The following is a 64,981-nucleotide window of genomic DNA, read 5'->3' as shown; positions in this document are numbered from 1 at the left end:
CTGTTTCCCCTTAAAGAAAAGAATTGGGAAAACCTGTCCAAAAAGAAGGTGGAGTTTTGCATTGGTACAAAGCTGTCTAACCAGTTGCCTGAAGAGAGAACTGAGAAAGGACAAATTCCAAGATAGTCCATCAAACTTGCTAGGAAATAGCTTATTTCATATTTAAGAAAGCTTTTTTACTTCTGCATGATAAAAAAACTGAGACACAGACTCAAAGTGCTATGAAGACATTTCCTTTTTTTGTGAAGCATCTTCTAATGGTATGTATATCCTGTTTTTACGTTCAGTTGCTGAGAGTATATGTTGATGTAGCAAGGTTAATGAAGTTCAATGGACTGCTTAGCCAGAATACAAATATTAAAAATGTATCACAGTATTAATGAAGCACCAGAAAAAGTAGTGCATCTGGAATATTGGAATGGAAAGTATAACCTAAAACAACTGTGTGCACTGAAAAGAAGCAAGCCTATTTTGTAGCAAGAGCATAGGACCAAGAGAGTGGATTTGGTTTTCCACTGAGCTGCTGTGTTACCTTCAAGTAATTTAGTTTCACTTTGCCTCAGTTTCCCCAGCTGTACCAAAAAACCCCAACAACCTACCTCACAGGGGTGTTGTGAGGCCAAAGCTGTTCTTTGTCAAGGGCTGAGGCTGATGGAAGGCGCTACAGAGGACTAAAAGTCTTTATTAAAAGATCTTTTAATACATTAGCTTTCATTACAGTATTTTATTACTACTTTGGGAAAGGCTTGTTTCTACAGAATGTAACATACATTCTCTTTAAGTATTACGTAATTAGACTTACTCTATATATGGGTAAGGAAGAAGTTCAGGGTGAGCACTCCAGCTGGCATTTCCTCTCTAATTATCTGTGCAACCCAAATGGTATACTAATATGAGGATTTTTGTTGTTACATGGACTAAATTAAAATCAATATTGCTGTATCTTGTAAACCCTGTGACTGAAATAAAATCCTGCTGACAGTTGATAGCCATCTCTTATAATGTGGCTGTTCTAAATTTTGTTCAAATAGTATGAACTAGAAATGTTCACTCCTGAAAGCGTATCTTTACGTCAGGATACTAAGTGGTATTTTGTAGTAGGAAATGTGGAGAGGAAAGATGAAGGGAATAAAACAAAGGGAAACCATTGTTGATGGAGAGGTTTATGTGAAATAGCTAAAGGAAAGAAATGATCAGAAGATAGGGCTGAGAGGGGAAGGAATACAGATAGAGAAGAGGTGTTTACCCTATTTACTATTCTCTCCTGTTTTATCAGTTAATTGCAGCTGAAGGAACATGAAGTAATTTTTATGAATATGCCCTTGTCTGCTGTTGCTGGTGATTTCAAGGTTCATTGCTCAGCTTTTACAGTGGGCCTCCAAATGGAAGCAGAGAACATGATGGTGACATGCAGGCAGATAAATTAAACCTCTGCTGGGTACTGGGTACTGGACAGAGATTGAGGCCCAGCAGCTATTTTCTCTTACTGGTATTTTTATCATTGCAGCACCTCTAAGACAGTTGTTAAAGTGCATCAGCTGTGACAATTCTCTGTCAAATTATTTCTGTTAAATTTCAACAAAGTATTGCAGTTGTTTCAGAGGAAATGTTTAACTAGCTGAATAATAAGCATTAAAGAGTAACGCAAGGGGGCTTTTTGGAATACTTGTGATGATGATGACGACTGATATGGAGGTCAACAGACTGATAGGTGGCTTAACATGACTATAGCCTATTATATGGTAGGAGGAGAAGTACTTTTAAGATGCATATCATCTATTGTTTTCCTCTCTTAACAAATAAACTATCCTGGTCTTACTGTCTTTCCAGCTATGAAGAGCTACTTCTACCACTCTCTTACCACTTTCTTCCCTGTATTTTTCTAATATGTCACTTTTTTCAAGGTGCTGATAAAATGGCAAATATTCATTGAGGGCCTCCAAGAGAAATATATGCTGTAATATTTTTTCCATATTGTTCTGTCTTTAATACAGCCTAACATCTTATTCGCTTTCTTGACTGCAACTACACATTGAACAGATGTCTTCATCAAGCTGTCCATGGTGATGCCTAGATCGTCCCCTTGAAAGATCACAACTAATTCAGAATCCACCAGAGCATGTATGAGTGGGTTTAAAGCCTTACCAGTATTCATTGCCTTGGGTTTACTTTCTGTTGATGTTCACCTGCCACTGAATTGCCACGTTTACAAAGTTAGTTAGCTTACCCTGGCACTCACCATCTTCCCCAGTGCTGACAAGCCTAGTAACTTCTATGGGCACTGGCTTTTGCCATCCAATTACACTGGAGTCTTCAGTTTCATGTATGTAATTCACTCTTCTTACCAGTGATGAGCACAGCATACTCCTACTAACTCTTACTCAATCTGATCTCTTCTGTTTCTTGTCTCCTGTCTTCTATATTGCATTTTCTTTTTAGCTCACTTAGAGCACTGAAGTCATCAAGTTACAACTGTCTGCTTTATTTCAAATAATTTGCCTACAGAAAACTGTCAGTTAAAATGTTGTTATAAGCTTCCTTTTTTTTTAAATTAAAACAATCACTTATTTTGTATCCCTTTCAGAGTATGTAAAACCATAGCAAAATGATTCAAACCATAAAACCAGGCTGGTACAAGAGAACAAATGTGTTGAGAAACATATGTGAATCTGTTCTCCCTGAGCTTGACTTCACTGGTTTCTGTGGAGTTATTTCTGTTACTTGAGATCAGTTTCATTAAAACTTGATTTGAGATCTTCTCACTTTTAGTCTAGATATAGTAGCTAGAATCAAGCCCCATAGCAAACTTGTTTTAAATTTCTGTTTGTGGCAGAGATGAAGCAGATGTATTACTTGGTCTCTGACCAGCAACCAACTGGGCTCAGCCATACTTAGTCTAACATACATGTTGTAGTATTTAACTGGACATTGAAATTAAGATTATAATATTTGAGATGAAGATGAGTGCAGCAACACTGGGGGGGCAGGCTTAGTCTTTGTGGTTTGTTTCATCTCTTCACATTCCCATTTTGTGTTTTAAAGATCACACATCTGTAAATAAGGTTAAGTCTCTAACTGGTGGCTGCATTTACCAGTAATGCGATTTTTATAAACACAAAGGAGGTGTTGTAAGGGAAGACTCAAGCCTGTTAGGCTTAAGAGCTGCATTGTCTCTATATCAGAATACTGTATCATATAGAACAGCTGCTTTTCAGAACTAATAACAGCATGTGGTTGAGAAGAATGTACCTTGGATTTTGCATCCAAATAAACTTTACCTGTTAGGTGTTCTATCACAGCAGTTACTAGTATTCTGTCAAACAATTGTGGCTGCTGGTGGTTGCCAACTTTATAAAAGGGGAGCTGAGTAGTTTTTGTTGTTTTCATGGGGGTGGGAAGAGAGCAGAGGCAGTATTATCTGTCAGTTGTTAGACTGTAGTACTTTGTACCCTCTCCCACACATCTAAAGGACTCATCCCTGCTGTTAAACTTTTCACAAGCCCTGTTTTGCCTGTCTAAATCCTTGCTGTGTTCTTTACTAACCATCCAGTAACATTCAGGACTGACTAGTTCTGACTGTGTGCTGTGTCTTTAATGTGGGAATTAGGTAAAAGGCAAACTGGCTTTGTAAATGGGCATGACAGTGTTTTCTAGGTAATGGGCTCTGCTAATTTTTTTTCTGCAACTCAAAGCCCAGCAAAACCCTCTTGCTTTGACCTTTGCTTTACCCTAGAGTATTCCCTCCTTTTGTTCATCTACATTACTACCATGCTAAGGATTTCTAGTCAGATGCCTGAATTATTCACCACTTGTTTAGGAGTCCTTGCTTACAGAGCTGCTTTCTGAGTCTGGATCATGCTATATTTCTTCAGTTAAGGCTCTAGCATCACAAACATGGCTCCATCTGTTGTGAAATTGCTTAGCAAGTCAATGTGATCTCCTTGAACCTCAAAGGCTACAGGGTAGCATACAGCAAAATGAAGGCAGTAGTGCTGGTGACAGTACAACACATTTCAGCTATGAAAAGCAGTAGAGTTGCATGACTGGTAACATGCTAGCTCAAACAAAACTGTCTTATCTGGACAGCAGCGTCTAGCTCAAAGCTAGACCATTTTTATTTTTTTAATGAAGAGATTACTGAGTAAAAAATAGCAAGAGTTACTTTAAGTGAAAAAAGATGAAACTGAATTTGCTGTCAACAGTATACCAGAATGTCTCACCACCAGACTTAACCTGAAGAAATGAAGATTAAAGCCCTTTGAGTACTTCTTGTAGTACAAGAGAAAAAATGACACTGGCTGGCTGGGAGCCCACTAAGCACAGCAGAAACTGTTGCAGCAAAGTAGAGTACAATATGATCTATTTCTGAGAATCCCTGTGTGGCCCCCCCAGTTAACACAGGAACCTAATATTTATATATGTTTATAGTCATAATTTAAGTTCAAAACCTGAACTATATATGCTTTTTGTCAGTAGATTTTTTTTTAACCCTGGTTTACCTATCATGGTTTCTGCATATGACAACTTCTAACTGTGCAGTGCACACACCTGTTGTTATCCTTTCCACCCAGGTTAGAGTAACAGTATCAAACTCTGTAAAGCACTTTTGTGATGTTTCCTGTGAAGAAAGCTGAAGAAAATAAATTTAACACCACCAACTGAATTTATACCTCCATGTTTGTCTGTTGTTGTGTTCACCCCTCTCTCTTCAGTGATTCTGAGCTGTCAGTGTGATGGACAGCAGCATGCTTGTTGTCAGGGTGGTGTTCTAGGCTCAGCACAGAGGAGGGGCTGGCACTGGCTGTAACAGCTGCTTTCTGCCTGGGTTCCCTCTGGCACTCCCTCACCGTCCTTCCTTCACCAAAGCTGCTTAGTGCCCACTGAGTGTGGATGTCCACCTGGGCAGTGCATGCCCTTGGCCTGTTTTTGGCACATACATATGTGCAAGCTGAGCAGATGGCTGGAGAAGAGGTAATGCTCAAATCCCACCTTCCTGGTTCACTGGGGGTTGCTGTGTGTGTCATTTTAACTGCTCTCCTGCCCTGCCCCCAGGATTCACAGCAGCTGCAGGAACTATGAGTCTCCAAGACTTCTTTAAAGCTTAGCTAAGTGGGTCAGGGAGTGGTTTATCTGTAAAGTGAGAACAGCAGCACTACCCTTCTAGTGCAGCTGCTTCTGAGGACTGGGAAGAAGAAAAAAGAAAAAAAAAATCACATGACCCTTAGGTCTCACCTACTAATACCCACACCTATTCAAAATGCCTGCAAAGCAGCCCTTTGGAGGTAGAGCAGAGAATTGCCAGTGAAATACAAAGGTAATTAATTCAAAATGTGATTTAAGGCATTAACAAACAGCAGCATTATTTTGAGTGTGTGGCCTTTGAGTATGTCATTTGACATCCACAAACAGCAAAAAGCATCAAGCTGTTAAGATCAAGAAAAGCAAAGCAGGTGATAAGACTGTAGTCTCTGCAACTCGATATAGCAACCTTGCCACAGCCTAAGAAGCCCCTGCCGATAGGGGCACTGATTTCACTTTTTAAAAAGAATCAAATCCCTCACATTTGTTGGTGGCTTTCAGTCCTTCCTGACAGTTCCTTCAGGTCATCCCAACAGCATGTTGTAGAGCTTGGTGACAAAACATCCACTGTGCTTAAATAGGAAGCAGAAGCACAAAGCACGTCAAAGCATAAAGGCAAGCTACATTCCTGTTTTCTCTTGCCTGAGTCTCCCACAGCTCAGGCCCCAGCAGCAAGAGGTTAGTTCTCCCCAGCCTAGAGCAAGATTCTCCAGATTGCATAGGGCTTAAGATGCTTGTGGTTCCTCCTTTCTTGTATATACAAGGGATACTGACACAAAGACCTTCTATAAAACAGTATTCAACTGGAAAATAAAAGTTGAATAGACCCCTGCCTTCAAAACAACAAAAAGGCAAGTTAAATAGACTTCAAAGATGTTACATGTATTTCCCCAGACAACTCCACTGGTCCTGTGCAACTGGATGGTGTGCTTTTCTGTTCAAACGGGCTGCAGCAATTCTAGCTGCTTAAATACAGCTCTTCAGATTTCATAAGCACAAAGACTTTTACCCAGCCTAACACAGTGCACCTCACATACAGGAAGTTCAGTTAATAGAAACCCAGACCCCATAGTTACTAAAAAGTCAAACAGTTTGTCAAAGATTGTGGAACATTTCCAGCTGCTGGAAATGAATGTCTTTGAGTCCGCAACAGGAACAAGAGGCAGAACAAAGAAGGAACACGGTCAGGCAAACTTCACCTCTTGTCAAACAGAGCTGGTTCTATGTTTGCTGAACAAATTCATTAACACTCAGAATGGCAGAACTTCTACAGCAGTTCTGTTTCATAGAAATAATTTATTACACCCACTATTAGTACCAAAATTTACAAGCCAGTTTTTTTTGTCCAGTTTCTCTTTCCACACCCCCAGTAGAAAATACCAAAAGAGGAAAAATTCATGTAAAACCCAAGTCCATTACTGTGTGGAAAATGCAGCAGCATTCTTGTCAACTGGTATTTGCCCCACAACACATGGATAAAAGATGCGACAGGCATCTCACAAAGTGCTTCTCAACTATTATTATACAATGGTGCCCCTAAACAAAGTTACTGCTGGGACACTTACCATAACATTTTGGAGACAAAGTATTTTTTTGATGAATTGTTGCCACATTTTTAGATGCTACTGATAACTAAAGCAATCTTTCCTATGAGTATTACTGTAAACTTATTTTAATCTCAGGACAAATTAGAAGTGAAACTCAAAGCTTTTAATGTTTGTGGTGAGAATGAAAAAATATAAATATGAATTTTAAAAATGTACAAATGAAAACCATGGAATTTCCTCAGTGTATTCTGGATCGCTTGACTCTGCTCATCTCTCCCAGTGCTTTTCTTTTCTGGGATAATCCAGTTCCAAGTTCTGTGTTAGTCTGAAGGTAAGAATCAGCTTCTGGCAGGCAGTAAGACTCCATTGGGGGAGGTGGATCCTTCAGAGGAAGGAAAAAAAAAAACACAAAACGTGGTTTAGCTCAAGAAACTTCTAAGAAGAAACAGCTCATCAGTTTTCTAAAATTGAAAATAACAAAATGAACATTGCACACCTACATTTTTAATGTTTTGCAAGCTCCCTATCCTCCCTATCCTGCAACAGATCCCACTGCAACAGCACCAGAACAAGTCATGTTATAACAGCTAAAATTTGAGGCCACGTATCAAAACACTTAGCATAGGCACTTGTGGCCAGAATTCCTGGCCAAGCAGGCACACCACCAGTACAGCAGCAGTCCTTTTCAGAGGTATCAGGTGGCTGGGGTTGCTGGAGGCAAGGGGCCTGCCCCCTCTGCCTGTGGGGCAGGTGAGGAGCACTCCCAAGAACCCCTGGGCATGCACACCTGGATGAGGTAGTCAGCGATGTACTCCGGTTTCAGGCAGTTCACTCCTTGGGCTGCCGCCTCCACTACGTTAACCCTGGTGTTGTCTGGCTTCAGCTTACTGAAGTCAGCAAAGAGATGAGTTGCTTCTTTAAAGAGACACACAGAATGACCAGAAAACACCTACAGATTAAAACACGACAGACAAAAGTGACTTTATTTCTGTGTTTCTTCCCCAAGACAGATGCAGTTCTGTAATGTCATTCATCAAATTAACTAGCAAACCGATGGGAAATAAAATACCATTTACAGTTCCATTCTGTACTGTCAGGTGCCTTTCAAGAAGGGTGATCCTTCTCAGAGCGCAGCACAAATTCTATCCTCAGTTCCCAGCAGCACCACTGACTTGTGACCTCAGACAAGCTGCCCTGCCTGACCACATGCAAAATGAAGATGACATAACTTTTTCCTCCCACCCTTTGACCATATCTCAGCTATCCTGTATAAGTAATTTTGTCAGCTAAGACCTTTTACTCACATAGAAAAAGCCCAGCACAGAGTTTAACAGGAAAAAAAAAAACCCATATGTGTATTTAACTATTTTTTTTGAAAAACTGCATACTTTTGCTCCTCCTGACTGAAGAAGGCGCCTGAATCCCGCTTCCTTGGTTTGATCAACATTCAGGATCACTTTCCAGCCACTGAAAGCTCCCTAGATAAAAGACTCAATTTAGTTGAAAGTACATCGGTACTAAAAAAGTACAAAGACTTAATGGATCTATAATTTTCCCCTTTGGGGAATATCCAGATAAAGATTTGCTATCACCTAGTTTTGCCTTTAAATATAAATGGCAGAAAACCACCCACAGAACATAGAACTATTGGGGCATCACTATACAGTCAGGCCGCTTGCCCCCAAGCCCTTTCACCTGCATAGGAAGGTGGGCAAAGTGATCTATGAAAAGACCCTTGGCAATGAGTGTTTTTTCCAGAACACCAGACGCTCACCTACAGAAACACATCTTAAGAAAAACAGTTACTTGGAAACAACATTTTCCCTCCTACCCCATGCACTACATTATCTACTCAGTTACAGTAACAGAACCTAGGGCCAACTGGTTGCCTTTGACAAGCACTCCACAGTGGTTTCCAAGTAGGCAAGGGGTACAGAGGATTGGTTTCAAGCATTCGTTTAAAAAGGTTATTGTAAAATACATGCAAGTCAAGACTCATCCTAATACGACTGAAACATCAGCAGTATTTCTACTTCTCGATGAATACTCAACTGCAATGCCTGATTTGAGAGAGAAGTTAAAAGGCTTTGGGAAGCCCAATTCCCACTTTGAAAAAATCTCACTTGGAAGACTATGAAACTTGCACTGTAAAAATCATGGAAGGTGCAAACTTGTGCCATGTTTGAAATACAACAGTATGCTCACTGCTAGAGCTATGAAAATGCTGTCCAGAGCTGTATACAACTATACTGCACAGCACAGGATTTCTAGCTGTTACTGCCAGTACCAGTTTAGTTTCCTCATAAAGCTGAGTTAGGTTAGCTCCCCAGTCAGTGATCCAAAGTGTAAATATCACCTTCAGGGCCAAGGGATGTTTACATACGTAAGTATCCACGTTCCAGCTTTCCACAAAATGAACAATGGTTCAGGAGGAGATCAAGGTTTTTGATATGACAGCACTAAATTTTTTTAAAAACAAAATTACTTAGCTAGAATATATCCAGCTAAGCCATTTTGTTCTTAATAACAAGGCAGATTACCTTTCCCTGCCAGCTAAGTTTCTGAGTTTCTTGGTGACAACCCCTGTCCTGTCCACTCACACTACAGAACTTACGGGAGTATCTAAATACCTCAACAATACCATACCTCAACAATACCAGTTTCTTGCCTCCCTTTGTGAATTTTTTTCCTCCACCTCATGGCTGCGAGTGCTAGTTTCTTCTGGTTAACATTGATTCCAGGCAAAACATTAAGTATGGAATTGCTTCCCCACTCGTAATCTTCTTCCTAGAACAATCACAAGCTTGAATTACAAAGCAGTCCTCCCAACTTTACTAGCAAAAAAATAAATTAAAAAAAAACACCACACCAAAATGAAACAAACAAACAAAACCCAGAACAAATCCCAGCTCACTCTAGCTTTATATATTGATTTTATCTGGCCAAAACAGTTCTCGTTAAAATTAAGAATATGGCTTTTAATTGCACATATGTACCTAAATCAACGCATGCCTTCTGTGACATCAAGTCACACTTGCAGACAACCAGATTCCTCCTGCAATGGAATTCAACAGCAGGGCAAAGCAACTCACTACTATGGACACCATTGACTCTACATTTCTGCAATGTCTTCCAAAACAGTGAAAGTTGATTTTGATGGATAAAAGATATGAACCAGTCTACAGGTATTATTTTAAAGTTAGCCTGGTCAATGTAAAAGAACTGCTAGATCCAGGAGGAGTGTGAAATAATGGTTAGGGCAGTGAGGAGTTGGAAGAGAGTGTTCAAAAATGTTTATGTATGTGGTCACAGAGTTGGATCACTTGAAATTATGTTAATTTATTGAAAGGATCAGGATTTAATTCCTGGTGTGACAAGATCCACATAACTTTAGCTGATACCAGTGAGAATTTACCAGAAGATACTCAAGCTTCCATTTTCAGAAGCAACTATAAAAATACAGGTATTTTATTTGTCCTATACCAGCAGTTTGGTCCAGGACTAGTTTTCAGAGAAAAGTTTGCCAAAAATTTCTCAGACTTTGGGTCATCTAAAACTCCCAAAACTCAGGCACCCCGAAATTGCTTTTGAGAGCTTAAGTCTTTTCCTAGTACTGCGAAATAAAAGGAAATGACAAAAAGGTGCAACATACTCATTTCTCAATAATAAATCACATGCCTGAACAAAGCAGCCAGCTCCTCTACATGCCTCCAGGTAGGAACGATGAAGCACCCACTTTCCAGCTGCCATCGAAGCCAAGAATTTTTCATTTCGAAGAGGATGTCCCACAACGATGTGTGTGCAACTTGGATCAAAGCACTGTTTCTCAAGTACTATTCCACCTTGGAAGTGAGGAATGAATTCAATTCAAAAATATTTAAGGGTCATGCTGTACCACAGAAAGGATCAACTCAAAGGGAGAATTATCTGAATTCAGATAAAAATATACTTAACTCAAATTTACACTGAAAATATTATCATTGAAGTGACATGGGCAGAAGCTGGCAAGAAATGAGGAGCAGTCAGGATAGAGTGGCTCTGGTAAAAATGAAATGCCACTGTAACACAGACAGGAATGAGAGAGACACCAGAAGACAGCAGATCCTGGGCACTGACAACAGTAAAGAATGAGGCTGTTGTGGAGACAGCTAAAAGAAACTGCCAAAAGACAAAACCATTGCTGTTTTATGGCAAAGCTGATCACTCATCACAATATATTCAAAGAATCACTCACAAGCACAGAAAGCCATAAATCTGAGACCTCAAATCTGATGAGTCTTTAACAGAAGCCCTTTCTTTTCCCCAACAAGCCACAGCTGACCAGCTTAGAGACACATACTATTCTTTTCATATTACAAATATCTGGTACCTAATTCCTCAATCAGATGGCAGTAATCAAATCTTTCTTGAGGATTAAGAGAAGACAGCTGAAATTTACGGTGTTTTTCTGGTTCTTCATCAGCCTTCTCATCTTCTATAACAGCCTGGAAACACAGTAACAGATTTTGAAAATATTACAGAAAGATTATGTCGACAGCTGACTGCTTCTCTACCAAACAGTCTGGGTTTAGCCAGGAAAAGCAGAACCAAACCTGTCAATCACTTGACAAAAGCTTGGATCTTAGCAAATCAATGTTAGGCTCCTGCTTAACATCCTGTTGCTTCCCCCTTTCTTCAGGGCACAACTGAGCCAATTTGTCATAAAAATTAATCCTCCTTCACATCCACCGATTGCCAAGTTGAACACATGAAGAAATCATCATCCATCTATCACACTGCCTCATTCATTCAGGCTTTCTGTAACTTCGAGGGTCTTTATGCATTTCCACCACAGCCTATTTACTAACACGACACATTATGCTTCTGAAGACATAAAGCTGCTGAAAGTTTGAGCATCAAGTGATACACCACGTGCAAAAGACTACGCCCATTTTCCTAGCCCCTTCCAAGTTCACTATAAAAAAAAGCAGAATTTTAAACCAGGTTTTTGTCAGAAAAATAATTTTCACTTTGTAGCAAAACATAAATTCTAGATCGCACCAAGGAAACAGAAGTCTAAACTTTTTTCCATCACCCCAACATGGCTGGAGGATTTCCAAGTAATACACACAGTAACTCTCCACTCTAAAGCCCACCTCAGCATGCCAGCAGGAGCTAACAGGACAAAAAGCTCTATTTGTCTGAACAAACAAGCTTTACTTATTTGAACAAACATTATTTGTTCAAAATATCACAGAAAGGAGGAAAAAGAAATAGAACTGCACAAAAATAATCCACTTGAAGATTTTAAATGCAGATATTCACCTATTTTATATTTATTGTCAAGTTCAAAAGTTCTTGACATGCCACTACATCTCGCAGAACACAAATCATCATAAACATTTCTACATGTGACAAACCTTTTCTTTGGGCTGTGGTGCCACAGGAGGGTTAGCCAGTGGGAAAGCAATGCTGGGGGCCTGCGGAGTGGGGATCAAGTGATCCTTAATCGGTGTTTCAGGATCTCTACATACAGGATTCTTTAGACCTTCAGTCAAATCTCCATCTCCAGCCTCGGGAACAGCTGTGAAAGTAAAGTGCTGTTACATGACTTGTCTTTGGCTGAACGTAATTATGGATAAAGTAAAAAATATTATTTAAAAAGTATCTATCCTAAAAGGACAAAACACAACTGCTGCTACAACATGTACAGTTACATTTCACTATTGCCTTTCTTAAAGATGCTCTTCCTTATACCACAAAACCAGCAACTGCAATATTGCAGACTCATGTGCCTGGATGCCTTGTTTGGAAAACAAACAAACAAACAAACAAAAACCCCAAACCCCCAAATGGCCTAATTTCTTTGGCTAAACCGCCAACTGATTCAGTTGAACCAAAAATCAACTGAATGCATTTAGCTAGTTTTATTAAACCTCCTCCAGGACAGGGTCAGTTTTCAGGAAGACTGTTGCCACAGGCAGAAGCTCTGTAAGTAGATTGTGGGAAGGAGTTGGGGGCAGGAGAGAGGTAGTGGGGAAAAAGCAATAAAGAATTCCACTCTCTCTCAGGAGGCAGGAATAGGAGGAAAGCAAAAAGAGATTAAAAAACTTAAGTGTGTTGCTTCCTTAGTCCTAGCAGTAGACTAAAGACTTCAAAAAGAACAGCGAAGATAAATACAGTATCTTCACCAAATCCTGACCTAAGCATGTCCATCAGCAGCTCTGACACATCTGGTTTTGGGCTCATGAGTATGTTCTTCCTGTATCTCCATTATTCATTTATGAATATTTCCACTACAATTAAAAAGACTCTACTACTGGTATTCCCATTTGAATTCCACTATACCTACCTGAAAACCAGCTGTGGTTCCAAGTAAAAATTTGGAAGATTTCCTAAAGTTGATGTAGACTACTTTTAAGACAAGCACTGCCTTGGCACTGGACCACAAGTGGCAAATGGATAGGAAAGCTTCTCTTTAAAAAACAGCAACACATAATGGACCTCAAAGATGTAAAATTGTATTTTTGACATTTGAGAAATGCCAACAATGCTCACTTTTTTTAACAGGAGAATTGAAACACTACTGTATTTTAAAAGTCCCAAAGATGAAATGGATGCTGTAGCAAAGAACAAGGATATTGTATTTCTGATTTTACCTATACCAGCAATCTCTGCATCAGCTAAAGATCCTCTGAAGGCAGACTCATCCATGTTCTTATTGACGTTACTCTGACCTTGCTCAGTGTACTGGGAAGGACTATCAGGCCACTGAAAGTTGCTGACAAGTCTTGCTCTCTCCTCCCTCGCAGTAGGATCGTCCCAGATGATCTGCTCACTCTGGGATGGTTCTGTGTTTATATCTGTGAGTGCCTGACGGGATTGCCTAAGGAAAAAAGCATAGGTACTGTAAACATTCATTAGTTTTACGGAAGACTACCATACCAGAAGGCAATGTGTTAATGAGCATATCAACTGTAGCATCCAAGTGACCTCATTATTAGAAAGCACGGCTAGGAAAGGGAAAAATTTCAGTATAAAAGCAACTTCAGGAGCTTGACTTTGTGGCCGTAAGTGTCAGCATGGATGAAAAAATAGGCAACCAAAGTATCCGTAGGAGATATTGTTATTATGTGTCATATTGATAAATTATTCAAAAAAATCAGTGTACTCTGCTCTTTATTGAACCTATTAATTTGCAAATAAACACCAAGCTAAAGGAATAATTTTGCAATGTTTCCATTACTTTCTCACTGTTAGCTCAGCACTGTTAAAGTGCAAATCCTAAGTCTCTGTTTAGAGAGAAAAGAAAAAGAGAAACATTCACAGAGGTGCTTTGCAGGAATATCTACTACTTGTATATGACCTATGTACTAGAATACTGCAGCACTGCTTTCTTCAAAATCTGTAAGAACACTAACTAATCCTAATCTGAAGAGAAAGAAAAATCAGTTGGCATAATTAAATTCAGAACTAAAAAAGCAATCAATATTATGTGATTTTTTTGAAAAACAAAAAGATACCTACTATGGATTAAGATAACATGCTGACTTTACCTAGCACGTCCAACTGAAGATTCTAAACTGCAAAAGAAGCAACTTTAGTATGTTAAGTAGTGAAATACAATACATCAGAAAACCCTGGAGACTTATTCATGTTTCAATGAATGTCTATGTGCAGGAAGGACAAAATAAGATACTCTGAAACACAAATCAATACCTTAGAGCTTCCAAGACCCTACTGCGGCCATTTCGCACAGAGCGTGTGCTATCAGGAGTGGTTGGAGAACCGTCAAAACTGTTCCTTGAAAGGGACCCTCTTTGCCCTTGGGGTTTCACTAGCGATGTGGCAGACATTATCTCCTGCAGCTGCCTTTGGAAGTTCTCCCTCATTTCTAGTGCTTGGGTTAAAACTTGAGAGAAGAAACAAAACTCACAAGATCAAGACTGTTGTAATTGTAATAATTGAAAAGTAACTGAAATTCCAGTCAACTTCTCCCCCCACCTCCTCCCCAAGGACAAAGACAATACATTTTGTATTTGTATTACACTACAAATACAAAATGTGTATTGGGGCGGGGGGGAATTATCTGGGGAAACCTTTTCCTAGACATAAGCAGAAATCGCCATTTGTCTCATTTCTGAATTTGCTTGCATGATCTAACTTAAATCCATAATTCTCCTGTAACACATTTAGTGTATACCTTTTATGTTATGTAAATAAAAGTGATTTGTCATGTTAAAGACAAACTTCAGTATTTTAAGAACAAAGAAACAGAAATTAAGTAATTTGCAATGGATGATCATGATTTTCTTATGTCAAAGTCTTTAAAATAGAGAGCAAAACCCTTCCCTCTCATCCAGCAACAGTAAGGGCTAGCTATAGTCAAGTACTATACCAGTACTTGACTGGTATATAAATATGGTACCTAAAGCTTCCAGATCTTAACATTCAGCACCTGAAACTGTAAAAGGATTATATTGGTAGTTTGATGTTCCACAACTATTTTGAAAACAGCCATTTACATTTACCTCCTTTAGATTCACTCGTAATTTGTTCTTCCCCTGTAGTGACTGTTTCCTTTATTTGGTCAGTAGTTACATCATCTTCAGCATCATCGTCATCCACTGGAATAATCTAAAAACAATGAAGAGAAGTAGAATTCTCAAACACCAAAATTTTTGCTTTTTACCCATGTTCAACGCTTGTGTAAATTGTGAAGATTATTAATCTTGCCTTAGTGTAATCTAACCTTTCTGCTACCACAATGACAGTTAACAGTGAACAGCAACATCAACGACAAGACCTATTCTGCAGTCTAAATGTCTAAGGCAAGTTCACAACTTTCACCTCATTACCTATGAGAGAAGGTAAAGACTGAACCTACATCATTTCAAATTTGGAAAGCACTTCTAATCCTGAAATGCCTGTTTCCCTTCATTGCCCTGGAAGAGGAATATTACAAATACAGAAAAACCTTAAGGAACACCTGCGATAGCTATTGTTAATTGATAGCTAACCTTGATTCAGATCATCGCTGAATAAGCATCAACATTATTTATTATTTTGTTAATACAACAATGAAGTTAACTGAATCCAAATCAATTCATAAAACATTAATTCATATCACACATTATACCTCATTTTCTTCTGCTGGTTTTCCAGTTGATGGAAGTTTACTGGAGGAGGAGAGCCTGACATCTTGCACTGCACTGATGTCCAGGCTCATTTTGGGATTGTAAGTGTGAGGAAAGAGGGATTCAGGAAGTCGTTTATATTCTTGGGCACTCTGTAATAACATCAGTTAATGTAAGAAAGATGAGAAACTGATTGAGATAAAAAAGAAATTCCACATCTAAACATAGAAGTAGTATAATAAAAACCATTGAAAGTAGTACTTTACACAAGTGAAAAATGTGTGTCTCATTCTGAAGAAACACGTTACAGAAATGTTCAATGGAAGAAAATTTCTTTTCTCCTCATGGAGAACAAGGTAAAAGTACATCAGTGAAAACTGATCACTCAATTCATAAATTCAAAGCAGGAAGCAAAACATCAGTTCCTATACATGTTCACTATAAACACAAACAAAAAATCAACTGCCATATTAACTGGTTTTAAGTATCTATTTCCCTTCACTTTTAATAAGGGAACAAAGCAAGCTCCATACCTCTAAAAGCCAGTGTTCTGAGACAATATGTATACCCCGTTCTTTAATGGATTTGTACTCCTTATTGTTGTCATTTTGTCCTCCTTTGTAGATGAAGTGTGTTACCGTTTCATCAAAGCACCATCTAGAAAAGAAAATGAAATGTAACTTGAAGATATCATTTCCTATCAAAAAGTATCAGAAATCCAGCTCAGAAATTGTCCTATCCCTTGTTCATGTTAAAATACTGTTTTGCCTATTTTTTCATGTCTAAATAAACAAGAAGCCCACTTTCTTCATCAAAAAAAGACAGCATTCAGTTTCAGGATAGAACAATTTCAATGTCTTTTGAAAGCCTTCCTGAAGTAAATAAAACTAAATCTGTTAAACAATGGAACAGGAAGGGTTTTGCTTTATTTTTTTTGTTTTAAGTAAATGGAGTTTCAAATCAGTTTCTGAAAAGAACGTGTGACCCAGGATGACAGAGCTTTTTCTTTTGTTGACATATTGAGCTGCAAGTGAAATACTGATTCTCAAAGCTCAAAATAAACAAAATGCAGGATTTCTAACATTCAAAGCAAGTAATAGTTTTTATCGGTATCTAATGCAAATATCTTCAGCATTTCTAGGCTACTAAGCAAACATAATTCCTCATCCACACTTTGAATGATGACACTTATTATAGAAATCAATAACAAAACATAAATCAGATTCAGTAGGAGCAGAATTCTGTCTTAAATCAGGAGTGTCAGTTTGTAGTTTCTCTTCATGACAACCTATTTTTCCTAAGCTTTTCTAAGCACACTAACTTAGCCATGCTTACAATCTGTAAGATAGTTAGTTTTGAGCCAGGGAGAAACATACATAAATACAGATCAGATTCAAAATCTAAAGTATAAATCAAATTTTAAACTACCCAAAAGCTAAACATGTTTCATAGTTTTCTTCAAAAAATAAAAGAATAGAAAAAAATATTCCGCAGTTTCGTAAGACTTCAAGACAGTCTTTCCAAGACAGACTTATCAAGACCACAGAGACCAGGGATGTGGTGGGGCTAGACGGCCTTATTTCGCATTAGAAGCCGATGGCCTTATTTTGCAATAGAAATTGTTTAAGATGGTGAAATCTAATGTTTAGCTGTAGTAAAAGGTCATGTAGATACGCATATTAGAATGCCAAGACTTATATTTATTAGAAGTCGTATCACTGCAGAAGCTTTGAAGCTGTTTGTATCAGTTGATACCTGTAGTCTGCCCCAAGAGAAGCTGCTACTGCGTTCAGTTCACTTTGCTTCTTACTAAGTTTTTTACTAACATATATAACAACGTCAGCTAGGGGCTTGGGCTCTTCTTCCTGTTCAAGCAGCAGGGAAAAAAACAGAAGTCATATTTAGAAGGTTTCTGTATCAAGGACAAAAATACTTTAATATTTAGTGTACCATGTAGTAAAGTATGCAATAACAACAAAACTAAGATAAACACATTTTCTCTATTTTTGCTGCTCCCAAACTCCATGGTCAAAAAACCAGCACTATTATCATTCCATGCACTAGGAATCCAAAGACAAAAGATTCACTCTCAGCCAGTTTCCCTGGAACGTGTTCTGGTCCTTCCATCAAAGACTGAACACTTCTGAACACTAAAATTAGGGAATTATCAAACCTGATGACACAGAAGTATTTCACTGTACTGGACTGAAAAAAAGTAAGAATAAGGAACTACAAAATAAGAAGTGACAGCCTTCCGTTGCTGCAGTCCATTAGCTTTCTTGCCCCTCCTCTACAGTAAAGAGTGTACTAACATGGCAAGCAATACATAAATGCTCCCTCCCTTTCCTCGTACATCTTTTTCTGTTTTCTCTCACTAGGGTAGATTACACTGAAGAGCCAAGATAACTGCAAGAAATTATAACATAATGTGTCTTTATAACAGGGTAAGCAACTGATCACATCTTGTGCGTCCTGGTAAGCAGAAGAGCAGCACCTTACAGAGGAATATAGGAAAGGAAGACACGTGCATTAAAAAAGAACTCCTAAATTTAGTCCAACACAAAATATTTAATCCTACTCATCTGGAGCCTGTGAATTTCCTAAGTGTGATGAAATCCTCTCATCTCAATACTACAAAACCTAGATTGGTATGTATGTACATGTCATGTTACTTAACAACTGCTTAATATTCAAGATAGTAGTACAGACAGCAGAAAAAGGTTTCAAAATTCTTTGCCTTCCAGGAGGAAACTCTTGTATCTTATCTTCCTTTGACTGTCGTTGAAGACATAATCGTATGTATTTCTACTCAAATAGATCACAAAGCACAATTCACAAACTCTTTTGTAACTTAAAACCACAAAAAGATATGGCATTTTCTTAATTAAGCCTATGGTCCAGAAACTCAAACCCAAGATTTCCTACCACTTCTGGCTCTGCAGCAGTCAACTGAGGGCTGGCAGTAAGAGCTACTGTATGCCTTGTGCTATTTGCCAGGGCCAATTTCAAGTTTCTGCCGATGACTTCAGAGAGAGGTGTGCTCAGTTTCCTGTTTTTTTGATCAGGACCTCCTGGAGTTTCCAAAGCTGCCAGAGCATCCTACCAAAAAAGAAGCAACTGACTGACTTTCATGAACACATTACAAGTGTTGCACTGAAGCGCAAGTTTCACAAGTATAGTCTGTAGTAAGATTTCATACTCCTAAAACAGGCCAATTTACTACAGTAGCAGCTAGCAAGTGCACCTGTAGTACTACTTTTGTGCGGTGGTACAAGACAACCCCAATCTTAGAGTCTGCATAAGGAAAACAGGAAGAAGATAGATTACTAATTTCTCTTTTCACTACTATCAATGAAAACTGCCCTCAATGGAAAAGCCAGTGGCCAAACCCAGGTATTCCTAATCCAAATTGATAAATTTATTAATACCTCCCTCAACAAAAGTTGCATACAGTATGAGATTCTATCTGCACCTTTAAAACACCAGATTTCCTACTGCCCTTTTAAAAAAAAAAAAATATATATAATTTTTGGTCTAGAATACCTTGCTTTTGAAAGTTTTCAGAGTTATGAACAATTAGATTTCAAAAAGCAAAATACCAATTGAATGACAGAATGGTTTGGATTGCAAAGGACCTTAGAGATCATCTAGTTCCAACCCCTCTGCCATGGGCAGGGACACCTTCCACTAGATCAGACTGCTCAAAGCCCCATCCCACCTGGGCTTGAACACTTCCAGGGGTGGGGCATCCATAACTTCTCTGGGAAATCTCTTCCAGTGCCTCACCACCCTCATAGTGAAGAATCTCCTCCTAGTATCTAATCTAAATCTACCTTCTTTCGGTTTAAAACCATTACCCTTTGTCCTGTCACTACACTCCCCGATAAAGAGTCCCTCCCCATCTCTCCTATAGGCCTCTTTAGGTACTGGAAGGCCACTATAAGGCGTTTCCAGCACCCTTTCTCTTCATGAAGCAGAATTAACTAAAGAGAACACTAGATTCTTCTGGTTTTGTAATTCATGTTTTGTTCTACTGTGGGGAAAGAGTTAAAAAAACCAAAACCACAACAAAACAGACAACCCACAAACAACCCCACAAAAAACTTAACAACTGTGCAGGAATTAAATGCATTCATCTTTCAGTTAAGGCCTTGAACACGAAAAACAAACCTGAGCTTTCCAAAGCACACCCAAGCTATTCCAGCACAGATATTCCTGAAGTGTCAGGGGTTTCTTTGTTCTGTTTTAAGACTAGTAGTTTTTCTAGCTTTCAGAATGAGACAATGAACCCAACATCCCAATGCATTTTTCAATTTGCAATAGCAGTTTTGTAATTGCTATAAAGCTACTACATTAAAACCTGTCATTAAAGTAGCATTTCATCACAAAACAAGCAAACACTTACTTCCAAGTATCTTGAGCAATTACAAGCCTTTTTGTTACATTTCTCAGTCTTTAGATGTAAAGAACACAGATTGTGTACTGTGTGAGGTTTAAAACACATGAGCTTTGTTAAGGACATTATAGCATCTACTAGTCATAAATCTAGTCCACAGATCATTAACTGGAAATACATATAAACAAACAGAGCCAGTTTTCCTGGCTTTATTCAAAATGGAAAGTCTGTATCTTGACAGCATAAAAAGGGGCAAGCAAAGGTTTCTGTGCTGCTTTTAAGTTTATGCACATCTTTAAACCCTACTGGTTCTACAAACTAAAAAATTGTCAAAGATTATCACCTTTACATCAAAAGAAGGCTTGAACAGCTTGTCTTTGGAAAGAAATTTTGATGGTGTATCAAGATGCAAAGACGGTTCTTTCTGTGGCAGTCCCCCTTGTGCAAGAGGGGTTGTCGTCTTCCCAATATGATGAGAGATTACAGCTTGGAAAGCTTTACTCTGGAACCTGTTGATATCAAGAGGGGTCACAGCTGTTTTTTTCCCCGCTTCAAGGAGGTAAGTAGGTTGTTCTGAATCAGGAGATTTAACAGTTGCTGGTGTCTTGCTAAGCTGAGTAATGGAACTCTCCGTGTCTTTAAAAGAAACAAAGAAAACATAAGCAAGCAATCCGATCTTTCCTTTGAACACAGATCTCACATACACTTTTATTTAAACAATTCAAAGTTCACCTGATCTTCCTTTCCCTAAAAGAAAAAATTCATAACCCTCCCCCAAAAATGCTCTAAACTGACGATTGTATTTTAAAAGCCAGTATCTTAAGTGTCTCTTCCAGTTAACTACTTAGTTTGAACTATATTCGTACTGAGCTTGACCCTAAGTGTCTGAAAAAGAATGAGCAACCCCTGGCCTGCTCATGCTGTTTGCAGTTCTACACATACGTACAACGTATGTTGTACAACAGCTATCAAAATACAAATCCAAGAAAAAGATATAATATACAACAAATCCTTGCCTTTCAACATTAAAGGTAACTCCTCCTCCCTGGCTCATTACTTTCCATGCAACGTAAAATTTCTTTCCTATTCATGACTCTGAATCACACCTCTTTAGGTCACTACGTATATACTTCCAGTCCCTTATGCCTTTGGATTAACAGGACCAGGATTTAGCGAGGAATAAGCCCTTAAAGCTTATCCATCATAAACACTTCTAGACAAGCATGACTCATCATCTTTACAGCTCAAAAAGATTAGTACAAGATTTGCTTTTACATTTTACTGCTCATTTCCCCCCCACACACACACTTTTTTTCCTTAAAAATGTAAGACAAGACGTGCCTATGCCAACAACATACCTTTTGTCCTCTGACTTAGTGACCCATATAATTAATTCACAAGGGCACCAGTAAAACAGGTCTGCTAACATTCAGTATTAAATCACTGTAGTCTGCATCTTAATATGGAAGAAATATTGCCAAATAAAAGGTGTGAAAAAACTGGAAAAGGAGCAGAAGCATCAGAAGATGAAGGAGGCATGAAGGACTAAATCATGCCATTGCAGGCTAACATGTATGAAGTTCTAAGGGGGATCTATCATCAATTCCCATGCTATCTACGGCACAGCATATGAGTCAAAAAAGACAAAGCTGAGACATGAACTTGATTCCCAACTGACCGATAAACACAAGGTTTCACTAACTCCAAGAGACTTGCAGCAAACACACAGTATCATTTCTATAATCACAACTCAACAGCACGGAAAAAAAAAGGAAAAAATACTTGGAAAAATATCCTTTAGCTATAATACTTCAAATTATTTTTTCTTAACAACTTCATCATACCTGACTTCTTTATTGTGAAGGAACAGCACAATTACACAATCATATTTCCTAACTTGCTAGTAACCAACCTTCAGCCTCTGCATTTTCAACCAAGAACTTGCTTTCATCTGCTCTCTTTCCTGTCCTTGCAGAGTGCAAAAGCCAAGCTACAGTGACTGCTGGCAAATTCCACTTCTTTGCAGCTTCATACTTGGAACCACCCGGTTCTCTCACCACAAGATGGGTACTGGCAAACATTCCCTTTTTTGCATTGGCTTTCCGCACAAAGAATTCTTGGACTCTAAAATTAGATTAAAATACATTAATTTAGTCACAAACAAAATTTATGTAGGGATGTTTATGCTATGATAAAATGCACTCAAGCAACTTAAAAAAGAACCAGTAGAGTTATCTAAGGCCATCCACTTTGCACATTACAGCCTACACCTACAAGCCAAAAAAAAAAACCCCAAAAAAGTTACACAGTAATACTTCGTTTCAATCAGTATTGAAAACATAACATTTCTTATACTCCAGAAGTCCTCACATACCCCATTTCCAAATCATACACTGGGCTTAACATTCTTCTGCAAGATTAATGGGGCAATTCCTTTCTGGAGCCAACAATCATAATTTCCAAATGAACAATAGTTTTCTTTATGACACAGTTTTTTTCTCATCATCAAGGACTCAGTCTTCCAAGAAGATGGCAACACTGACAACTCACCAGCACACTTCAGTTCAAACAGACTACAAATCAGATCAAATGATACTCTTAAGCTGTACAATTTTGCCCTCCAGGCCTAAACATGTCTTTCTTAATGTTTCTCAAAGATCCTGATTAATTGGGAGCAAATAATTCACCATCCCAGCTCTTAAGAAATGGTGTGCTATCACTAGTTATGAGGCTGGACCAGATAGTACTGAAGAGGAACAATGGTCCGCTCCTGGACAACTGAAGAGCAACTCGGAAGGCCTGGTATCTGAAAAGCTGACTTTTTTTGCTCTGTTCTAGAGCACAGCAAAAAGTTACCGAGACTCAGTCATTGGTAAATACAACATTCAACGTATTCCAGCAGAAATTAGGTTGTGTGAATACTGACGAAATTTCTCTAAAGGAGAGGAAAATAAAAGAACTGTATCATAATGTCTCATTGCTTCAGCACTATGTTTTGTAAGTTAATAGAATCCAGAAGACCTTTAGTATTTGTTACTCCTGTAAAAATTAAATGCACAATGGATTTCATCACATTGGCTGTCTTAAGAACAAGAAGAAACAGTGACAGGAGACATACCTTGCTCCTAGCAGTCCTGCCAGATAAACCAGGGAGTCTCTCTCTGCACCAGTGAACTGGCTAAAAGAAAGAACACAATCTTCCAGGGGAGTAACTCCTTCCATTACTGGGACTGGTGTGAAAAGTGGATTGGACTGGGGATCTAAAAGGAGCTGCTGTTCCACACATGTTATCTTAAAAGAAGGTGAGAGATACAAATGCAAATCAAGCTAAATAGCAACAAATCCAGCAATATTTCAGTAACTATATGATAGCATTTATGGACTCAACGATACGCAATCCTGCTTCCATCATGCCATCCAAGACAAATTATTTCCCACTGTATCAGACAAATTCTTTTCTAGATCATTTATGTCAGGTTTGAAATACTGAAGCATTATTCAGAACTTCACAGTTACTACTCTTCCAACCCTGGAGGCTCCCTTAAAGTAGTTCAAGGTGTGATCTGAGGGTCTGTATAGATTTACTTCACAGAAAGTTACCTAGTATTGAAAAATACTAACAGCAGTTAGTCTACATCATGTGCCTGCTCTTGGCAAATATGTTAATATTTTTTGACCTTGAGCTACAAAAAGGTGACTTGCTCCTCTGCCACAAGTCAAAAAGCTGTAAAAAGCATGAAACAAGAAAAAGTAAGCATAAGGATATCAAATTAAGTTATTAGTCAACTAGGTCCTTCTACAATTCATTATTTAAGAGTATGCTGTCAGACTCCTATACAAAAAGCCTTTGAGTCATGACAATGAAGTCCTATTCAACAAGCCTGTAGAAAACAAAGTGAAACAGAAAAGACACCTTACAGATGCAGCAGCTTTAAAGCATGCTTTCATTTAGTACATTTCAAATGAAACAAGGCTAACCTCTCACTATCTTACTTACATTTAAGACACCAGCAACTCCACATTCTGACAAGACGTATTTCTAATAGATACCTGTTTACTCGTGGAACTGAAAGTATAACTCCCTTACCAGCCACGTATTCGTGACAACATCACCAACAGTCGGCTTCACTGTGCACCCCAGTAAAGGTACTACAGCATAGTCTGCGATGGTTCTGCTTTGCAGTGGCAGAATTTTCCCAGCATTCTCCTTTACAATATCTGCAATGCAGGATTCATCCTCTTCACCAAAACCCAAAAGAAGAAATCTCCTTCTGACAAATAAGCCTCCTTCAGCCACTGCAGAAGATTCTCCCAAAGAACCATTACACACGGAAGATTGATCCTCTCCTTGAACAGTCATGTGAGTAGTGTCACTGCGGGTTCTGGATGTTAGTTTCTCAACTTCATCTAAAAGGAGAAAAAAACCCAACAAAACACATCCAACCATCGTATTTGCTTGACAAGAACATTGAAGACAACTCAAAATAGTTTCATGAAGAAGTTACAGTATTCTGCTGGTTTCAGCCAAGTTTTAGTTAAGAACTGCTCTATACAGGCTTGTTTAAATTTTATTTCTAAAACACAATATAGAAGTTAACATACTAGATGTGGCTAGCTTTTTAATAAGCAAATGCTGCAAAATTCAAATGCTAATTACGTGCAGTTAAATTTTCTATGGTATGCTGAGCCTAAAACATACCTAAAGTAACATCATTATTTACGTATTGAGAGAGGAAGTCATCTTCAGCAGTTTTCTGGTGCTTTATAACATTCACAGCTTCTTTCTTCAACAAATTGTTATTTTTGGGAAGAATCGACTTCATTCCAGGTTGCTCCAAAATTGAGTTCTCTAACAGCTGGTAGTTTAGAGGGATATATTGCTCCACTGGATGTAGATAGCCTTTACTAAATGACTCCAGCAACCATTTTGCTGTCACTACATGAGGCCTATAAAATAAAGTGTTATACAAACAAGTTACAGCAGGTTTCAGAACTGATTCTTCTTTCCAGCTCTGGAAATACTAGTATATATACACACCTGAAGTTTCTAACGCCAATACTAAGTAAGTTTTGGGCACTTTACAAACCTCAAGGTTTTTTTTTTTAATTCTTTCAGTCTGAGAACAGGGATTTTCATACTTATTTTCTATAATGTAAATTATACCTGCCACTGCTGGGTTGCCAAATCCTTCCTCCTCCATATATTAACAAATACACATTAACACCTCTTTTCACCAATAAGAATACTTGTTTTTCTATTCACTGAGGTGACTCACGGCTACCCAAAGAACTACAGTATTCAAGAGGATGTATTTATGAATATTAGCTGTAAGTCTTCTCAGTTAATAACTATTTCAGATTTTCAAATCAATACATGTTTTCCTGTTTAGAAGGCGGTGGACAAAGAAAACAAGGTGGAAGTAAACCTTAAGCAATATAGTTATCATAACCTGTGAGCTGCCTTATCCAAAAAGTGTTTCAGCTCATTGTTATTTTCCCCCAAAATGACATGGGTAACATCTTCATTAAGTTGATTAAATCGAACACCACCACCGCAATTAATAAGCCTTCTCATTTTGTCCAACTTCCTGCCACTGAAGCCACACAGATAGATCTATAAAGAGAACAGAGCAACAAAAAAGGCTTTTAAAAAACAGAAGTACAAAAGAAGAAAAAATAAAGTAAGATATTTTAGGATAATTTGTTTTGACTGCAGTAGAACACAGAAACTAGTGGTGCAGTTTCTGCGAAGCAGCAAAAAAGTTAAGCATTTAGAATTGGATTAATTTATCTTTGCAAATTAATCTAGCAAAACTTTGATATTTACTAATGCAATGAACCCCCAGCCAAAGTCATAAAACAAAAAAACCCAAAACCAAACCCCACCCCAAACCACACACCGATTCTAGAAACTATTCATTATAGTGTTTATATATGTCTATAAATTATGCACACAGACAAATATATATGTAGACACACACGCAAGCTACAGCATGTGGACACAAAATAAATCTGGCATTTGCTACTGACCATGGAAACAACAATTTACTCAGTTGCCAGTGCTTCAACCTAGTTGTTTCCACAGGGTTAAGACTGAATATTTCAAAGTATATGTTGTTAAACATACTCGACACCCATCTAACAAATCTTCAGGGGCTTGAAAAGAACTGATATCCAAGTTTTCCAGCTCATCAGGAAGAGGATCCAGTCTGCTGCTCATAGCAGAACTACATGCTGTTTCATTAACACCACTCAAATTGATATTGGAAATGTGGCTGACATCCGAAAGGGTATGACCTTTAAAAAAAAGTAAAATTAGAAAAGATGCATTAGTTTTGGCTCATCTATTCCTGCTGCTTCACTAAAGAAAATACAAAACTGCCACATATGATTTTGTTGTGCTAGAGGGAAACGTAGAGTCTGAAGAATAAAAAATACTAGGTAAGTATAACCTTGGTTAAATAACTAACTTGAATTCCCAGTGCTCACCCAGCACTCCTGTTCAGTCAGGAGTCTTGAAGTAGTAGTCAGTAACAGGTGTTTGGAAAGACACACTTAAAGCTGGCTTTTTCTTTCATGCTACCATGTTTGTTTACAAAATGCTTTCAACTTTCCTTCTGTTAATAGCATGGAGTAAGTAAAAACAAATATATGAAGGAAAAAATAGAAAAAATAATTTTTTAAAAAAATCACCATTTGTCTTCCTCCCTAAGACTGCTGTAAAATTAAATTCATGAGACACTTGTTTTAAACTACAAACACATGAACAGTCGTGCTTTTTTAGGACTTACAGATATACACCACTGATGCTTAAGCAGACAATCATACACCTAATTCAAGATTAGTTTTTAAATAATTATTCCCATGTTTTAAGACTACACATGTTGGAATATGCAACGTGCATAGAAGTAATCTGTTGTGTTTTAAGCATTAGCAGAATCAGAACCCAAACTGTCAAACCAGCATTCCAAAAGCAAGCAGCAACTGACTAATTTGAAACAGTTCTTCCTTCCAACTACAAATGTTTCCTACCTTACTTTAATGTATTTTAAATGGTCTTACTTACTGTCGGGCTTGCTGGCATGATTCGTAGGTGTTGACGTACTGGGTGTATTACTCAGTTTTGATCCAGCCTCTATTTTATAGATTGTCTCATCCTGACAGAAGCCTTTCTCAATGCTGTCAGAAAACCACTGCACAGACACACAGTGCACGTTCCATTTTTTCGCACATTCGTACTTCTGACCTTTCCAATGTAAACAAAACAAAAATCACAAGTTACTAAAAGGCTAATGCTTCAAACAGTTACACGGAAAGATGTCTGGACGTTAAGAAAATTGAAAAATTCAAATAACTGATTTCAGTGTGCAAGTTGTGTTGCACACAACTTTGCTCTTCTGATAAGCTGCTTATTTATTATTTTGCTCTAGATAAATCTATTTATTTAGATATCTCATTGATGGCTAGCTCATGCGTACAGTATGACAGGGCACTAAAGCAAAAAAAAAAAGTTTAAAAAGTCCAAGGATATTTCCCCACAGGGAAAGGAAAGGAAATTGGGGAAAAAAGAAAACCCTTCACATTCTTCTCACAATAAAACTACAATCCTTTCATCTTCCCAAGAGGAAAGAAAAGGAGCTTTCATTTTATCTTAGCGGGGAGTTCAGAAGGTACAAAGAATAGATCAGTTAAAAACCATTACTCCACAATCCAATTTCAATCAGCATATAAATTAAGTCCTATTCAGCTCTCCCAAAAAACTTAAGTTTTTCTTTATTCTTCCATTCCCTCTAGGATTCTCCCTTTTTCTTCCCTTAAATACCATACCATACGGGTCTCTTTCGTCTTTTGTTCTCTTTCTCATGCCTTTTAGACCAAAGTAAGGGTGCCCTGTGTTACTCTTTCCATCTACAGTGATGCCCTAAACAGAAGTAGTAAGAGCAACACTGCAGCAGACACAGACACTTCAAACTCTTATGCTTATGCATATTTACACTACAACTCAAGAAGTGAAAATAGTATTTACTCTGTAAGTTCTACCTTTTGGTTCTTGAACTATGAGGTGAGTACATTCATTCATCTTGAGCTGCCCTGTGTATTGCCCACCATGTTCAGCAGTGAGGCGCTGGACTTCTTTCCTGTCTGAACTACTTAAGCCAGTTACGCAAATTGTACAGCCAAGGAACACAGGACAAGCATAGTCTTCCATGTTAACATCAGTGTATCTCATTACGCTAAAGGAATGAAAGAGAAAAAAGAAAAAAAGTATTTTTTTCTTCCAAGTAAAATCACCCAGAACCAATACTCTGTATCACCATAAGAATTATCAGTCCCCAAAACAAAATCAGTTGGCTTGGTTTTTTATACCTTTGCTGAGACTTATCCCACAGTGTCTTAACCCAAGAGGGAAGCAAAATAGGTTTTTTCAGAGAAGCAGCTACCAAGTATTTCTTGCTCCCAACTTCTCCAGCTATCAGATGAGTTACTGACACATTGAGGTCTCTGTACACACGTCCACCCATCATCTGTACGTATTTATGAACTTCTTCCTGCGTGGGGGAAAAAAAAAAGAAAATTATCAAGAAAAAACACACTCACATTCCCCTTAAAAAACAAAATCATGGATTTCGACTGTCCATGGTTTCTCCTAAAAAGGTGTTCAAAAATACAAAATGGGTACAAAAAACCTAAAATATAATTTCCATTTTATTTGCATTATGGTAAGCTGAACATAATATGTACTTTAATTAAAATACTACAATGATACTGTATGAGTAAAATTTTACAGATGGTTGACATCTTAGGTAGTATAAAGAGATATCGGAATAAATAAAAAGTCAACTTCTATGATAAACTATTTAAACCATAACTGACTGGGTATTAAATCTTTACCCTGTAGTTTTCAGTAACCAGAAATAGAGCATGTTGTCTGTAGCATTATAGCCGCAGACAAACCAGCAAGATAAGTGAGCTAATGGGTTAATAAAAATCCGTAAAACATACATTTATTCCCAAACTAATACAGCTGAAACTTTGTATGGTTATACATGCATATACTTATGCAATATTTAGATGTACATGCATGGATACACCACTACATACATGTTTATATACTACATACAAGACTCCCTATTCCTCCATACAACTCTCTACATAAACTATACGTAGTCTACAAACTATAGAATGACGATATATATCTAGACACAGGCACAGTTAGACTTATATATAGTATGACTGCTGCCTTAGTAATGAGCTATCTGAAGCAAATGTCAACGATAATCAGCTAAACAATCAATTTTGTACAATGCATTACCCTAACATCTTTTTCCAGGCTGGTACAGGATACTGTTACATCGGCCATGGTCATATTGTACACAGGATACTCAGCTCTTGGGACACATCGCTGGGACTGCATGCAGTACAGGACTACCTGTGGTCCAACAATTCTACAACCAAGCTGCAGTAAAACAGAAAAAAACCCCAAAGAAAGTTAGCAGAAGGTACACTGGTATAAGGAAGGTTTTCCTTGTTCCTGAATCCCGAGGAAGGCAGGGCCCTTGGTCTGTCTTCCGCCCCTAGCATCTGCAGGTGAGTTTTGTTTTTACTTTCAGCTGTGGATTTTCAGTACAATCCTTGTAGGTTTTCTGGCCTCAGTAAAAGTAGCAGATGCTACAGCTAATATGCCAGTGAATTCCAGCTAGCCTGTCTTTGTCTGCTGGACAATTCCTTGCAGGTCAAACAAAATCATGTTACTCAGGAGGTAAAGAACTGTAAGAGCCAGATTAGCAATTCCAGCAGAATCGGAAGTGATCACACTCTTTATTTTTCCACGTGCTTCAAAGTAATTCTTGTGCTTTGCTAGACATCTTATTTCCTAAATACAGGATGCAGTGAAGTCTTAAAGGCTTTATTGTGCATCCTTCATACTGCTATATTCAGTGCAAACAGAGAACACATACAGAGTGTAAGTATGGACAAGACTGCTTCTAGAAAAGAATACAGCTAGAAATAAGCTGATGGGCAGCATACCTTTTTGAGATGATTGAAAACAACGCCTCTAAAAGGATCACAAATGTAAAGCGATTTATCATTTTCGTTTATACTGAGTGCTCTTTCTTCTTCAAGGATCTGAAGATGTTCTTCTGACTGAAATTCTTTTATAGACTGCAGATAAACAGTGCGTACAACAACATTTATTTAATTAACAAAAAACCAAACAGCCAATCCTGTGAAAACTACACAGTACACCTACTTGAAACACCTCAGAGCAAGGCAACCATGCAAAAGAAAGGGCTAAAACACCTCACTGTATGCAGTGTCCCCCTCATTCCACCAAGTCTTCACAATACTCAGACTTCAACGTTCATCATATAAGCTTTCAGGATCTGATCCTGGCACACAGTGCCTTTAGCTCCCACTAACCTCTCACAGTGGAAAACAATCCACAGTATCTTTCCTAAGTTTGCTCAGTGCTTTGATTAGTGACCACCATCTAGACCTTCCAAGCTACATGTCACTTTACTAAATATCACCAGATTTTGAATTATTTCTTGTTCAAGAAGTAATTTGTTCAAAAAATTTTATTATAAACACCTGTATTACAGAAATCGCTTTACTTTCAGATATATACATATAAGCTCCGGCTAAGTCAACCACAGTAATCATCTAATTAGATAATTTAACTAGATAATTCACCAAGCTCACGAAGAAAGGTGATTAAACCTACTTACCTCAAGAGCTTTAAAAAAATACTCCGAGTTCCCAGAAGACTTTATGAATTTCACAAAAAATGGCTCCTTACTATCTTTCATCCTTTAACTGAAAAGCAGAACCCAGTAAGCGCCCCGACATTTTCGGCGTAGCCCGGAATCGCGCAGTGAGGGGGAGCATCGCCCACCTCCGAACCCGCGGAACCCCTCTCGTCCCTGTCCCTGCTCCCCGCCGCCCACGGGCCTGCCCCACCCCGCCCAGCCTCGGCGCCGACTGCTGCCGGAGAGGGGCGGGGGAAGGCGAGGGAGACCCCTTCCCCACAGGGCCTCCTCCCACGCCGGGGCCCTGCTGCCACCCAGCGCGCGCCCATCTCACAGCTCCCGCACAATCCACCGACCCCTGCTCTGCAGCTGGTGCTCGGCACTGCCAGTTTAACCACGCACGACACTCCACTGCAGCCCCGGCCCCAAGGTGGGACGAGGGCCCGAGCCCAGCCACCCACCCACCACCCTGCGCCTCCTCACAGCAGGCGGGAAAGCGGCGACTCTCGCACTGCGCAGGCGCGGGGAGGGGACGAGCTGGCGGGGGCGGGGTCTCCGGGGGCAGGGCGGGGGAGAGCGAGGAATGCTCATGCGCCGCCAAAGATGTGGGCGGGGAAGGGGAAGGGGGCGGGTCCACGTCGTTAACGGGACCGCTCGTGCGCTCACCCGGGCCGCCCGTTGGAGGCGCTGCTGAGCGCCTGAGCTGTAGCTCCGCCCCTCCCTCCGCTCGCCGTGCTCGCGCCGCCGCTCCCGTCTTCGGAGGGCGGGGTGGGGGGGCGCGGAGGGCGCGCGGCGGTCGGTGGTGACCTGTGGTGAGTAACGGGCGGGTGTGTCCGGCTCCTCCTCCGCCTTCTCCTTTTCCCTCTCCAGCCTGGCGAAGGTTGCTGCCATAGGAGGTGGCAAGAAGGGCTCCTTCCCTGGTCCCGGCATCCCCCGCATCTGGCACCTACTCTCCAAAAAAGCCCGAAGTCCATCACGGGGACTCACTTGGAATAGGCCCAAAAAACCCCGAAGTCCATCACGAGGGCTCACTTGCAATAGGCCCAAAAAACCCCGAAGTCCATCATGGGGCTCACTTGGAATAGGCTTGGGGTACTGGTGCTGCCCACTTCGGCTGCGGGGAGGGGGCGGTGATAGGGGAAGTATCGCAGCTGCCAGGGTCTGGGAGAGGTTGGAAGCGTGAGCATCTCATTTCCACCCAAGTTTCAACCCTTACTGTCTTTCCAAAGGAAACTCAGGAGGGAATGTGTTTTTATTCTCCCAACTTCCAAGCTACAGACAAGAATGTCAAATGCTCTCCTTCCAGAGCAGATGGCTGCAATCCGGACAACATCAGTGCATGCAAAAGTTATGCAGGAACTGGAATAAGCCTCGCTTCTCCCGTATCGCATTTGTTGCATCTGCCTGAATCATTAAAAGGTGACCATGCCCACTCGTCCAATGGACCTCCATTCTCGGTCTCCATGAGTGTTTTCTTGCTGCTGTTCCCATAATATTGATGCTGCCCGTAGTGGGGGTAGTCATCTTGATAGAAGATCCTCTTCGGAATAGAGATGTTTCAGGAGAGGAAAACGCCAAAAGCATTGTCAAGGACGTGAATGTTCGGTAGCATGCAACCTTACCGTGTGGCCACACGATGGCACCGTAATCTTAAGAACCGAAAGGAAGTGTGCGTGCATAAGTCTGCTGTAGTTAGAGGTTAGCTCTTCGGTCACTAGGGCAGATCCTAAACACACTAAAAACTCTTTCGTATGCTTATTTATTTTAAAAACACTTCATATTAATCTTCACCATCACTGGAAGTGTTCAAAAAACGTGTAGACCTGGCACTTTGGGACATAGTTTAGTGGGCATGGTGGTGTTGGTTTGGCAGTTGGACTGATGATCTTAAAGGTCTTTTCCAACCTTAACGATTCTGTGATTCTAGGATCAGAATGAATTGTGTGAGATAGTGCTTTTTCCATCTGTAAAAATAAACAAAACAAAATGTAATGACAACCAAAATAGCATATCTATTATTATATTAGTGACAAGCAGTTAAGAACACTGGAGTTATCTTGATGGTCCTGTGTTACTTGATGATGCTGGTTCTTGATCTACTTGTAAAACCCTGAATTTGTCCTGCCTGCTCTTACAGCATCATAGCAACCTGTTACAAAGAGGAATTTCTCTTCCTTTTTCATTCTTCTGGGCTATTCTTAAAAAAAAAAGGGGGGGGGGGAAGGGTCAAGAAGTTTAACACACAGAAGTTAATCAACTTTAATGAATTGTATAATACAAAATATTATTACAATCTGTTGTCAGAGTCCTTAATTGAATGCACCAGCAGTGCTACCAAATACTGTGTTTTCTATTGTCTTCTTGAATATAGATCACAGTTCACTACTGTAGCTGAAATCTGACTTGTTCTCACTCGCTGAAGTGTGGTCCCTTCTTGGTGAAGTGATAGAAACTCTTGATAAACTGCTAGTCCACTGGGCCACCAATCTCTTAAGTTCCACCGCTGTCCTTCAGAAGGTGCTTGTCGTTTGGAAAGATCCATGCTGCAGAAGAGAGCACTGCAAAGGATCGGGGCTGCTTTTTGATGCGCCTCTCAGAAAGCTTGTCAGTGTGCTCATGCATGTTTGCTTGTTGTACTTTGCTGCTGCAGGGCTGGTCAAGATACATAACCTGCCTGGCATCAAAGCCTTCCAGATAAAGTAACTTCTTAAAGGCAAGGTGTCTTAGGGGCCAAATGAAAGTTCTTGTCAAGAGCAGAATAATATATAAAAATATTTTCATAAAGATATTCCAGAAGGAAAAAAAAGAGCCAGCCTATCTAGAAGTTACTCTATGTACCTTCCTATCTCTTTTAAAAAATAAATGCATATGTTTGTCATTTTATGCTGAAATTACCCAATTTCTGCATATACTGGTATAGTTAACAGTTTTAAAAGCATATACAAAGTCTGGAAACTAACTGATGCACGGGGTCTTAAGAAAGAGTATGCAGCTGAAAATCTTGTAAATTAGAAGGAGTAGTATGCTTTTGTTACACTTCCCATGTGCATGTAGTCCAAAAGTGGTGCTTAATATGATAAAACTGAATAACTTAAAACAAGTGGTTTGATAAGCAAAGATTTCCCTATTTCAGTTCCTGCTTTCAGAACACTTGGCAATGTAAAATCTCTTTGGGGCTGTTTGAAATATTTGCTGCTTTGAAAATATTATTTAAAAGGCTGTGTAGAGGAGTTGGGGACCAGAAATTGCCCTGCTGGATAAGAACAGCAATCAAAATATTCACTTTTAATTTCCTACCTCCAGGGTTGTCCAAAACCATATGTCTTAGGGGAAATAAATGCTAGAACGGACAACTTGGTCTAAATCAATTAATAGCGTGATTATGGTATGATCTTAAGTATGTGAGTATCCCCATATTTATTTCATCTTTTCTATGTGTTCAAGTGCTTTGCAGGATCTGAGCTTTAAGAGGAAGACTGATCATATTTGACCATCAGTCTTACTAATTATGGAAGATTTTGCTCTCTGTAAAACTCCTAAATGGCAGAAAAAAACATTGTCATAGCCCCCAAATGATACGTGCTTCTAAAGCAAAAAAAGATATGCCTTATGCCTTGACTCTGTAGAACAGTGAATATTTTTCCTTATTCATATGTTTTTATAACTTAAATGTCTGTAGCATATGCTTATCTCTAAAAACATCTGGGTCAACCCTGTTCAGAAATCATTTTCACACCTCTAATGCTGCTGTGGTTTTGCAGCCATTATGGCTACATTCATTTCATATTTTAAAGTTTTTCTCTTATGTAGGCTAGAAAAATGGCAGGCAAAATCACTGCACTAAAAAGCTAAAACCCTGTTGACTCGTTGTCAACATTTGATCTAACCTGGTTAAAGCTCCATGTGCAATACTTTATATTTAAAATACTGTAAATACATTGATTTTCTGGTCAATGATAGGTATGATTGCAATAGGTACTAGCTTTTTAGTACAAATAGCATATAAACCAGCAGTTGATTAAAATAGAGCCATCTGAAATATCAAACTCTCAAGTCACTTAGATATCAACCCCTAGTAGTTAAAACTATTACTGGACCTATCCAAGAGGTTGGTACCCAAACATATGCAAAGGAAAATATACCTCGAAGTAGCACAGTTTCTTCTAAATACGTAAAATTTTCCCATACCACTTGTAAAGATTCTGTATCACAGACCTCAGTACTTTAGCATTATTTACAGAGATACACAACCAGGCTAGTAAGGGATGTGGCTAAAACTGAGTTTAAATGAGTGAGATATCTTGTGTAAGGTCAGAGTAATAGTCAAGAGATGTTTCCAAAGAACTGGTGTCAATTTCTAACCTCTAGTTCACTTTTAAAAAAACAGTTTATAAGCCTGCTAGATTAGGCCCTCAGCCTTTGTATGGTTTTGGGCCCTATAGTACAAAACTATGATTTTACGTTCACAAAAAAAAGAACACTTCCCCCCGCTACAGAATCCCACATTAGCATATCTAGGTAGCTAATTTGATAAATCCTTTTCATTTATGTACAAATACCCAAACGTATGAGCAAATACAAGCTTTGGTAAATATGTATTCTGAGATCTTTTGCAGCTGCCTTACAGCCAATATCCAGGACAGATTCTGCAGGCTTTCATCACAGACCTGATTTCACAAAAGTCAATGCCACTTTTTCACTAGACACAACTTACAATGCAGCAGAAACTTCTTGTTCTCCAGTAGATTGTGTGTAGGTGGAGCTAGCCCGTTCAGCTGTGTCAACATAGAAAACAGGGCAGCATTTTGAGAAGTGGAATGCAATCTGCTTTCGGAAGAAGCTATGAAGATACTTCCTAAATTTTTCACCAGCAAAGGCATAGATTACAGGGTTGATACAACAGTGGATCATTGAGATTGTTTCTGTCACTTGGGTTGCTTTGTGCAGTTGACCACTGCCTTCACAAGTAGTGATGGAAAATGTACCTTGAAAATCACGCAAGAGAATACAAATATTGTATGGTGCCCAGAAAAAAAAGTAGACAATCATGATGATAAAAATAAGCCTGACTGCTTTATGTTTCTTCTCATTCCTACATTGTAGTAATGTCTTGATAATTTGTGTGTAGCTGCAGATCATAATTAACATTGGAATAACAAGTCCTAGGATGTTCATTTTTAAGGTCAGGAATTGCTTCCATACATTTCTCTGCTCTGATGGATAATGAGCACTGCAAGTATAACGTGAGTTTTCCTTTTGAGTTTTGTGAAATACTATCCCAGGAACAGAAGCAAAAATAGCAACAGCCCAAGTGACAACGCTGGTGAGGATGCCGTAGGTAACTGTCCTAGCTTTTAAAGCAAACACTGCATGTACTATGGCCAGATACCTGTCTAGGGTCAACAGGATTATGAAAAAGATCCCGCTGTAGAAGCCAAGGAGGTAGACACCTGAGAGAATTCTACACAGCGCCTCCCCAAAAATCCAGTCGTGAACAGCGTAATAAGCCCAAAAAGGGAGAGAAAATATAAACAGCAAATCAGAAATTGCCAAATTGAGCAGGTAGATGTCAGTCATACTCTTCAATCTCTTGTATTTTACGAGGATAAGGACAACGAGCATGTTGCCTGTGAGGCCGAATATCACTACCAAAGAATAAAGCGGTGGCAAAAGTTTTGCTGCAAAGTGCTTTTCCTCAGTTCCCATGCATGGTGCTGAATTGCTGTAGTCGAATTCTGTTGTCAGGAGCAAGTCAGCTAAGTCCATGGTGTAGTTTTCCATGGTGTGTTGGTCTGGAAAGGAAGAAAAGGATGTTAAACTAGAGGAAACCCCAGGCTTGGCAGTGCGGGGAGTGAAACACGTGGATGCCCTCATCCGGAATGCTTTTTGCTGTTGAGCACATGAGCATTACTTCGTCGACGTGTGGAAGAGAATGGAATTGCAGAGCTCCCAGGAAGCCCTTCTATATACCTCTGAAGTCATGTTGCTGCATGTTGGAAGCGTGCTGCGTGTCATTTCCGCCATGTACGCTGTCTGGTGCGTTTTTCCTCCTCAGTATAGCCTGTCAGCTGCCTGACCCAAGCAGAAGCAGAGGAACGATGAATTTAACCCGAGCAGTGGGTAGTTCAGGGCTGTTTGTGCTCTGCAGTGGCTTCCCAAAGGGGTGGAGAGAGCCAGCAAGGCAGCAACAGCAAAGCACAGCGGCTGGCACGCAGAGCATAGCCGTGCTTCTCCCTGGGACCTGGCCGCCTTCTCATCGTGCCGGCCCGTACTGTAGCCCTCGCCCAAGGAGGACCAGGCACTGGCAAGGTGTAAACCGGTGCCGGCAAAGGTGCCGTGACATGGGTAAAGCAAAGTGGCCGGCGCTTGTTCAGGTTGTTCACGAGGCTTCCTGGGAGCCTTAATGCTGTGAGAATCAGGTCAGTGGAGGTGTGGAAATGACCTTTGCACAGTGCTAAACATACCCACCTGGTGGACCTGCTGTCTTGGGTGTTGCAGAGCAGCAAGTCGGCAGCGTTGGTCTGGGTTGAGATGGCAATGCTGTGTCCTCTACAGAGCCCGGGTCAGGCGTAGGCCATGGAAGCGTGCTGGTCTTAGGTAGCTCTGGAAGGAAAACGGCGTGCAGTCCTGTAGAAAGAACAGGTAGGCAAACACGTTGGCAAGCGGCATAAAAGACGAGGGTTGCTATCAGCTTGGCCTGTAACACCTCTGTCAGTTGTTGCTTCTTCCTGTCAATTGAAAGACCTCCCCGGTGCTGGAGAATGAAAGAAGTTTTGGTTCCTTGTTTCAGTGGGTGTTTAGCGGCCCTGCGTGATTCAGGAGCTCCAAAGTCTAGATCGGCTAAGTGTCTTGGAGGGGCAGGCACAAAGGCGAAGGTTGGTGGCTGTTCACAGGAGACTGGTGGTTTGGAAATCTGCATGTTCCTGCCAATTTGATGCCTGTTCTCTTGACAGAGGCCACAGACTACTCCCAACACAGAAGACCTCAGGCAGTGTGTCTGCCCCAGCTCGCTCTGTGATCCCTGACCACTCACGTAGTGCAGCAATGTTTGCTCCTCTCCTGCTTGCAGCCCTGCCGTGCACTTCTCTCAGTGGTGAGGTCTACCCTTTGGGATTGCAGATGTCTCTTGCAGAGACCGCATTCTCAAAACCTTCACTTCATTCTTTCTGCACTTGAGTTCTGCAAGACTAAACGTAACTGAAGAAACTCAGCCTGTGGCTGGAGTGACACAGGGGCAGGTCCCCCGTCTGCTTTTTGGTAGAAGTTCGTAGTGGTCCGTTCTGATTTACAGCCCATGAAATCCCTGAAGTGTCTCTTTGTGTCTCTCTAGACAAAACTGTTCAGGTGAAAGTACTATTTTGTGCTGTAAGCACAGATTGCTCAAAATTCTAATGTCCTTATTTTAGTTTGTGTTAACGTGGTTAACTTACCTAAACCTAAGCTGAGGTCTTGGGGAAAGGACTGGTTGCTAGGTCTTTGACCACTTTCCTGTGACCTTAAAAATGAGGATCTGAGTCTCTCCTGAGCTGCAGGCTCCTGATGGAGATTCTTATGCTGCACAGTGCAGAAATGAAGCTGCCCAAAGGTGTGGAATCTTTATTGGAGCAAAATCTGCCTCTTGTAAACAGAAAGAAGGGCTGCTTTTGGAAACCTTTTTCCCATCCCTTCCCCAAGTTCTTCCTGTGTCTGGCTGTCAGCTCTGCTCCTAACAATATCAAGAATGAGAACATCCATGTTCAGACATTATTTTGGCATGTTGTGTATGGCATGAAGTTTTCTTCTGGAGAACAAGGAATAAGAGAAAATTGGCGAGTTTTAACAGTTTGGGTCTCAGCTTTGCCTAGATATAATTTCTTGGGGAGAAAATAAGTGCTGTCAAACCCCTCAAAGAGTGGCTTTCAGGAAGCTCTGGTAATCTCTGTGAAACTTTTTTCCACAGCTGTACTAACTACATAGTTATTACAATACTGAGATAATGGTTTTGTTGGTAAAGGAAGTGGCTGTGGCTCAGGTGTATTGACAGTAAATAAGTTGGTTTTGAAGTATCTAAGGGTTTATATTTCTTAAGTACTTTCAGCAACTCTTTTAGGGAAAAAAGTCACTTTATAAAACATTCTTTGGTCCAAAACATTAACTTTTTTATTTCAAAACATGATGAGACTTGGGCAGTGCCCAAGTACTTAATACTCCCTTCAGCTAGATCTGCTAGATCTATGTTGCATGCCCTGACAGTAAAAGTCCCTGGTACTGCATACAACTAAATATCACAATTTCTGATGTGTCACTCAGGCATGCTGTGTATTGGGATTATGGGATGAGGGACTGGCTGCAACACAATGCCAGACCCAGCATGTCCTGTCTTGATCATTTTGCACCTGTGTGATGCTCATGCATAAACACGGATATGAAAAACACTTGGGTCATAAACCCAGAGTGAGATTTTATGAGTATGCGATTGATAGGATTCATGCAGATATTATCACAAAATGCTGCCTTAATATTATTGCGGTAATTCTTTTCACGACAGCTCCTTCTTCCTGCTAACTGCTATCTCAATGCCTGCCTTCTTTTTCCTCTGCTGCCTTGGAATGACAACCATATCTTCCCTGCATCTTACCTTCTTCCTTTCAACTCTTTTTGCATGCTTAAATTATGGTCTCCCCTCTGAGAGGTTCCTTCTGCTAAGTGAGCCCCATTCCTCTAGCCTAGCCTTTACTTCTTACTGCAAAAAGTACTTACTACCCTGAATTGTATCCAGCACATGCTGACAATGGAAAATACAGATACTAATTTGGAAACCAGAAAAGGGAATTGTAAGTGGTTTTGTGCCTTATCCTATAATCTCACTGTTTTAGGAAACAGTGTTGGCCACTGCCTAGAATGCTTCACTGGGTTAATCAACCTGGGTTGTTTACCTAATTAGAGATATCTGACTGGGCTTATGTTTCCTGATCATTAGAAAAAAAATCCAAAGATAATCCTGGAAGATCTCTGAAGAAAGGATATTTCAAAAAGAGGCCTATATTATTTTGAATACAGTTTAGATAAACACAATATTTCTAGAAGTCTGCAATCTGCTGTACAAATTCTGTTGCTCTGGTTGAGACTAGCAGTCATGCAGTTTTCAAGAGAAAAGCTCTCCATAGAAAAACTGAGCAAACTCATGTCACTGTTTCATACTGAGTTTCAGGTCAGAGCTCTCTGTTCTTAAAGAGGCAGAGATTATATTGAAGTGAGTTTCAGTTCATTTGCACAGGGCTATAAAATGGTAACAATTAAAAAGGTGTAGTAAACGGAGGTAAAATGCTAAGCTATGCTGCATGTGAACAGGTTCCATGAGGCAGAGTGTTTAAAATACAGCATCTGATTTTCTGTAGTCATCCTGTGAGAAGAATAAGTACTCTTCACTCAGGTAAGCTGTTTGTCTTTTTAGTAACAGTTTTAAAATCCAGATTTCCATCATTACATATAACCTCCAGAGAAAAAGTCAGAGAGGCATACTCCATTGTATTTCTTACTCAGATCAATCTCTAGAGATTTATTTCCTTGCTTAGCTGGATCCTCTTCTCAAGTCTTGTACTGGTCCTGTAAAAATAGTGTATTCCATTTAACATACCCTATGTATTTCCCCAGGATGATTTTTAAAGATGAGTACACTGGCAAGATTCCACAAGTATTCTTCACCTCAGGCATTAGACTACCTAAGAAACTACTAAATGTTAAAAAAAAAAAAAAAAGCAAAGATGACTTACCATATATCTTACAGTGCAAGTGATGGCTTGGATTATTACATCAGGAGTAATGCTCAACCGATTTGTCAGTCACGAGAAGAAGGTCAAGAACACCTCTTCCTGCATGAAGAAGGATGTATCAGTTTGAAAACTTCTAGCAAACAAATCTGTTTTCATTTAAAAAAAAAACAAGGAGCAGTTCTCTTTTTTCTAAAAATGGGTCATCAGATGTTACTTTTCTAACTCTGTGAGATGTACAGAGATGTTGAAATTGTAGAGGATCCTCCTAGGAGCTGAACTGAAGGTTTCACAACCCACAGCTGTAGTTTTAGAAAAAGATTTTTATATCATTGTTTTCTCTTTTTCATTTAGCTAACCTCTTTGAAACAGGAACAGTTTACATAAGGTTCCTTCTTTTACATCTCTCAGTCATTAAATTTCTTTTATGGTTTTTGTCCTTGAACAAAAAGTGGAGCTTTTGAATAAAACTTACACTTTTGATCAGAATTACCTGCACTTCCTGTTGGCTTTATCTCAATTGCAGTCCTTATATTTTAGGAGATTTGATTCTATTTTTCTGTAACCTGGTCTTTTGGACTGTGTTTTTTGTTTCAGTTCCTCTCATAAGGCTATGACTTTGTCTATATAGTGAGTCTGACGTTCTTTTATAATAACAGTGTTACTTACTTTTTGGAATGAAGCTTCGGAAAAGCCTGATAGAATCTGATTTCTTATCAACTTGTTTCCTTGTGGCTGATTCCTGTGACTTTCAGAGTTAAACTGAAGTTGCACTGTGAGCAGCTTTTTAGATCCTTCTTAGACATCAAAGAAACCACACAGGAGGTAGGAAAAGTACAGAGAAAGCAAGAAAAAGATGGTGCCATATCAGATACCTGAGAATCCCTGAGAAGATACCAAATAAAGTGCAACCCCCTGCCTCCCCTTGACATCTCTTTGGAGGGTTCTGGAGTATCTTCTCCTACCAACCTTCTGAAGGCACTGAAGGGATGTCTTTCCCGCACTCAGTCCTTAGTAACCTTAAAAGATTTTAAAATGCCAAAACCCCAATGGAGATGTCTTGCCTTGGACACTGCCATTCCTTAATGGAAGTCAAGAGAATCACAGCTTCTGAGTTGCATCTCAGATCTCGGGGGAGACAGTAAAGAGTGAAAAGCTCAGCCTGTTTTCCTTGTCAATCCTTCTTTGCATGAGGGACTAATCAAGGTCTTTATTCCATAGGGTTAGTAGATTTTTCTCTTCCTTTCCTAATCAGCAATTCCAATGAGCTCTCTAAAGGCTGGAGTCTCAGCATCAGAATTAATAGCCAGCGTAGGGCATTCTAAGAGTTTATCCACACTACCTTACTTGATGGACTATATTAGACACCCTATACAGTCAGTGGAAAGAGCTGCTTCTAAAAATGCTTCCACTACACCTAAATCAAGCTCCTAATTGCTGCAAAACTTTGCTGACAAAAAACATGCACTTTTATCATGAATTCTTATAAGTCTCAAACAAGGTATTATATCAAATTAATTTTTCAGTGTATAATTCCTAAACAGTCCACACATTGAAATTAACAGACTTTTTAAGGATTTCTTTCTGAAGCCTGCTTCAATGTTCACTATTTGTTACATCTTACTGAGCCTACTGGAGACTCAAAAACCTTTCACAATCTCACACTATATGAACAGGGGAAACGGTCTCAAACCTGTTGTTGGACTTGCCTGTTTTTCATCAAGCTTTTGATTCTGAAATACGCTCTCACAAGACCGGTCTCAAATATTTGAACTAACAACAACAACTTAAAGCTAAGACCTGTGGTGGGCTGGTCTTCAGAAATAGTCCCTTGTTCCCACAGATTCATTGGGTTTATTAATCTGTTTGATTTTGTTGATTGTAGCTTTCGATTCTCATAGCTCAGTCTGATCAGCAAGCATGGCGAGGTATTTCATTTACCGATTAGCACCGTAGGATCGCAGAGGGTGTTGCACGCCAACAGAGGGCCTCTGCCGCTCACAGTTACAGCAGCTGACTAAGGGGAATGGTTTTGGTCTGCTCACCAGCTGGGTCTTACAGCTGGATGGGAGACCCCCGCAGAGAGTGTGAATAGTCATGACACTTGGCAGCCCAGATACAGGGACACACTCTGGCAGCAGGCACCTGGACTGTGACTTTATTATCAGCACCTACATGGTATGTTCAGTTAGTGCTACACCAGCTGCAGATAAGCAGAGCTGCTGAGAAGTCAGATTTGAGCAGGTCTTGCATGTGGCTGTAGGTGAGTCTGGGCCTCTTGTACTGTTTGCTGGGCACTGGAGTGCCAGTGGTGTGTCAATGCTGTTAGGACAAGATCTTTCTTTGGTCTCCCTCTCCGCTCCCCTACTCCCCTCAGTCACTCTCAGTGGTCCCCTGCAGGACTCGATCCCCCACCCAGTCTGAAGCTCCATCACACCAACCTGGGACTGGCCATCTTGCGTCACCTCCTTCTCCTTGCTGCCTTCAGATTGCCTCCATCTAGTATGCATGTCAACACTGAGGTATGGACAATGCAAGTACCACATCCATTGTTACAAGTCAGATGTTTTCAGCTTTTCTCAATCCCTTGCCCAGCATCTCATTGAAAAATTGCACTGCTGCTTGCCATGAGATTTTAAAAATCTTTACGTACAGATGAACCTCGTCATTTTCCCAAGAAATTGAAGCTGTTAATCAATAATAAAAGGAATAATAGCGTGTTGATATAGCTTGGAATTTTACCTATTATGGTTTTACTTTCAGAGATGAGTAGGAGTTATGTTTAGTGGTGTGACACTCATTCCCCCCATAAAGACATTCCTGTAATGATCGTGGGTTTCGTTCCTTACCTGTAGGGCTCACGTTGATGTACTTGGCAAGTATGCAGCCATGTACACTGTCAAGTCAAACCGCATTCATCAGTCTCTTTTATCTAGTGACTGATTATATGATTCATCTTCTAGTAATCAGGCCAGCACACTGAAGTATCCAATATCTAAGTGATAAGGAACGCCTGTAAGGAGATGTCATCATTTATGTGAAGTCTACACCAGAACTGAAATGTCTACAAGGACACATGCCAGATGCTCACATACCAGTGTGACATACAAATGTCATCAAGCAGAATTACAGGTACAGAAATTAGAAAATGCAGCTAACAGTTTCCGTTCAATTTATTATGAACTTGCACCACCTGAAGAAGAAAAACTGGGAAAAAAAAAAGATGAGGACAGAATGGCAGATACATTTCTTAGAGACAACACTATATGATAGTGCACAACACTCTCATCAAAGTCTATAAATACAGCAAAACAGATCATTCTTGTCATCTGGAGAAGAGGTCTGATGAAGACATGTGAACACAGACTAGATGCATTTCTTTTTCCATTGTTCCCCCAATTCTATCTTATTTTGTTACTTGTTATATTGACAAAATCCATGTCCAAATTAGGTTAGTATTAGCATATACTTTATTTCATCAGTAATATGTTTTGAAGAGGCTGAATAAAGACATCAGCTAAAACTACTTTGTTGCCTAGGTTTTTTTTCTTATCAGTCTTTTCTTTCAGCATCTCAAGTTCTTGTGACTAATCTCTGGCTGCCACTGTACAATCAGACCCAATCTTGCATACGTGAGGCATATTCTTTTGAGGAAAATGGGGGGAAAAAACATTATGTACCACACCCTGAGATTTCTGTCATGAAGACTAGTAAAAAAAGAGACAAAAAAAATTTTTGACGTTTCAGAAGTTTGAGGAAGCTGGGTTACAAAAAGAAACTCTGGAAGATAAAAGCATTTCTAATCTGGATTAACACTACATCTTGACATGGTTGTTTCCTGGCAGTAAGATCAAGGGGGTTTTTTCGCCCTACCTTCCATTTTCTGTTTGTTTATTTCTTGTAAATCTTGCATGTACCTTAATTATCCATTGCAGCACATATTAATTCCATTGTCATGGTATTATTTTTGCTTTGGCTTTCCCCAAGCTACTCTTACTGAACTAGCTGTGTTTCCTCATGCAGCGAGGAGGAAGAGAGCATTGCTTCCTTCTGCCATTTTTATCCAGGCTTCTGATGTGTGCTGCCCTGTTTTATGTATAAAGGGGTTATCAGAGTACAGTAGATTTTACTTTTGAGCCATAGCTATGCATTTCACAAATTTTCAGCTCTCAGAATCTCATTTTTACATATTCCTTTAATTCTCACACTTTGCTGTTTTCAGGTACATTTATAGTATAGAAATTCTAGGTCTAGAGGTTCTGTTTAAGGTTATCTCAACGGTGAATCAGAAATACTCCTCAGTGTACATGTAAATCCTGGACCTTCGGTCAGGCAGGCTGGGAAAATCACACACCAAATTTCTTCCCGGTGAAAACTAGGTCACAGAAAGGATGGACACAGTCTGTACAATGACAAGGTATGTGCCAGGACCCAGGAACCAGAAAGTACTTTTGGGTGCCAAAGGTTAGATGTAGTCTGTACTTGTCCATTCCTCATGATAGCATCCCTGCAAGTTATGTCCAAATGGCTCCTTCACGTCCATCTACTTGGTTTCCATCCCATGCAAAAAGTCTGGTATCGGGATAGATTGTGTTGTTAGTGTCGTATGCTCAGCATCCTACTGGCACAACCTTGTAAACAGTTCTGCAAAGATGATCATCACTTGAAGGTTTGTGCAGTTTTGCACATTGGCCTACGTATCTGATAAAGCTGCCCTCCGCTAGTTCAGTGTTGTGGCCCCACCTTCCCCGGATCAGTCGTTTCAGAGTTAAAAGACTCAAACCGAGATTTGCTCTCACTGTCACAGGGATTATGAAACTGCTTGGCAGTTATACAAACTTATACAACATTTCATTTCCCTACCATTCCAATTTCTGAATGAAGTACAGCTCCTAATAGGCAAGTGTCACCAGAATATGGGTACAAAGCAATGCCTTCACCCCTTATTTCTGGAGAAACCTCCTCTTTGTTTTGGCCTGATTGCTATTGATATTCTAAATGTGCCAGAATTTACTGGTTTGGTTCTGCTTCTTCTGCTAACTTAATTTTTTTATTACTATACTAAGGTGTAATGCTTCTAAGGTCACAGCAACCACAGTAGCCCCTAGGAGAAGGCCAGTAGGCATCAGCGGTTGAAAACAGCAGCAAAATTAAACTTCAAAATGAGCAGTATCTGTCTATTGTGCCATTTAACATGGTCAATATCATGTCATTCTCCTGGCACTTCATTTCTTTGTGTTTTTTTAAACTGGAACAAGATACCATGTACACTTGTCCTTATATTCTTTGTATTTATCCCTTTTGTAATTTTCGCTGGAAGGAGTGATACTTATTTTGGAGCTTCATAACTGAAAGTCCCTCTTACCTACATTTTTTAATGATCTGCTAAAAGTATTTATCTCTGATCTTCCCATTACCCTGCCTATTACTTTATTAGCCTCTGTTAAAGCTAATAAAGTCATTTTCTCATTTTTCTGACACTACTTTTTCCTATTCATCCATTTTCATCTACTCCTCTTCCTTTATACTCCATTTACCTTTATCTTATCTAAAATATGTACACATAAGGTCACAGTTTTGTTAACAAAGAAGAAAGTCTTACGCACTGGTTACCAGAAGTTTCACTATTTTTATGTTTGTCCATTATATACTTAGAACCATAGAACCATAGAATATTTTGGGTTGTAAGGGACATTTAAAGGTCATCTAGTCCAACCTCCCTGCAATGAGCAGGGACATCTTCAACTAGATCAGGTTGCTCAGAGCCCCGTCCAACCTGACCTGGAATGTTGCCAGGGATGGGGCATCTACCACCTCTCTGGGCAACCTGTGCCAGTGTTTCACCGCTCTCACTGTGAAAATTTTCTTCCTTAAATCTAGTCTAAATCTATCTCTTTCATCTCATTTATTTTACCAGGTAATGCTTTATTCAGTTGAAGTTTAAATCCAAAGCATTTATTCATTGTATTTTTTTGACATTTTAACTAGCTAGAAATTGGAACTAGTTAGAAGGCAACTGAACTAAAGTAATTAGGGGTTTTTCACTTAATACAATAATAAATAAAGAATGCAATTTTGGTTTTGGTTTTAGGACTTGCAAAGTTGGAAGCTACAACATTTCCCTTTATACTGAAAACGCAAAATATCTGATAACAATTTAAAATGAAAACATGAAGTGTTTTTTTAAGCTTTTATGAACAATGTTTAAAACAACACTGAAGGAATGAAGGGCTTTTTACAGTTCTTAGAACTGCTATAGAGAGGAGCTGAAGAAACCTCACTTTGCACATGCCAGTCTGTCAGCGTCAGCTTTTTTGTGTAAGGATGAGACTTTGTACAAACACCAGTCAGGAAATTCAGTTATTTGGTACCAACAGCAACTGTAACTTAATATCCAGGAGTCCAGTGGAGGAGTTACTATGAGATGTTTTGTGTTCTTAAAGCATCATAAAGTATCAGTCAGATCATTTAGCATATTTTAAAGGGTGCTTTCTTTTTTTCTTTCCCCTCTCTTCCCCCAAAATTGAAATTCAGACTCACATTAGCAAACTGAATGTGTTTATTTTTGAAAGCAAATGTTTGGCTTTGACTTTGCTACTTCATAATGCGGTAAATTTAACTGCATTCAGTTCCCTTCATATTTTAAATCAAATTATTTAGTATAATATGTTTAAACATGGCATAGTTCTTACTGCTTGTCACTCTAACTTTTATCAGCAGCCCACAAACGTGTACTTACCACAGACAAACCTATGCCAGTGATTATAAATCTGGTGGTTGGCTGTGAGTACTGCTCAGCACAGCACTCACCAATACCGTATATACACTTCTGCTACATTTCCTTTTGCCCCTTAGAGTTGTCTTTTGCTGTGTGGGGCACTCCGAATATGTGGCAACAGCATCTCCTAACAGGAAGGTTGGACTCTGTCCTGTTCTGTGCATAAACTGAACTGTTTGACTGGGTTTGGGGCTGTGCGTAGATATTTGTCTGTGGCACATGGTCATTCTTTTCGTAATGGTGCTGAAAGCTCAGTCAACGCATTACCTTCTCAGAAGTTCAGTGCCAAAAGTTTTGAACTTGTCATCATTTTCACTTAGCTGTTCAACATTTATTGTAAAGCGACAATTTACTTGTAGTGTTCACGGAGTTCCTGTCTTGAATCTTTTTGGTGTTCTGGAGCTACTTGTACGGTCTCTCAAATGCTCGCTTTCTTTTCCTCAGTAGCTCACCGGAGCGGCTCAGATGCCTCCCAAGCACTGCAGTGGTTCTTCCTGGCATTAGGTACTTCTCTGCGGTAACTACAATCCTGGTGTGCCTTGTCATGTTCCTAACATAACTCTACTTCATTGCACAGTTTCTGTACGTCTCCCTGCTTCTCTAGCTCTTACGTACGCGCTGTATCTTCATCTCAGTGCTTTTCCCTGCAGAGCTTGACTTATGGAATATTTGTCTCCCGTACGAAAATTTTCCCTCACTTCTCTGCCGAGGTGACTTGTGTTCTCTTTCATGGGGGCTGGGGATCTTGTTAAACCTTCCCCATGGCTAGCTCCATCCCACCGTGACCAGACTGCCTGAAGTCCTGCTAGCCTCATTGGAGGTCCCTGGTCTGTAGCTACACCACGCTGCAGCCACACCTGACTAAGACTCAAAATCTGCCACAAAACTATCTAGAGCCTTGCTTGTCTCCGTGCAAAGCTACAGTGAAGGATCAAGGATTATCCTGCCTGGGCACATAACATAACAATAAGCTAATCTTTAGGTTTAGTTTGTTTGCTTTCCTGCCAGCACAAAATAGAAAATGCAAATCAGAAAACAAAGGCAAGAGATATAGGACTCAGCTTATCCCATCGTGGACAGATGAAAAGAGAGTACAGGGGAGAGAAGGAGGTGTGGACCGTAGGCTGAAAAACGGAATTGGGACAGTGGAACAGGAAGAATGACATGGTGAAGCAGAAGTGTATTTCCCTGTTGAACTTTGAATGCTTCAAGTTCCTTACATGTAAAACCTGGGAGATCAGGCACACCGCTTTGCTGGGGTCACTATGCAGTGCAAGGAGATCTGAAATTATCTGCAGGAAGTCTATGGAGAATCCTGTCTTTACCCCAACATTAATAGAGTGCCATCTTTTATTGCTCTCCTGTATTTCTCCTCTTCCCCTATACACATCCCTGTTTCTCCTACTTGTCAGATTTCACCCATCTAAAATCTGTGGCCCTAGACTTTTCCCGAAGCTATTACAATGTGCTCTTCTCAAGCTTGTGGGTAGATAAAAGCTGTGCCAGCTACAGTAGCTTCTGGACTGGGCAGACAGTTCTCTGCTTGTTCAGTTTGGTTTGCTTTGCTGGAGTGTGGTGTTGTGAGTGTTTAAGTCCACAGTTACATTTTTTTGCAACCTCCAGTCTGATAGCAGAGCTGATGACCTTTTGCTTAGGAGGACAACATGGGCTACAGGGTATACATTATTTTTCAGACACAGATTTTATTCATTTCACTGCATTAACATAAAAAGAGGAAGAAACATAACTCCAACAAGAAAATAATATAAAATAAAACACAGCAGTAGAAATATCACAGTTATAGCAGGGTTTGTATCACACAACTAATTTATGCTTTAATATTAAAAAGGTGCTTTCACTTTAGAGCAGTAAAAAAGTACAAAAGGAAGGAAAAATATTATTTCCAAGGAAGACAGTTTACTGTTAGGATAGTTTTTGGTCTTTTCTTTAGTCTATCTGTGGCTATTAACCTCACAAGGTAGTGGCCAGGTTATAATAGCTGACAGGATAAAAGCTAAAAACTAATAGAAGCAGCGCCTTGATGTTTTAAGGCTAGAGGGGGAAGAGTATTTGCACCACCCAGATTAAGGCATCTGATACTTAAATTAAGAGGCTGGCATTTCCAGGCTCCTTCTACAGTCAGACAGGTAATCTTCCCCAGAGGCCATTTAAATCATATGTCTGCTTCTGACTCAGGCATCTCTTTTTCTTTACTGACCACTGAGGGACCTCGAAGAGGTCTGTTGTTCATTTAGGCTTCTGAGTCATGTGCCTAATGCTAAGTAGTGTGGAATCCTCTCTGGTGTCCTTATGTTGCCTGGAGACTAGTTGAACCTGCCCTGCCAGGTTTCCCTGAGCAAGGCTTTACATCTCTTTGAAGTAAATGGGGAAAAAAGCAGAAGAACCGTTCATTTGCATAAAGGAGCGCTCACCTGCATTTCCTTACAGTTTGGAGCAAGAAGTTCTTCACCATCCCTCTCCCTCTTCTTTACTAACATCACGTCCCTAGAACACCACTTTCTTTTACAGGGAAACTCCTAATAATGGCATAAGTGTATGGCCACAGGACACCAGTGGACCAACGGTCTCGAGTCTTCAATTAGCATGCAGCTCTAATTGAGGCACCAATTGGCTATGGGCACTCTTCTCCTTCAAAGGCAAAGTGGGTCTGTCTCCTCTGCAGTTGGCTGCTTTTGCAGTTCCAAGGCTACCGTCTCTCTAGGAGTGTATCCCAAACATCAGACTCACCGAGCATGTTTTTCTCACGCGGGAGCCTAGCCTGACACACTTACTGCATCTGCCGTGTAAAGTCTTCCTCTACACGCATGATTTACCTGTCCAAAACTAGGGAGGCCTCCACTCAATACTGTGCTCATGGTCTCCAAAATCCTTCAGAGGGTCCTGATATTCCTTTCATACAGAATCTTGCATACTGAATACCAAGGTAATTTTCATTCTGGCCGTGCAAATCTTTGCTGATGTGCTTTTATTGGCTAAGTGCTGTTTTCCTGGGAGGGATATGATTTGTCAGAAACAAGCTCATGGTTTTTTGGGGGTGCAACGTTGTCTTGCTGTGCAGCCAGTAGACTTGATGTGCACAGTTACTTGCAAAATTGCACCCACAAAAATCACAATTTAGCCCATTAAAATCCTACTTTGGAAAATGTTAGCAACTGAACAGTGATACGGCAGGCAAAAAATTAAAGAACTAGAATCAAAATACTATAACTTAGCCTATAGTCAAAAGGTTTATGTTTAAAAATGACTACACTATTAGCTAACAGATAAATCCTTGGGTTAAATGGCCCCAGTAAGATAAAGGTCATTCAACTCTCCCATCAGAGGAGAGATATTATCTTGATATATCTCATATTCATTCTCAAATTCCTTTTTATGGAAATGTCTGTTATTCATATGGGGAAAATAAGAGGTGGGGGGGAAATGAAGAAAACTAAAAACCTCCCCCTATCAATTGCCTGACCATGTCGCAGAAAGAATACAGTCACTTCCAAAAGCTGTTTCATCAATGTTGAATACTAAACAGGTACATAGATCCTCAAAGCTTCCTCCCAATGTTTATCTTAAAACGTTCACGTAACAGTAAATGGCTCTCATGAGATGACATATTACTCCTTAGTCTCTTCAATATTATATTCTTCCCAGGTAGATCTCACTAGAATTTGTTCATTTTATAGAATTTGGGTCAAGAAACAGAATCATACTATTCTGGGCCCCATTTAAATCTTGATGTGATTCAGCTATGGTATTAACATTTCCTGGAGAACTCACTGATTCTCTTAATTTAAGAATGGACAACACTGTAACCACAGGGAACAGTTAACCACAAGAATTGAGGGTCATACGGTTTTCAGTAGTGGTTGATAATAAAGATGTTAAATAATATCAGGCAGTCCTTAAGGCAAAGTGAGCAATGCAACATTTACTAAGTAATGTTTCATATATTTTTACAGTCCAGTAGAGATGTCATGCTCTGCAGTGGATGGTGTGAATGTGGAACTAACTCTTTCTAATTTTTCATGATAAAGATTTGGACATTTTTTGCAGAGGTGGGCTGCAACATGCTTTCGGAAAAAGGTATAAAGATATTTCCTAAATTTTTCTCCAACAAATGCATAGATCACAGGATTGATACAACAATGGATCATTGAGATTGTTTCTGTCACCTGGACTGCTTTCTCCAGTTGACTTTTGATTTCACAATTTGTGTCAAAAAGTGAACTTTGATATGTATGCAAAAAAGAAGAAATGTGGAACGGTGCCCAGAAGATGAAATAAAAAATCATGATCACGAAAATAAGTCTGACTGCCTTCTGTTTTTTCTCATTCTTGCATCTCAATAATGTTTTTAGAATTTGTGAGTAACTGAAAATCATAATGAGCATTGGAACAATAAGTCCCAGAATGTTCATCTTTAAAATATAGGAGTACTTCCAATTTATTGTGGCTTCACTTGGATAATGAGCACTGCAAGTATAACGTGAGTTTTCCTTTTGAGTTTTGTGAAATACTATCCCAGGAACAGAAGCAAAAATAGCAACAGCCCAAGTGACAACGCTGGTGAGGATGCCGTAGGTAACTGTCCTAGCTTTTAAAGCAAACACTGCATGCACTATGGCCAGATACCTGTCTAGGGTCAACAGGATTATGAAAAAGATCCCGCTGTAGAAGCCAAGGAGGTAGACACCTGAGAGAATTCTACACAGCGCCTCCCCAAAAATCCAGTCGTGAACAGCGTAATAAGCCCAAAAAGGGAGAGAAAATACAAACAGCAAATCAGAAATTGCCAAATTGAGCAGGTAGATGTCAGTCATACTCTTCAATCTCTTGTATTTTACGAGGATAAGGACAACGAGCATGTTGCCTGTGAGGCCGAATATCACTACCAAAGAATAAAGCGGTGGCAAAAGTTTTGCTGCAAAGTGCTTTTCCTCAGTTCCCATGCATGGTGCTGAATTGCTGTAGTCGAATTCTGTTGTCAGGAGCAAGTCAGCTAAGTCCATGGTGTAGTTTTCCATGGTGTGTTGGTCTGGAAAGGAAGAAAAGGATGTTAAACTAGAGGAAACCCCAGGCTTGGCAGTGCGGGGAGTGAAACACGTGGATGCCCTCATCCGGAATGCTTTTTGCTGTTGAGCACATGAGCATTACTTCGTCGACGCGTGGAAGAGAATGGAATTGCAGAGCTCCCAGGAAGCCCTTCTATATACCTCTGAAGTCATGTTGCTGCATGTTGGAAGCGTGCTGCGTGTCATTTCCGCCATGTACGCTGTCTGGTGCGTTTTTCCTCCTCAGTATAGCCTGTCAGCTGCCTGACCCAAGCAGAAGCAGAGGAACGATGAATTTAACCCGAGCAGTGGGTAGTTCAGGGCTGTTTGTGCTCTGCAGTGGCTTCCCAAAGGGGTGGAGAGAGCCAGCAAGGCAGCAACAGCAAAGCACAGCGGCTGGCACGCAGAGCATAGCCGTGCTTCTCCCTGGGACCTGGCCGCCTTCTCATCGTGCCGGCCCGTACTGTAGCCCTCGCCCAAGGAGGACCAGGCACTGGCAAGGTGTAAACCGGTGCCGGCAAAGGTGCCGTGACATGGGTAAAGCAAAGTGGCCGGCGCTTGTTCAGGTTGTTCACGAGGCTTCCTGGGAGCCTTAATGCTGTGAGAATCAGGTCAGTGGAGGTGTGGAAATGACCTTTGCACAGTGCTAAACATACCCACCTGGTGGACCTGCTGTCCTGGGTGTTGCAGAGCAGCAAGTCGGCAGCGTTGGTCTGGGTTGAGATGGCAATGCTGTGTCCTCTACAGAGCCCGGGTCAGGCGTAGGCCATGGAAGCGTGCTGGTCTTAGGTAGCTCTGGAAGGAAAACGGCGTGCAGTCCTGTAGAAAGAACAGGTAGGCAAACACGTTGGCAAGCGGCATAAAAGACGAGGGTTGCTATCAGCTTGGCCTGTAACACCTCTGTCAGTTGTTGCTTCTTCCTGTCAATTGAAAGACCTCCCCGGTGCTGGAGAATGAAAGAAGTTTTGGTTCCTTGTTTCAGTGGGTGTTTAGCGGCCCTGCGTGATTCAGGAGCTCCAAAGTCTAGATCGGCTAAGTGTCTTGGAGGGGCAGGCACAAAGGCGAAGGTTGGTGGCTGTTCACAGGAGACTGGTGGTTTGGAAATCTGCATGTTCCTGCCAATTTGATGCCTGTTCTCTTGACAGAGGCCACAGACTACTCCCAACACAGAAGACCTCAGGCAGTGTGTCTGCCCCAGCTCGCTCTGTGATCCCTGACCACTCACGTAGTGCAGCAATGTTTGCTCCTCTCCTGCTTGCAGCCCTGCCGTGCACTTCTCTCAGTGGTGAGGTCTACCCTTTGGGATTGCAGATGTCTCTTGCAGAGACCGCATTCTCAAAACCTTCACTTCATTCTTTCTGCACTTGAGTTCTGCAAGACTAAACGTAACTGAAGAAACTCAGCCTGTGGCTGGAGTGACACAGGGGCAGGTCCCCCGTCTGCTTTTTGGTAGAAGTCAAATTTAACTACATGGTGGGCCATTCTGAGCTGTAGCGTGTGAAATTTCTGAAGCGTCTTAAGCTTATGTCATCCTAGTCAGCTGTTTGAGGAAAGGATTATTTCCTGATATGTAATTACAGACTATCCAGGATCCAGAATACCTAGTTTTAATCTGGGTCTTTATCTCAGTGGATATATATGTAATACAAATAATCTTCAGGAACAGATTTTGTTGATTACAAAGTGTTAAAACAATTTTCTGTGTGTGTATATGTCCAAGTATACATACATATATACCCTCATTCATATATAGAATCATAGAATCATTTAGGTTGGAAAAGACCTAATATTAAGACTTAACATCATCAGGTACAACAGCAATCCTGACACAACCAAGTCCACCACTAAGCCATGTCCCTAAGTGCCATATCTACATGTCTTTTAAGTACCTGCAAGGATCATGACTCAAACACTTTCCTGGGCAGCATTTTCCAGTGCTTGATAACACTTTCATTGAAGAAATTTTTCCTAATATCCAATCTAAACCTTCCCTGGTGCACTTAGCCTTGTTGAATCTTTGTATATATACAAAGAAAGTAATATTTTTTTAAATCTAGTTTGGAACTTACTTGGAGATTTAAAAACAACAGAAAATAATTGTAGGAGTAACAAAATGAAAGGTAATTGATTCCCTGCAGATTTGTCTCCTTTGCTGCCCTCATCTTATCTTAGTCGGCAGCTAAGCCCCCATCTAGTCATTCACTCCCTCCACAGTGGAATGTGGGAGAGAATCAGAAGGGCAAAAGCAAGAAAAACTTGTGGGTTGAGCTAAAGATACTTGAGTAAGCAAAAAAAAAAAAAGAAAAAAACACAAGCGGTCATATAAGGACAAATGCTTGCCATCTCCCACCAAGCAGATGGATGGCCAACCAGTCTTTGAGCAATGCCTACTTTGGAAAAACTTCCCCCCCTCCCAGCTTTATTGCTGACCATGACATTATATGGAATATCCTTTTGGTCAGTTTGGGTCACCTGTCCCAGCTGCGGACACAAATCTGAAAGACGGCACCTTAAGGGCTGCTCTGAAGAAAGTTAAGTCCATCCCAGCCAGACCCAATATGCCTTCCCACTACCAAAACTCAGCTCTTGCCCTGTACAGTTCACACTGATGGTGCCTTGAAAGACAGCAGCTACTGTGGTTATTTTGTTTAGTCTGTGACCTGGTGGGAAATCTCTGAGCATTTGCATGGGATAGAAGTCAGATCCTCCTCTTCACAACAAACACAAAATCTTAAAAATATTTTCTGAAATGCTTTCTAAAAAATTCCTTATCCTTTGCACACAAGGAATGTTAATCACAAAGAGTGCTAGAAAACTGATCTGCCTAACAAACTCCATTGGAAACTACTGTTTGCATTTGGTTTCGTGGGGTTTTTTTATTTATCTTTAACCATTTTTCCAATTTTCATTTTCATGCAGAAAGGAACATCTTCTGCAGAAGTGTAGGCCTTGACAAGAAGTCTGGTTTTGGCTCTAAAATCATCTATGCATGAAGCTTCAGGAATCTCCAGGTTTATCTCTGCTCTTGTACTGGAAGTATAAACAGGCTCTTCTGAGAGATTTTGATTTGGAAACTTGTGATTATTTAGCTTATTTCCCTCTTACTTTCCCTCCAAAATTACAAATGAACATTCAGGAGGTCCTCATGATTTTCATTCACGGGGCTTTCTCGTTTACTTTATGGATTGCATGAGGCCATCAGTGCCCACTGTCCTGCCTACACCCCCCCAGTTTCTGCATGCACAGGGTAGTTTTGGTTGCTAGCAGAAATTCTGGGTGATTTCTGCAAAAGTGAGCAATTGAGTCAAATCTAAGTTAGAAATAGAAGGAGAATTTTCTCTTCGGTGCCCTCCTTCCCTTCTAATTTATCCTGTGTGCTTATCATGCAAAAGCGACTTGAATATATGAGCAGTCCAATAGGAGGCTACACTTGTTTCTCCTCGGAGAACTGGTTATGTTCTGAGTCTCCAAGAAGTTGAATACAGTGAAGTGTGACCAAGCCCCGGGCCAAATAACCTGCACCCTGGGAAAGAGTTCTTGCAGAGGAAATGGTCTTACAGCTTGGATGGGAGAAAATATTGTTTTCTTAATAATTTTAACGTTGTGAGTCAAAATTAATGTAATCTCATTTCTTTAAGTTTTAACAGAGCTGCACATACTGCAACGTCAGAGGTTCTTGTAATGAGGATGTAGCTCTGAATCATGTCTTTTCAAATTTCTGTATTTCAGCTGTTTTGAGAGAAGCCTCGCTAGCTCTTGAGCATGACCTGTTATCTATAGTGTGTCACCGTTAGCTATAGAAGTGTCTAGGTGCTGGTATGACTATCAGACATTTCCGTATTAGAGTAATTCAAGCAAAGAGGCTCCTGAGTTGCTACACTGACTTATTCAGAGAGGGCGGTTGTCACAGCTCAATGCGTCTTCTGTGCCCTAAAGGGGATTTGGACAAAGTTTCCTCATGGAAATCAGAACACTTGATAACTACAAGTTAGAAGAGCACCTGGAGCCACTTATCTCAAAACTAAATGACCCCCAAAGTTCCCTTTCCTTTTTTACAATCTAAGGCAAGGTTTCTTTTTTGAAATGTATGAAAGGGTAACACAGCGCTACTCCTCCTGCCCTCACGCTCCTTTTCACGAAGGGCAGCGCTTGTCATACAGAAAAAGAAATTGCCTAATGACTTGTAGTCAGCTTAAAAGTATGTTTCAGCAGCATCTAGGGCACTTTTGAAGAGAGAGAAGGACAATGTAGCATGAAATAAAACTGAAGCTTAAATGAAGACAAATAATACCCCATATCCAGATAGCAGGTGCTGCAAGAGAGGTGCCCAATGTTTCCTGCTAACAGCACTATCTCTTTAACTTTGCCTTTGACTTCCCAGAAGGAGTCTGTGGACAGGCGAAACTACAGAGAAGACTGTGCACAGACACCAAGGACATCTTGGGGAGCAAGCGTAGAAGTACGTACTCTTCTTGCGTTACCAAGAAAGCTGAAGGAAAATCTGCAAGTGTAACCTAAGTGCTGTGTGTAAGACTCTGAGTTGATACTTTCGCTCAAACACATCTTTCCATGTGGTAGTGACCACAGGTTTTCTTTCCAGGATATGACTGGGGAAAGACAGTCCCTTCCAAAATCAAACCTTGCTTTGGAAACCTCTTCCTCTTTTATAACAGCTGAGCTTTAGAAACATCTCTTCAGAATTGCTTGCCTCCTAACTGATGAGGTTTTTTCATCCCTGCAGAACTTTAAAGGAAAAATATGTTCTGGGCTGGAAAAAACCAGGCTTAATGCTCTGTGAACCCTCAGGATCCAATTGTTTCCATTCCCCACCAAAACCAGAAAGGCAATCTTGCAAAAATTCTGAGCTTTTCTGCAGTTAAATAGAGTCAGTCTATGTGGTCACAAGACAAAAGAAGTAGGAGGTGATCTTACCTAAGCAAATGTACAGTAGAAGAGTAGCATAAGCACTGAAAATAAGCACTCTGAGAAAGAGAAACTTGAGATAGCTATTAAATATCTTCCTGCATATCATGACTATATGTGTAGGAGGGCTCTTCTCTTGTGTAAGCTGTGCTGTGCTAGTATCTCTGTTCAGTGCTTTTTTCTTTTTTTAATTTCTCTACTTAAAGTGCTTCAGATAAAACATGGAATTCAGAGGAATTCAAACAACAGTTGTAGTTACAGCCATTCCGGGGATGAACTTGAGTATAAAAAAGAAGGATTATAGTCTGGAGTGGAGATTGCCAACATATATCATAAGATCATGCCCCAATCGTGTTATTGCTATAAGGGTCTCCACACAGGGAAGTTCAAGCCCACTGCTCTGGCACTGTCACCTGTTCCTGGCAAATGACAGTGCAATCCTCCCATGAAAGCAAATGTTGCTATAGCTGCATATTTGATATACTACCAAAAAAAAAAAAAATTGTATTCTTAGGCTAACACTTAAGTGGCAAGTCTGGCAAGTTTCATTTATACAAGCAGAGGAGCTCACCTCTCCTTGTTTGTGAGAATAGTACGATTCCAGTGTAGTAGTGATTAATTTTATTCTGTAAAACCTCATTGGCAAAAATTGCAAGTCAAATCATGACTGATATATATGAGATATGGAGTACAAGCTTTCTAATGTGGTGGCTTGGAGCAACCAATCCCAAAGAACATATCCCTTCATAATATGATAATGAAACAACACCTTTAACAGATTAGATACTTGAATAATAAAAAGAAACCATGTGATAGGATAGTGATGAAGAACATCTGCCATCTGCATCCGATATAGCAAAATGTGGCTTAGATTTAGAGATGTTAGATTGTGTGAAGGATTTCATGTCTGATTAGTTTATATCCTTAGCAGAACACATTTTCAAGCCACTGACCTCCTGGAACAACTGAAACCAAGACCCAGTAAGTTTCTAGTACAAAAAAGATTATAATTTTCTACACCATTTGTCCAGTTCAATTCTCTATTCTCACATCCAGCCTTATCCTGAGTTGTAAGCTAGTTACAAGACCAAATTGTTCTTAAAGATAGTATCTCTGCTTGAACGGTAGCCCTACTGCCACTGTCATTAGGCACATCTATTTCCCCACTGAGTAAATCTATATCTATATATACACATTTACATGAAAAAAAGGAAAAAAAATAGCTACTTACTGATTTATCAAGCTTGTTTTGTCTGATCACGTCTTCTTCTTCTTTGTGAACAAACACATAGTTAAACCCTATATCTGAAAATAGGAAACAGCACTTCCTGTGTGATCTATTGCAAAAGATTATTGCAAGAATCAAGGGTATGGTTCTTCTTTTCTGAAAAACCTCAGTTTCCAGGCTGAGTACAGAACTGAGGGATGAAGACTTTATGGGCGTCTATTTGTTCTACTCCAGCTGGAACTGGAGCAGTCAGTATCTGAACTACTGCATTTCTCTACAGGGTTAAGACTGGGTGATTAAATTCAATAAAATCCTGTTCTCAGGACAATAAGTATTTCTAGCTGTTCTAGATACTTCTGCAGCTCAACAGAAAGTGGTGTGAAGTACCTGGCATACAGCATGTGTGCTTTCAAAATTAGATTCAGGTCTCCAAAACACCCCACCAAGGTATTCTTTATGTTCATTGTCACTGACTGACTTCTACATAATTTCCACATGGTTCTCCCTTTCATCTTCACTAGTGAAAAAGAATCTGTAAGCAAAATTAGGATATGTTTATACTAAGCAAAGCAGTGTCATGTTAGACAGCGTCGCACTTGCCTTAGGTGAGCATTGTGAAGACAGATAAACCAAGGTCCAGATGTTTCAGAGCCAATTAGGTGAGGCAGAGCACTGTGCTGGTAGAGCTACCTTCCTTCCAGTTATGTGGCCAGCATGCAGTTTACACCAAAACTGCAGTGGTGTAGAACCCCTCCTTGAACATCTATTGTAATTTTTGCAAAGCCATTTATGATGACCTTACACTTCTAAGAGGCTGTTGTATGAAGCAAGCTGGAACTTGCAGCTCATTCTCTTTTCGATGTGGTGACATTGAAGGATCAAAAGCAATAGAAAGAAAGAGATTAAACTGAGAGAAAGTGGCTAATATATATATTTTTTTCAAAGGCAGGAAGTATAGTTGAGTGTACAGGCTGGTGCATGCATTTATTTTTTTTTAAACATTAACTTCACCAATGCCATTGGCACTGCAGTTGCAACAGCCTCCAGCTGTTGGGGTGATAATTGATGCCTGTGTAAGTGGTCATTATAAACCAGGACTGATGAATAATGTGGCCACTTATCTGCTCCTTGAGGAGTCTTTTTACAATATTATAGCAAGTTATAGCAAGGCTACGTTTTTCAAATTTGCAGTGTTTTGCCAACAGCTGTTGACCATTTTCCCTAAGACTGATGGGTGGTTTCCTGGAGTATTCCTGAAAAGCTGCAAAACTGGCTTGTTGCTACAATTATAGCTGGATTTTGTCATTTCCTAGCAAATCTATGTGGCGTTTCAATAAAACCAGTGATAGACAACGTGACCACAGGTGTTCCAGAGAGTACAAAAGAGATTCACAGAGCTGTTTCAGAAGGAGTGCCTAAGCAAGGCATTAGAGGGGTCTCTGTGATGGCTGAAAGAACATAAACATTGCCTGTTGATCTGTAAGGGACTGTGTAGATTTTGCTGTAAATATAGACTGCAAACCACTGAAAACCTTCAACTGTGAGCAGAAAAGGCCTTCCCTACAGGGACACAGTGGATACCAGGGAGACACAATGCACATTTTCTTTCTATACCATCTCCCTCCGAGTTGCTGTCTGAATTTGAAAAGCCCTGTTTTCTACCAATTGGGACATCTCTTCCTACTCAATGTACAGGCTGCCAGTTCAGCAGTTTTGTTTGCAAGTTTAATCTTTTGTGAACTACTACGCCTGGTAAAAAACTGCTTGTCTTGCAGGATCAAAAGTCCTGCCTAAGGAACTTAATTTTCACTGCCCCATGAGAAAGAGGGGCAGTCGCCTGGAGAAGGGTCTTGTCTTGGCTCCCTAGAGTGGGACTCCTTTGGAGTCCATTACTCAGGGGCTACGGGTAGGTGTAATTGTCTGGGGGTACCAGAAATAATCCTGGGACTTCCTTCTGCCTTTTTCAGTGACTTTCTGGAGTCACCAAGCTCCTTCTTTTTGCTTGCTCTATCAGTTTGCCCGAGCAAAAAGCAGTTACAGCTGTAAGTTACAGCTTACAACCCGTAAGTGATGGCAAAAGTTTTGGAAACTTAGCAAATGCGGCACTTTGGGATTGAATCCCTCCCACACAGGAGAGGAAAAAGACCTCGTTGTGTAGGAAGCAGCCTATGCAGACAGTACTTTCTAAACAAATGTGGGAGAAAAAAATGTATACAAACCTGCAAGCATGCATATATTGATAGAGGTGCTAAAATTTGAAGCCACTTAGGAAGATACTTGTTTTCATTTTCTCTCTTACACAGACCAGTCCTAGGAGAGATCACAGAAGAAGTCATCCTTGGACGACCTGCATGCTAGTTTCATAATCTCTGACGTAAGCAGCAGTCTTGAGTTTGGCGTAATGGGTTTGATGGATCCTTGTGATGGGGAATGAGTGACTCATGACTTACGACTCACTTATAATTTCAGAAAGAAAGCACAGTTTTGCACACACTGTTTTCAAAGAGTTTTAGTTCTTTGTGCCTCCAGTCCAGGTGCTTAGATTGAAGACAAGTGGACAGCGTTTTCAGGCTGCCTGAGCTCCAATTGCTCTGACCTTTGAAAATCAAGGACGGTTTCTTTCCAATATGGTAATGCAAATAATGGGAAGAAACTTCAGAAAGTTTGATCGAGATTAAAATACAGGAAAAAAGAAAGATTAAAAAGATAAGAAAGATATCATATTGGACACAATATTAGGCACCTGGGAATACATTTTGAATTGTAGCTAAATTATTATTATGTTATAGAGGATAGGGCCTGTTAGAAAGGACAGAGCCACCTGAAAATCCCTTTTTCAGGGATGTTGGGACTCTGAAGGAATCCAGGGAAAAGGAATGAAGTGTTCCACAGTCTAGGAAGCATGGCCTGTGAGAAATGATTGGGAAAGGACTAAATGATCTCTTGAGAGATTTTCCAGACTTGCTTTATGTGATTTTACTCTTAGCATCTTTCCTGAAATGGTTTAGTGAGCTTTATAAACACTAACTGATTCAAAGAACTGCCTAGGAGATGGAAGCAGAGGAAGCAGTGGGCAAAAAGCCTCCCGAAGTCAATCACCTCCCAGTCACCATTGCCAGGTGAAGATTGCTTGCCTTATAAAATTAGAGAGCTGCTTAGGGTCTCCATCTATAAAATTAGAAAGAGCAAAAAGGGAAGAAAAGAGTACATAAACTTCACCATGCTAATCAATTCAAATTCCATAAGCAGGGAAGTACCGCTTGGTTGTACCAAAGAGAAGAATCAAAAAAGAACAAAAAAATTCTGCAACAAAACTGTGTCACTTCAGCTGGGGCTTTCTACAAGCTGTCACAACACTACCACTGACAGAACTGAAGCAAGGGAGCCAAACCATGACGTGCTTCTCTTACTCCATCAGCTGCTGAATGTAAGAGAGAACTAGCTTTTTCTGACAATAATGTTGTTGCCTTAAATTTAGAATGTTATGAGGATACTGCAGTCAAGACGTGGGGTACACTCAGGGCACTGACATGATTTTCCTAATTTCTTGAAGAAATCTCTTTTCGGGTGGAGGGAAAGCGAGATCTGGGGAAAGTTCACTGTTGGCAAAAATTGGTAAAATTACCAAGCAGATTACCTAAATAGAAATGACTGGGCCTCAGCTGTATTCCACTAAGACCATAGCAAAGATTAAGCGATGGTCTTGCAGTTCATCTCATATTCTAGGCCTCCCATGTGCAAGGAGAAATACTCCCATGTGTCAGAGCACATTTCAGAACTCCAGGCAGAGCAGGACAGAATGAGGAGGGAAGGTGCATACCAATGGAGTTGCCTTCCCATCCCTCTGGTGTGCTTCAGCCTGCCATTTTATGGTAAAATTGGATGGAGTAGATGTCTTGTGTTAAAAAAGCAGTTCAATAAACGTATTACTGAGTCCTGTGCAGTAGACTCCTCTTGAGTGTCCTCATCCACAGTAGCCCTCAGCAGACGTTTTGCTGACTGTCCTCAAGCTTACAGGGATGGGCATGTGGCAACTTCGGTTGAGCACAAGAAGGAGCACACAGGAGGACTTTGCAAGGTCTGTTAGTAGGTAATTAATTCCAGACTGGTTCAAATTGCATGTTGTAGGTTGTAGGAATCGTCTCTCCCACCCTTAGCTGGCAACCTGCTAGCTAGTGTAAGGGCTCCCTCTATAGTCAAAGGATGGAGGTAGGTATTTGCAGAGGGTAACTGTGTCTTAAGCTACTCCGCCTTCGGCTAGAATAATCACCATATGGAGGTGATAAAAAGCGATAAAAAGAGCCCAGTCAATGAGTTCAGACTAGACAGCCATCCTGTACATTGACAAAAATGAGTTATAGCCCAATCAAATGTTTCAGGTAACTCGAGTTATCTTTGGGGCTTTTGGTCATGAGAAACCATTCTTTATTTTGGAAAAAGACCAAGCCAAATATTTTTGATTTGCTGTTCTTTGGGGCTGAGGTGTTTTTTTAGCAGGTAAGCCTGATATCATACTGTCCACACCCTTTGCTGAAGAGGAAGAGACTTATGCTGTAGATCTAAGGACCAGTCCTGCTGGTGACCCACTCAGAAGCAGGAACAGATTTATTGGGGCACTATGAACACTGTACCCTGCTCATGCCCATGAAAACTGCATGCGGTCCCCATCATGTCACAGAATTAAGGCTGCAAAGGCCGTCCTCCTCTTCCCCTACATCCTCATACCCATGCAGGTGTTCTAAAGGGGCACTGTGTTTTAGAAGAGGTAGGAAGATACATAAAAGCAGAACACAGTTTCTATTGATGGCATATGAAAGTTGCATCGTCAGCTGCTCAGATGTCATAGTACTTCCTCACAGCTTTGGGGCATTTCACAGAGCCTTGTAGAAGTAAGATTTGACAACTGAGATGTAAGTGAATTGGGAACCTAACATATACTTAAGATATTCCAAGTTGCTCTACACAAGGAAACATCAATGCAATCTGCCCTTCATGTTAACCTCTTGAGTACACACATCATGATGCTTCATTCAGTTTGCAGGAGCCATCCTCACAGCTGAGGGACTGTTTTTTCAGGGTTCTTTTTATTGCACTTCACTAGCATGCAGGACCAGGCCCTATCTAATGTACACTACCCTGACCATTCTTGGACTGTAGAATTTTGCTTTTCCCTCATGATCGTGTCTCTAGTTCTGTTAGGGAATGTAGTTTCTGAACTGTTTTTCTCCAAAACAAAGTATTATGCTGGGGCATGGTGTCCGTCTGTTGTAGCTGCTGGTTCTCGGTCTTCACACTGGGCCCTGGAACATGAGGAACATAACCTCAGAGGCCATCTATGAAAATCTAAGTTTAAGGGATTCCACCTAAGGAAAGGGAAGGTGCTTAATTTATGTGCTAGAAGTAGACACTTAAGGGTAGGTAGGATAAATCCAGGCCTAAGTGCCTAAATCCCTTGGTAGAACTTGTGCCTGCCCTGTGACAAGCTTGCAGATTCCAGTAGTATTTCTGGCACAGGACTTGGCATCTCTGAAATGTAAGTCTTCCCTGATTTTGCTTCCCAGGTATCTGCGGAACTACTCAATGAATCTGAATCCGAAAGATACAACCAGCCCCAGATAGTCTTCAATCTTCTCAGAGACTGGCCTCACAGCCCTGTGCACCTGGTGGAGCCTGCTTTATTTCCGAGAAAACTCCCCGTGGAGAGTCCAGCAGCCTGAAGCCACCTTCATAGCCACACTACACCAATTTGTAGACATACTGAATCTGACCCTAATCATCTTCCGACAGGTTTTATTTCCAGGGTGGAGACACCATTTCCTTAGTAACTTCTGTAGAGAAAATAAATACAAGAAAACACTGGGCTTCAGGTAAGTCATCAAAACCTCCTTTCTCACAGTCCACAGCAAACTAACCACACCACAGAGTCTGTGATACCACAGACTGCGCACACTGTTCTCCATCCCCAGCAAATGAGGATCACTGTACTTTGGTATCTTCTGTACTATGGTGCGGTAAACTTTATTGCATATCTCTCTCTCTCTCTCTCTTTTTTTAAAGGCAGTACTAATCATCTCATAATGGGAATGGAAGAGCTAGCTGGCAGCTTTGTTCACAAGTGAGATATTTTACACCTGCTCTGCTAGTTGAACAGTTGTGGTTGTGCCACTGTGCAAAACGGTATCGGTGTTAGCAAGTGTGATACGAAGCCCAGTCCATCTGTATTTGTGAAGCTCTCAGAACACATTGAAATAGTTGTTTTATGCTGGCATATTTAGCACATGCAAACTAGTTTGCCGTTCTTCTTGGAAGAGATTGTGTAAACGGTAAGACGAAAGCAAGCCACAAATAACT

At 40.3% G+C, this 64,981-nt stretch overlaps 3 protein-coding genes across 3 annotated transcripts; all 3 read right to left on the bottom strand.

Annotated features, from left to right (window-relative positions):
• Nucleotides 1-6,403: 6,403 nt before the first annotated feature.
• Nucleotides 6,404-30,949, bottom strand: TOPBP1 (DNA topoisomerase II binding protein 1; the record flags this gene model as incomplete). Its single annotated transcript, XM_081996799.1, has 27 exons — nt 6,404-7,008; nt 7,414-7,575; nt 8,015-8,104; nt 9,273-9,413; nt 10,305-10,468; nt 10,996-11,110; nt 12,026-12,189; nt 13,265-13,491; nt 14,325-14,517; nt 15,137-15,242; nt 15,745-15,894; nt 16,276-16,399; nt 17,498-17,607; nt 18,668-18,841; nt 20,482-20,774; nt 22,051-22,262; nt 23,257-23,429; nt 24,226-24,545; nt 24,838-25,085; nt 25,589-25,752; nt 26,266-26,435; nt 27,205-27,384; nt 28,179-28,372; nt 28,506-28,687; nt 29,452-29,595; nt 30,168-30,302; nt 30,869-30,949. The coding sequence occupies 27 exons, from the start codon at nt 30,947-30,949 to the stop codon at nt 6,865-6,867; spliced, it is 4,560 nt and encodes a 1,519-aa protein (XP_081852925.1). The 3' UTR covers nt 6,404-6,864.
• Nucleotides 30,950-35,599: 4,650 nt separating this feature from the next.
• Nucleotides 35,600-36,778, bottom strand: LOC309417444 (C-C chemokine receptor type 5-like; the record flags this gene model as incomplete). Its single annotated transcript, XM_082014949.1, has 1 exon — nt 35,600-36,778. The coding sequence occupies exon 1, from the start codon at nt 36,761-36,763 to the stop codon at nt 35,600-35,602; it is 1,164 nt and encodes a 387-aa protein (XP_081871075.1). The 5' UTR covers nt 36,764-36,778.
• A 14,603-nt stretch (nt 36,779-51,381) lies between these two features.
• Nucleotides 51,382-52,570, bottom strand: LOC309402995 (C-C chemokine receptor type 5-like; the record flags this gene model as incomplete). The annotated part of the gene is made up of 1 exon (XM_081996975.1): nt 51,382-52,570. Exon 1 carries the CDS (start codon nt 52,543-52,545, stop codon nt 51,382-51,384), a length of 1,164 nt encoding a protein of 387 aa, XP_081853101.1. The 5' UTR covers nt 52,546-52,570.
• Between the last annotated feature and the right edge of the window lie 12,411 nt (nt 52,571-64,981).

The sequence above is a fragment of the Phaethon aethereus genome, assembly GCF_964289735.1.
Source record: "Phaethon aethereus genome assembly, chromosome: 2".
NCBI classification, from domain to species: domain Eukaryota; kingdom Metazoa; phylum Chordata; class Aves; order Phaethontiformes; family Phaethontidae; genus Phaethon; species Phaethon aethereus.
The sequence above is the reverse complement of the archived record's forward strand: the minus strand, read 5'-3'. Positions and strand labels throughout refer to the sequence as shown.